The 70,077-nt window shown below is 43.8% G+C and overlaps 6 protein-coding genes and 1 long non-coding RNA gene across 13 annotated transcripts; 1 reads left to right on the top strand and 6 right to left on the bottom strand.

Moving 5' to 3' along the window:
* Positions 1-25,765: 25,765 nt before the first annotated feature.
* Positions 25,766-29,580, bottom strand: LOC125538803 (uncharacterized). Its single transcript, XR_007296518.2, has 7 exons — positions 29,463-29,580; positions 29,183-29,259; positions 28,187-28,343; positions 27,988-28,049; positions 27,697-27,872; positions 26,388-27,339; positions 25,766-26,282 (listed from the first exon to the last, which is right to left on the bottom strand). It is a non-coding gene; the product is annotated as an uncharacterized LOC125538803 (long non-coding RNA).
* Positions 29,581-29,655: 75 nt separating this feature from the next.
* Positions 29,656-31,873, top strand: LOC125538802 (protein FLOWERING LOCUS T-like). The gene is made up of 4 exons (XM_048702089.2): positions 29,656-29,853; positions 30,810-30,871; positions 30,988-31,028; positions 31,394-31,873. Exons 1-4 carry the CDS (start codon positions 29,662-29,664, stop codon positions 31,621-31,623), a joined length of 525 nt encoding a protein of 174 aa, XP_048558046.1. The 5' UTR covers positions 29,656-29,661; the 3' UTR covers positions 31,624-31,873.
* Positions 31,874-32,185: 312 nt separating this feature from the next.
* Positions 32,186-34,538, bottom strand: LOC125538801 (pentatricopeptide repeat-containing protein At4g38010). The gene has a single exon (XM_048702088.2). It carries the CDS (start codon positions 34,521-34,523, stop codon positions 32,655-32,657), a length of 1,869 nt encoding a protein of 622 aa, XP_048558045.2. The 5' UTR covers positions 34,524-34,538; the 3' UTR covers positions 32,186-32,654.
* A 1,273-nt stretch (positions 34,539-35,811) lies between these two features.
* Positions 35,812-39,343, bottom strand: LOC125538800 (protein FAR1-RELATED SEQUENCE 5). The gene is made up of 4 exons (XM_048702087.2): positions 38,940-39,343; positions 38,712-38,842; positions 37,773-38,591; positions 35,812-37,665 (listed from the first exon to the last, which is right to left on the bottom strand). The coding sequence occupies exons 2-4, from the start codon at positions 38,826-38,828 to the stop codon at positions 35,932-35,934; spliced, it is 2,670 nt and encodes an 889-aa protein (XP_048558044.2). The 5' UTR covers positions 38,829-38,842; positions 38,940-39,343; the 3' UTR covers positions 35,812-35,931.
* A 1,554-nt stretch (positions 39,344-40,897) lies between these two features.
* On the bottom strand, positions 40,898-42,377 carry LOC125538798 (uncharacterized). The gene is made up of 2 exons (XM_048702086.2): positions 41,852-42,377; positions 40,898-41,684 (listed from the first exon to the last, which is right to left on the bottom strand). Exons 1-2 carry the CDS (start codon positions 42,041-42,043, stop codon positions 41,292-41,294), a joined length of 585 nt encoding a protein of 194 aa, XP_048558043.1. The 5' UTR covers positions 42,044-42,377; the 3' UTR covers positions 40,898-41,291.
* A 3,083-nt stretch (positions 42,378-45,460) lies between these two features.
* Positions 45,461-51,545, bottom strand: SYN2 (Rad21/Rec8-like family protein). Its single transcript, XM_048702085.2, has 16 exons — positions 51,268-51,545; positions 50,934-51,128; positions 49,644-49,977; positions 49,514-49,554; positions 49,394-49,440; positions 48,827-48,876; positions 48,623-48,748; positions 48,407-48,532; positions 48,092-48,297; positions 47,884-48,010; positions 47,240-47,409; positions 46,798-47,156; positions 46,662-46,701; positions 46,522-46,546; positions 46,298-46,433; positions 45,461-45,932 (listed from the first exon to the last, which is right to left on the bottom strand). The coding sequence occupies exons 2-16, from the start codon at positions 51,058-51,060 to the stop codon at positions 45,810-45,812; spliced, it is 2,037 nt and encodes a 678-aa protein (XP_048558042.2). The 5' UTR covers positions 51,061-51,128; positions 51,268-51,545; the 3' UTR covers positions 45,461-45,809.
* A 2,351-nt stretch (positions 51,546-53,896) lies between these two features.
* LOC125538795 (cyclin-dependent kinase G-2) lies at positions 53,897-60,817 on the bottom strand. 7 transcript variants are annotated; one of them, XR_007296515.2, is made up of 10 exons: positions 58,979-60,816; positions 58,753-58,881; positions 58,501-58,636; positions 58,279-58,367; positions 58,079-58,190; positions 57,857-57,963; positions 57,591-57,764; positions 57,413-57,520; positions 57,137-57,211; positions 53,897-56,322 (listed from the first exon to the last, which is right to left on the bottom strand). XR_007296515.2 is itself a non-coding variant. In XM_048702084.2 (7 exons), the coding sequence occupies exons 1-7, from the start codon at positions 60,490-60,492 to the stop codon at positions 57,671-57,673; spliced, it is 2,181 nt and encodes a 726-aa protein (XP_048558041.2). In that variant the 5' UTR covers positions 60,493-60,816; the 3' UTR covers positions 57,264-57,670. The 7 variants fall into 7 exon arrangements, 1 of the variants encoding a protein (XP_048558041.2); XR_015616960.1 differs by having other exon boundaries at positions 57,413-57,517; XR_015616958.1 differs by having other exon boundaries at positions 57,413-57,764.
* Positions 60,818-70,077: the final 9,260 nt, after the last annotated feature.

Raw genomic sequence — 70,077 nt, 5'->3', positions numbered from 1 at the left:
TAGAGATATCCACATCAGGCAGAAAAATCCTATGATTGCGAGCAGATGGCTGATATGAGATATCGGAGTGAAGTTTAATTAGTTGCATTACCCATGGGGCGTAGAACTTCAAGCCAAACAAATCAGAGCCCGATGCAACAAGTTGGCGGATGAATAAGTCCTTTGCATTGAAGCATTTTCCATGAAGAATATAGAAGACCAAAGTCTTCATTGCACCCTCAAGCTTGGCATTTGGAGAGTGCCCTTTGATGGGCCAGAGAGTTCTCCTGATGATGTGATAGATGGTTCGTGGCATATACTCAAGGTCTTCAATGAAGAACTCTATTGGATAAGCAGCATCTTGGGGCAATGGCTTCATCATGCTGAGCATCTGACTCATATCAGGTTCCGGCCTCTTAAAGATGCTCTCAATAGCTTCACTATGCAGCTGACAGCCATGCTCGTAGAGATCGCCAGGAGTGGGCAAACCAGTGAGCTCAATGATGTCAAATGCATTGGCTTCGTGATGAACATTTCCGGTCATCCACTCCAGGACCCAAGTCTTCGGATCTCTGCTGTACCCGCGGATGTGAAGTGTGGCATAGAATTGGAGTAGCAGCTCTTCATTCCAATGCTCTTGGTCAGTAATGAACGGCAGCAGTCCAACTTCCTTGAAGCAATCCAAAGCTTCTTCCAGACAGGGCAGACCAGCTATGGCTTCAATGTCAAGGTGCTTGTGTGGGAAGATGCGACCTTGGTTGTAAAGAATGCATGAGTAATAGCTTCGCTGAGGATAGCTCCAGAACCGATCAGATGATATCCTTTCCCTTGAGTAGGGGTTCCTGGAGCTATCGAAGAATGTGTTGTCTGCCCTGAAGCCATTGATATTGAAGGAGCCAGGTGCTGATGTAGGACCTAGGAACCTTGGCAGTCTTGGGATTGGCTTCTGTACCTGAGGCCTGTGCTCAACATGATAGTCGAACTGGGGACCGGCAGCAGACTCGGGAACAGAAGTGACGGGATCAGTGGCTTCGCTGTCTTCTTCTTCCGTTGGGGAGGGCTCCACATTAGCTTCATTGGTGGTTGTGGCAGTCGCAAGATTTTCATCCTCCACTTGACGAGCTGGAGGGTCGGTCACAGACACGTTCTCCTTGAGAACTGCTTCTTGTAGGGATAGGGGAGTGGGAACTTGTGGGACTTCATCTTCCGCGGCTGATGCAGTCGGATTGTCTTCAGCAGAGACTTGAGGCCTTGGACCTTTGCGAAGCCTGTGCAACGCGGGCGACGCCTGTGGAGTTGGAGTGGGCTGGGCCTCAAAGTCTTCTTCCTCTTGTGGGCGATCCGCCCATGAAGCATCCTGTGCAATTGGCGTCAGTGGATGACCAATGCTGATGAGTTTGCTATTCTGAGGAAGGACTGCACCATCTTCTACATTGTCATGTTGACCAATGTCTTCAGCAGCGATGGGATCAGCTGCTGGAAAGTCTTCAGCTTCATGAGCCTCTGTGGAAGCAGGCTCATGGATGGTCAGTTGGCGTTCAGCTTCAGGATAGACCATAGAAATGGGTTCAACTATCAAGGGCTCTGTGGAAGCAGCCCGATCTTTCTTGGTCTTCCTCTTCTTCTTGGAGGGGGCAGTTGGAGAGGCTTCAGAATGTTTCCTCTTCCTGGCTTCAGCCTCAGCAGTCCTTGTCTTCTTGAGCTCTGAAGCTGTTGACCGGCTTTTTGGCTTCGAGCCAGTCATTTTAGTTGGGAAGACAATAGGAACTGCTTCCTGCCTTGGTGCGTCAGGTTCAGCCGTAGCAGGCTTCTTCTTCTTCTTTGCGGCCATCCTGGGGTCGATGCCAGGACGCCCAAGGGCCTTGCGCTTCTCAGCCTCATTGTAGGCTTGCACACATCTGTCAGCCAGAGTCTTCATGCGCTCACGCGAACCCTGAGCTTCTGCACGTTTCTTTACAAAGGCTTCCTTGAGCTCGTGCATCATACTCTTGAAGTTCTTCACTTCCTGCACGCTGAGCTTGGCCATATGCTTCTTGAACTGAGCCTTTTCATAGTCAATCTTTTGCTTCAGTTCAACAATGCGCTGGGCAATAGCGAGTTCTGAAGCAATGGCGCCTTGGAAGGCGACACTGAGGCCAATTGGTAGCTGCAGATCTTCAAAGCTGATGTTTGGCGTGTCAAACCACTCGTCAATGAAGTTGTGGATGATGGTCACATCAAAGAGAGGCAGATCATTGAAGATGTCTGCTTCTTCTTTGCTCTTGATGAGTTGCTCAAGAGCGTCATCTGCTAGATCTTCATCACTTGACAGATCAATGTCGTCATTGCGCAGAATTGCAGCAGCATTTAGCTCTTGTCCGGTGTGAGGCAGAGGCATCTTGACTTTCTGGGGCTTGGAGATGCGAGATAAGTCTTCGGACTGCACACTGTCTTCAGGAGGTGCAGTTGCCAGTGGCTTCGCCCTTGAGATTTTTGGTGAGGGGGCAGGCTTTGAAGCTTTAGGCTTCTTCATCTTCTTTGTCTTCGGCGCTGCAGGAGCTTCTTCTGATTCAGCGTCAGCTGCAGGCTCATTCACTGCAGTCCCTTGAACTAAGATGCGGGTGATGAGGCCTTCAAGGTTGTGGAAAGGACCGATGACATTGGGTTCTGCATCTCGTGTGCCATCTGCCCTTGGTGCTGAGGGACCAGGGTTGAAGTCTAACCCCAAAGTCTTCTTGTTCTGCTTCGCTAAGTTCTGGGCAAACTGGAAGTTGCGCTTGAACAAATTGTCGTCACGACACCATAGTAGTGACGATGGGTGTGCATCAGCTGGTTGTGGCCCACGGACCATGCAGGGATAGAAGCCTTGAGCAATGGCTTCATCTCTGGACCTGGGTAGAAGATTCTTGTATTGGATGTCTCCCCACGGTCTCTTGATGGCATTTTTCTCAGCATATTCTTGGGTTACAAATCGGTATTTGAACCATTGTTCTGCCCAATATCTTCGAATCCATTGGATTCGGGTCTTACGCTGATTGTAATCCTCTTCAGGATCTGTCTTGTACAATTCTGAGAGTTCATCTGGCAGATCTCTGGATGTTTCTCCACGACGCTTTCTGCCACCCTTCCTTGTTGCTTTCTCTGAAGCCATAAACTTTAACTTGAAAGGCTTCAACACGTTCAAAGGCTTCAAAGGTTTTCGCTTGCTGGACCAACAGGAACTGGCTTCGGGAGAATTAATGTGATGCTGTAAGAATTCTGCAAATGAATGCAGACTATGAGAACCAAAGGATTCTTCCACGGACATGTACCTGTGACAGCATTAAGGTGCGAGGGAAGGGGAAGAGGTCATATGCATTCTCAGAAGATTTTGAAGATAAATCAGTTTAGAAGACATTGACCTCATTTTGCGAAGACATTCACTCATAGATAAGGAGTTGGTTCCAAATTTGTACGAATCCACAGATCAGTACAAGTGAGGAATCTAACTACTTTGTGAAGCATAAGTGAATATACTAGGCATGTTATGAGATGCAGTATGAGAGAGATCTAACTTGTGTGAATAGAAACTGCTTGTGGTAGAAAGTGACAAATCCATAGGATCAATGGTGCTGTAAAAAGGAAGTTTTATTTACCACACTAAGAACTGCTAGACGAAGTGGAAGATGAGGTCGAGCAGTTCGATCTTCCGTGCCCTAACTTGGCGATGGAGGACACCTACGGCGACGGCGAAGAGGACGATGTCCGCGGTCGGCATGAAGACGGCGTCGGAGAGGTCGCGGCAGCGAAGCGCTTCGTCGCCGGCGTCGTCGAGGGCTAGCGGTGGCGCTAGGGTTCATGCGAGAGTGGAAGAAGAGATAATGACCGCTATGAAGTGTGTATTTATAGGTACATGGGCGGCACTGCGCTATTACACAGGTGCCCCTGGCGATTCGCATCTGAGGAACACGTGGCCATTATGCGGAATTTTGGGGTTTTTTCCACGTCCCACGCACGCCTTGATTGTCGGGTGGTCGTTCCTACTTCTCCGGGTTTCATGTGGAGGAATGAGCATTGAAAACGGACTTAATGGTTGTCTCTGTATCTTCTGCTGACAAGGACGCAGAGAAGACATTCGACAGTTTCAATAGAATGCATATGATTTGGAGAGATAGAATTTGAGATAGAAAGCGTAGAGAGGTTAGGGTCCGATCACATTCACTTAGTTCAAAAGATTCAACAATGAAGACATAGCTATAAGTGAATGTTGTAGAGGACAGAACACTAATATATATATATAATCAACATAGTGAAGATAATCATGAAGATATGTTGAGATCGAAGCCAAACCAAATGTAAAGACATTGCAAGGTAACATCATGAGTGAAACACTTCAAATTAGAACATTTGGTGGTGGCGTTACCCACCGTATAGGAAGTATTAGACCCAGACACGGCGCACAATTATCGTGGCGCTCCGAAGTCAAATTCCACATTAATGTATTCACACTTAGAATGTATGTCTTCAATGATTGAAGATATACTTTACTTCGTGTGTTGCACATCTAAGTCATCAATATGCATAAGGGTTAGGATGTGTGCCTGATCATAGGACATTTGAGGATTCCAGGATATTTAGCTCACACCGTAACTTGCAAAATCTCTTCTCATCCAAGGGCTTGGTGAAAATATCTGCCAATTGCTCTTCAGTGTTGACGTGTATGATATCAATATCTTCCTTCACAACATGATCTCTGAGAAAGTGATGACGAATTTCAATGTGCTTTGTCTTCGAGTGCTGAACTGGGTTGTTGGCGATCTTGATGGCGCTTTCGTTGTCGCAGTAAAGTGGCACTTGCTTCAGATGAATGCCATAGTCCTTGAGTGTTTGCTTCATCCACAGAAGCTGAGCGCAGCAAGATCCAGCAGCAATGTATTCAGATTCAGCAGTGGAGAGAGATACACAGTTCTACTTCTTTGAAGACCAACATACAAGTGATCGTCCCAGAAAGTGACATGTGCCTGATGTAGACTTGCGATCAACTTTGTCACCAGCATAATCAGCATCCGAGAATCCAACCAGATCAAACTCTGAGCCCTTTGGATACCATAATCCTAGAGTTGGGGTGTGAGCCAAATATCGAAGAATTCGCTTCACAGCTAAGTGATGCGACTCCTTTGGTGCCGCTTGAAATCGAGCACACATGCAAACACTAAGCATAATATCTGGCCTAGATGCACATAGATAAAGTAAAGAACCAATTATGGAGCGGTATACCTTTTGATCGAACTCTTTACCATTGTCGTCGGGACCCAGATGATGTTTGGCTGGCATTGGTGTTGTGAAGCCTTTGCAGTCTTGCATACCGAACTTCTTCAGGCAATCTTTGAGATACTTCTCTTGAGATATGAAGATGCCATTGCATTGTTGTCGTATTTGAAGACCGAGGAAGAACTTCAGCTCTTCCATCATGGACATCTGATATTGCTCTTGCATCATATATCCAAACTCTTCACTGTACTTCTGATTGGTGCAGCCGAAGATAATGTCATCCACATATATTTGGCACACAAACAGTTCACCATCATATGTCTTCGTGAAGAGAGTGGGGTCTAGGGAACCAGGTATGAAGCCTTTGCTCTTCAGGAAGTATTTGAGTGTGTCATACCAGGCCCGAGGGGCTTGTTTGAGGCCATACAGTGCCTTGTTGAGCTTGTATACCATGTCAGGATGTTTTGGATCTTCAAAGCCAGGCGGTTGTGCAACATACACTTCTTCTTCAATCTTGCCATTGAGAAAAGCACTCTTCACATCCATTTGATATAGAAGTATGTTGTGATGATTTGCATAGGCCAGCAGTATGCGTATGGCTTCAAGTCTAGCCACAGGAGCAAATGTTTCATCGAAGTCAATGCCTTCCACTTGAGTATATCCTTGAGCAACGAGACGAGCTTTGTTTCTGACAACTTGACCATGCTCATCTTGCTTGTTGCGGTATATCCATTTGGTGCCTATTATATTGTGCTTCCGTGGATCAGGACGCTTAACTAGTTCCCATACATTATTCAGCTCGAACTGTTGAAGCTCTTCTTGCATAGCTTGAATCCATTCAGGTTCCATGAAGGCTTCTTCAACTTTCTTGGGTTCTGTTATTGAGACGAATGCGAAGTGCCCACAGAAATTTGCTAGCTGAGTTGCTCTTGAATGAGTGAGTGGACCGGGTGCATTGATGCTATCAATTATTCTTTCAATCTGCACTTCATTGGCAACGCGAGGATGTACAGGGCGAAGACTTTGCTCTTGCTGATCATTGTCATTGTTAGAAGGAATGTCTTCAGGCTGAGCATTGTCTTCATGTTGATCAGGTGCTAAGATGATAAGTTCTTCTTCAGGATGAGCTTCAGAAGGTATAATTTTTCCAGTTCCCATTAGCTTGATTGATTCACTGGATGGAACTTCATCTAGCACATTTGGCAGTTGCTCTCTTTGTGAACCATTGGTCTCATCGAACCGCACATCCACTGTTTCAACCACTTTGTAATGAAAGAGATTGAAGACTCTGTAGGAGTGCGAATCCTTTCCATATCCAAGCATAAAACCCTCATGTGCTTTTGGTGCAAACTTTGAGGTGTGATGTGGGTCCTTGATCTAGCACCTTGCGCCAAATACTCTGAAGTAACTGACATTTGGCTTCTTGACAGTAAGGAGCTCATAAGGTGTCTTGTTCAGAAGCTTGTGAAGATAAACACGATTGATTGTATGGCATGCAGTATCAATGGCTTCAGGCCAGAATTTTCTTGGGGTCTTGTATTCATCTAGCATCGTTCTGGCCATCTCAATGAGTGTTCTGTTCTTGCGTTCGACGACGCCATTCTGCTGTGGCATGTACGGGGCTGAGAATTCATGTGTGATGCCCAAGGTATCAAGATATGTATCAAGGCTAGCTTGATTGGCGAAGCGTCTGAAGACATCCTGCACTTCAGTCTTGTAAAGGATTATGTGCACCCAGGTGTATCTAGAGTAATCATCAACAATAACGAAGCCATAGAGGCATGCAGTAGTAGTAAGAGTTGAGTAATGAGTGGGACCGAAAAGATCCATGTGAAGCAGTTCGAAGGGTCGAGTAGTGGTCATGATTGTCTTTAAAGGATGTTTGGCCCTCGTCATCTTCCCTGCTTCACAGGCACCGCATAAGTGGTCTTTCTTGAACTTGACGCCCTCGATGCCTATGACATGCTTCTTCTTCGCAAGGGTGTGAAGGTTCCTCATGCCAGCATGCCCAAGCCTCCGATGCCAGAGCCAGCATTCTGAAGCTTTTGCTAGAAGACATACGGCAAGCTGTGGTCCTGCTGAGAAATCTACTACGTACAGATCATCTTTCCGATACCCTTCAAACACTAGAGACTTGTCAGATTCCATTAGTACAAGGCAACGATATTTTCCAAATATTACGATCATGTTCAAATCGCAAAGCATTGAGACAGACATTAAGTTGAAGCCAAGGGATTCAAGAAACATGACTTTGTCCATGTGTTGATCCCTTGAGATTGCAACTCTACCTAGACCCAATACCTTACTTTTACCAATGTCAGCAAATGTGATGTGGCTCTTGTCGGATGGACGTAAGGTTGAGTCCATAAGAAGACTTCTTTTGCCAGTCATGTGATTTGTACACCCACTATCAATAATCCATTCTGAAGACGCTGGTGTCGTACCCTACAGTGCAGTTAGGGGGATAGGCTTCACCAAGAGCATTGTGAAGCAAAAACATTTGACGAACCAATGGGTTATGAAAGCTTAGATCCAGATTAGGACTAATAGGGAGAGTAGCAAGCGATTCAGGAACGAAGTACATAGTAAGACCATTCGGGCATTTGATCTTGCGCCCTACAAGATGTTTAAGGTCCCCAGCAATGGCGTCAGACGGTTCTGGTTTTCTGCTGGAGACCTTTCCCTGCAAAAGAGAGTTAATCTTTCTTAGCCACCCACATCTTCAAGGGTGACTGAGAAGCAACAAGTCTAAGTGCAGCATCTGAGAATTTTGGCTTTGGAGCCCTAGCAAACAGTCTTGCAGGCGGACAATAGTACTCATAAGAATAAGCAGAATAGTTCTTGGTCTTATGAACATGGCGGTTTGATGAACCGCTCTCATATTCATATGCCTGAGTATGGTTTCCTTGCAAAACATTTGCGTTAGTGCGACTCAGGTGAGTCCTCTGTCTGTATGAAGCCTTTGGACCATATGAAGCCTTTGGTCTGAGGTTTGTCTTCTTCACGTGAGGTGTCATGATGACATTCACATGAAGATTCTCCAGACACCTTTTCGGAACCCAGATCTTCTTCATAGGCGGTCCATTCCTGCAGTTAGTACCAATGTACCTGGCAAACACTTCACCATTCTGATTCTTAAACAGTATATAGTTTGCATCAAAGGATTCATCAATGATAATGGGGTTAGCACAGGTGAAGCTAGATAGATTGGATGGGTCTTCTGAAGGTTCCTTTGCAGCAACCCACATGGTTTTGGGGTACTGCTCAGGTTTCCAGTAAGAGCCATCAGCATTCATTTTCCTTACGAACCCAACACCCTCTTTCCTCGGGTTTCGGTTCAGAATCTGCTTTTTGAGGACATCACATAGTGTCTGATGCCCTTTAAGACTTTTGTACATCCCTGTTTCAAGCAATGTCTTCAACCTAGCATTCTCATCAGCAATAGCAGTGGTATCCTCAGCAGAGGGGTTAGTTACCACATCAACAGTTGAAGATATTGCAACAGTAGTAGCAGTAGAACATTCAGCAACAGAAGTAGCATTATCACGCTCAATGCATTTAAGACATGGTGGTTCAAATCCTTCCTGAGCGGGACTGATCTGTTTGGAGTGAAGTGACTCGTTTTCCTTTTGAAGATCTTCATGAACCGCTCTCAATTTCTCAAGATCTTGCTTCCTTTGAAGATAATCATAGGAAAGCTTTTCATGAGTTGTTGAGAGAGTTTCATGACGACTTTCAAGTTCCTGATACTTAACGTGAAGATTTTTTATGTCTTCAATTAAGGATTCAGATCGAGTCATTTCAGCACCTAACAGATCATCGCTTCTGTCTAACAGTTTTTGAATATGTTCCATAGCTTTCTGCTGTTCAGTTGCAATTTTAGCAAGTGTTTTGTAGCTGGGTTTTGAATCACAATCAGAGTCATCGTCACTAGATGTTTGATAGTGAGTAGTGCGTGTGTTTACCTTGGCACCGTGAGCCATGAAGCAATAGGTAGAAGCAGAGTAGTCCTTGTGATTTGCATCGGTGTCGGTGACGAGGTCATTGTCTTCAGTATTGAAGATGGACTTGGCAACGTATGTTGTAGCCAGACTTGCGACGCCTGAATCGGACTCCTCCTCAGACTCCACCTCCGCCTCCTCAGAAGCGGACTCCTCCTCCGAGTCCATTTCCTTGCCAACAAACGCACGTGCCTTGCCAGATGAGCTCTTCTTGTGTGATGAAGACTTTGAGGAAGACTTGGACGAAGACTTTGAGTATTTCTTCTTCTTCTTGTCGTCAGAGTCATGTTCCTTGCTCTTCTTCTTCTTTTTTTTCTCATTGTCCCACTGTGGACACTCAGAGATGAAGTGGCCAGGTTTCTTGCACTTGTGACATGTTTTCTTCTTGTAGTCATGAGCAGAAGCTTCATCATTCCTTGAGCTTGATCGGGAAGACTTTCTGAAGCCTTTCTTCTTGGTAAATTTTTGGAACTTCTTCACAAGCATAGCAAGTTCTCTTCCAATGTCTTCAGGATCATCAGAACTGCTGTCAGATTCTTCTTCAGATGAGGAGACAGCTTTTGCCTTCAAGGCACGAGTTCACCCATAGTTTGGACCGTAGATATCTCTTTTCTCAGAAAGCTGAAACTCATGTGTGTTGAGCCTCTCAAGTATGTCAGATGGATCGAGTGTCTTGAAATCAGGACGTTCTTGAATCATCAGGGCTAGGATGTCAAATGAACTATCAAGTGATCTCAGTAGTGACTTGATGACTTCATGTTTGGTGATCTCAGTAGCGCTGAGGGCTTGAAGCTCATTTGTGATGTCAGTGAGTCGGTCAAAAGTGTGCTGGACATTCTCATTGTCATTTCGCTTGAAGCGGTTGAAGAGGTTGCGAAGAACACTGATTCTCTGATCTCTCTGGGTTGAGATGCCTTCATTGACCTTGGAGAGCTAGTCCCAGACCAGCTTAGATGTCTTCAAAGCACTCACACGGCCATACTGTCCTTTGGTCAGGTGACCACAGATGATATTCTTGGCAGTAGAGTCCAGTTGAACAAATTTCTTGACGTTAGCAGCAGTGACACCTTCTCCAGCCTTGGGAACGCCGTTTTCGACGACATACCATAGGTCGACATCAATGGCTTCAAGATGCATGCGCATCTTATTCTTCCAGTAGGGATATTCAGTTCCATCGAAGACGGGGCACGCAGCGGAGACTTTAATTATCCCTGCAGTCGACATAGCTAAAACTCCAGGTGGTTAAACCGAATCACACAGAACAAGGGAGCACCTTGCTCTGATACCAATTGAAAGTGCGTTATATCGACTAGAGGGGGGTGAATAGGCGATTTTTATGAAAGTCTAGAAAGCGTGGAAGTTATGAAGACAAACGATAGAAATAAACCTATTACCATGCAGCGGAAGGTAGACTACACTAGGCAAGCCATAGTCAAGTATTCAATGAAGTGAAAGCACAATGACTTAATACCAGCAATGTAGTAAGGATCAGGTAGGAAGATATTATGAAGCCATACAGAACATGCAGTCACTCAGTGAAGACAAAAGATAGTGCAAACATACAATGACTTCACAAGGAGCAACAGTAAGTAAAGGGAAGGGAAGATGAAACTAGTGACTCGTTGAAGACAATGATTTGTTGGACCAGTTCCAGTTGCTGTGACAACTGTACGTCTGGTTGGGGCGGCTAGGTATTTAAACCTTAGGACACATAGTCCCGGACACCCAGTCCTGAACACGCAGCTCAGGACACCCAGTCCTCACCGTAATCCCCTTGAGCTAAGGTCACACAGACCTCGCCCAATCACTCTGGTAAGTCTTCAAGGTAGACTCCCAAACCTTCACACACTTAGTTCACCGGCAATCCACAATGTCTCTTGGATGCTCAGAACGCGACGCCTAACCGGCTGGAGGATGCACAGTCCTCAAGTGTAATAAGTCTTCAGATCACACAGACAAGAAGACTTAAGTGATGCCCAACTCTCTCTGGCTCTGGGTGGTTAGGGCTTTATCCTCGCAAGGAATTCTCTCTCAAAGGCTTCGAGGTGGGTTGCTCTCAAACGACAAAAGCCGTACTCTCAATCTGAGCAGCCAACCGTTTATGGTTGTGGGGGGTGGGCTATTTATAGCCACTTGGCAACCCGACCTGATTTGTCCGAAATGACCCTGGGTCACTAAGGAACTGACATGTGTTCCAACGGTCAGATTTCAAACTCACACGGCAACTTTACTTGGGCTACAAGCAAAGCTGACTTGTCCGACTCTGGACAAGATTCGCTCTCATAGTCTTCACTCGAAGACATAGGTTTTGTTTAGGCATTACTTCAGTCAGTCTGACTGGTTCTCTTGGACCCCACTTAACAGTACGGTGGTTCCTATGACTCAACACAAAAGAAAAAGAACTACGAAAGATCTAAGTCTTCGAGCTCCATAGGCTTCATGTGGTGTCTTCTCTTGTCATAGTCTTCAATGTGAATATCTTCATATACCACCTTTGACTTCAATGTCTTCATACATTTTTAGGGGTCATCTCTGGTAGGAAAACCGAATCAATGAGGGACTTCTACCTGTGTTATCCTGCAATTCTCACAAACACATTAGTCCCTCAACTAGGTTTGTCGTCAATACTCCAAAACCAACTAGGGGTGGCACTAGATGCACTTACACTGTCCCTCACGTGCGGTCGGGGGATACAGTGGTCTTCTGGTTGGACCATTGGCAACTTAATAACACTGTGGTTATCATGCAACAACGATTCCTGAGGCTTCACTCTTTTGTGATTGATGACACACTTACCATCAAGGATGTGATGGAGCTGTCTGACCCGACCGACAATTTTCACCTGCCTTTATTACTTGAAGCCTTCGAGGAATTCAATCAGCTTCAGGCTTTAATGCCTTTGATCAATTTGCATGAGGGGGAAAATGACGTCTGGAAATGGCCTTCAAAATCTGGTGATTATCAGTCAAGGATTTATTATTTGTCTTGTTTTTCTGACGTCGTGGTTGACCCCATATTCGGGTGGATCTGGAAATGTTCTTGCACACTCAAGCTCAAGGTGTTCGGCTGGCTCCTCTTGATGGATCGTTTAAACACTAGGGACATGATGCAGCGAAGGCATTGGATTATTCAGGATGACACGTGTGTTATGTGTCTCTCAGCTTTGCATGAAGATAGAGCTCATCTCTTCTTTGTTTGCAACTTCAGCCAACGTGTCTGGAATTACTTGGGCATCTCATGGAGTGTTCACCCTAACCAGACTACTTTTGAAATGTCTTGCGCGGCTAGGAAGGACTTTGGCTACCCTTTTTTTCTGAGGTAGTCTTCACGGCTACTTGGAATATTTGGACACAAAGGAATGGGAGGATTTTCAGAAATGAGTCGCCTACCTTCAGATCCTGGAAGAGGAATTTTATTCATGATATTTCTCTTTTAGCTCATAGAATCAAGTGTAAATATAGAAATAGTCTAACTTCTTGGATAGCTTCCCTACCTTAAACTCTCTTTGTAAGTAGCCTCTCCTCCCTAATCTTGTTTTTCCTTTGTAACCTTGTATTTCTTGTACTTCTTGGCTTTAATAAAGGACTGTGAGGCTGTCGCCTTGCAGTATATAGTCAAAAAACAAAAGAAACTAAGTGGGTGTGCATCCAACTCGCTTGTTCACGGAGACCTAGGGCATTTTGAGGAAGCCCATCATTGGAATATACAAGCCAAGTTCTATAATGAAAAATTCCCACTAGTATATGAAAGTGACAGAATGAGAGACTCTCTATCATGAAGATCATGGTGCTACTTTGAAGCACAAGTGTGGTAAAAGGATAGTAACATTGTCCCTTCTCTCTTTTTCTCTCATTTTTTTGTTTGGGCCTTCTCTCTTTCTTTTTTATGGCCTCTTTTTTTCGTCCGGAGTCTCATCCTGACTTGTGGGGGAATCATAGTCTCCATCATCCTTTCCTCACTTGGGACAATGCTCTAAAAATGATGATCATCACACTTTTTATTTTTCTTACAACTCAATACTTAGAACAAAATATGACTCTATATGAATGCCTCCGGCGGTGTACCGGGATATGCAATGAATCAAGAGTGACATGTATGAAAGAATTATGAACTGTGGCTTTGCCACAAATACGATGTCAACTACATGATCATGCTAGCAATATGACAATGATGGAGCGTGTCATAATGAACGGAACGGTGGAAAGTTGCATGGCAATATATCTCGGAATGGCTATGGAAATGCCATGATAGGTATGTATGGTGGCTGTTTTGAGGAAGGTATTTGGTGGGTGTATGATACCGGCAAAAAGTGCGCGGTATTAGAGAGGCTAGCAATGGTGGAAGGAAGGAAAGTGCGTATAATCCATGGACTCAACATTAGTCATAAAGAACTCATATACTTATTGCAAAAATCTAGAAGTTATCGAAGCAAAGTATTACGCGCATGCTCCTAGGGGGATAGATTGGTAGGAAAAGACCATCGCTCATCCCTGACCGCCACTCATAAGGAAGACAATCAATAAATAAATCATGCTCCGACTTCATCACATAACGGTTCACCATACGTGCATGCTACGGGAATCACAAACTTTAACACAAGCATTTCTCAAATTCACGACTAATCAACTATCATGACTCTAATATCACCATCCTCATATCTCAAAACAATTATCAAGCATCAATTTTTTTTCTTAGTATTCAACGCACTCAAAAGAAAGTTTTACAAATCTTGAATACCAAGCATATTATTATTAAGCAAATTACCATGCTATTAAGACTCTCAAAATAATCTAAGTGAAGCATGAGAGATCAATAGTTTATATAAAACAAATCCACCACCGTGCTCTAAAATATATAAGTGAAGCACTAGACCAAAACTATAGAGCTCAAAAGATATAAGTGAAGCACTAGAGTAAAACTATAGAGCTCAAAAGATATAAGTGAAGCACATAGAGTATTCTATCAAATTCTAAATTATGTATGGCTCTCTCAAAAGGTGTGTACAGCAAGGATTATTGTGGTAGACTAACAATCAAAGACTCAAATCATAAAAGACGCTCCAAGCAAAACACATATCATGTGGTGAATAAAAATATAGCTCCAAGTAAAGTTACCGATAGAAGTAGACGAAAGAGGGGATGCCTTCCGGGGCATCCCCAAGCTTTGGATTTTAGGTGTCCTTAGATTATCTTGGGGGGGCCATGGGCATCCCCAAGCTTAGGCTCTTGCCACTCCTTGTTCCATAATCCATCAAATCTTTACCCAAAACTTGAAAACTTCACAACACAAAACTTAAAGTAGAAAATCTCGTGAGCTCCGTTAGCGAAAGAAAACAAAAGACCACTTAAAGGTACTGTAATGAACTCATTCTTTATTTATATTGGTGTTAAACCTACTGTATTCCAACTTCTCTATGGTCTATAAACTATTTTACTAGCCATAGATTCATCAAAATAAGCAAACAACACACGAAAAACAGAATCTGTCAAAAACAGAACAGTCTGTAGTAATCTGTAGCTAGCGCAAGATCTGGAACCCCAAAAATTCTAAAATAAATTGCTGGACGTGAGTAATTTATCTATTAATCATCTTCAAAAATAATTAACTAAATATCACTCTCCAAATAAAAATGACAGCAGTTCTCGTGAGCGCTAAAGTTTCTGTTTTTTACAGCAACTTCAACAAGACTTTCCCCAGGTCTTCCCAACGGTTCTACTTGGCACAAACACTAATTAAACACAAAAAACACAACCAAAACAGAGGCTAGATAATTTATTTATTACTAAACAGGAGCAAAAAGCAAGGAATAAAAATAAAATTGGGTTGCCTCCCAACAAGCGCTATCGTTTAACGCCTCTAGCTAGGCATAACAAGCAAGAATAGATCTAGGTATTGCCATCTTTGGTAGGCAATCCATAAGTGGCTCTCATGATAGATTCATATGGTAATTTTATTTTCTTTCTAGGGAAGTGTTCCATGCCATTTTTTAATGGAAATTGAAATCTAATATTCCCTTCCTTCATATCAATAATTGCATCAACCGTTCTAAGGAAAGGTCTACCGAGAATAATAGGGCAAGAAGGATTGCAATCTATATCAAGAACTATAAAATCTACAGGCACATAATTCCTATTTGCAACAATAAGAACATCATTAATTCTTCCCATAGGTTTATTAATAGTGGAATCCGCAAGATGCAAGTTTAGAGAGCAATCATCAAAATCACGAAAATCTAGCAAATCACACAAAGTTTTGGGAATAGTAGAGACACTAGCACCCAAATCACACAAAGCATAAAACTCATAATCTTTAATTTTAATTTTAATAGTAGGTTCCTACTCATCATAAAGTTTTCTAGGGATAGAAACTTTCAACTCAAGTTTTTCTTCATAAGATTGCATCAAGGCATCAACGATATGTTCGGTAAAGGCTTTATTTTGACTATAAGCATGAGGAGAATTTAGCACGGATTGCAAAAAGGAAATACAATCAATTAAAGAGAAATTTTCATAATTAAATTCCTTGAAATCCAATATAGTGGGTTTAGCATCATCTAGGGTTTTATTTCTTTTAATCCCACTTTTATCAATTTCATCATCAAGATCTAAATACTCCGAATTTTTAGAATGCTTCTAGGTAAAGGTGGATCATATTCAGTCCCATCATTATCAAGATTAATATTGCAAAACAAAGATTTAATAGGGGACACATCAATAACTTTTAGATCTTCATCTTTATTTTCATAGGAATTGGAAGAACACGCTTTAATAAAGGCATCTTTCATAGCACGCGTCCTAGCGGTTCTTTCCTTGCACTCATCAATGGTAATTATCATGGATTTGAGAGACTCATTGATATCATGCTTAGGAGGAATAGACCTAAGCTTTAAAGAATCAACATCAAGAGAAATTCTATCGACGTTCCTAGCCAAATCATCAATCTTAAGCAATTTTTCTTCAATCATAGCATTAAAATTCTTTTGCGAAGTAATAAATTCTTTAATATTAGATTCAAAATCAGAGGGCATCTTATTATAATTTCCATAAGAATTGTTGTAGGAATTACCATAATTATTAGAGGGATTACTAGGATAAGGCCTAGAGTTGAAATTTCCTCTATACGCGTTGTTACCAAAATTATTCCTACCAAAAAAATTCACATCCATAGATTCATTATTATTCTCAATCAAAGTAGACAAAGTCATATAATTAGGATCAGATGAAACACTCTTAGTAGCAAATAATTTCATAAGTTCATCCATCTTTCCACTCAAAACATTAATTTCTTCTATCGCATGCACTTTTTATTAGTGGATCTTTCAGTGTGCCATTGAGAATAATTAACCATAATATTATCTAGGAGTTTAGTAGCATCTCCTAAAGTGATTTCCATAAAAGTGCCTCCCGCGACCGAATCTAAAAGATTTCTAGAAGCAAAATTCAATCCGGCATAAAATTTTTGTATAATCATCCACAAATTCAAACCATGAGTAGGGCAATTACGTATCATTAATTTCATTCTCTCCCAAGCTTGTGCAACATGTTCATGATCAAGTTGCTTAAAATTCATAATATCGTTTCTAAGAGAGATGATCTTAGAGGGAGGAAAATACTTAGCATCTTTGCACTTGTTCCATGAATCAATACTATTTTTAGGCAAAGATGAAAACCAAGCTTTAGCACGATCTCTAAGCGAAAAAGGAAATAGCTTCAATTTAACAATATCATTATCGACATCTTTCTTCTTTTGCATGTCACACAAATCAACGAAGCTATTAAGATGGGTAGCGGCATCTTCACTAGGAAGGCCGGAAAACGGATCTTTCATGACAAGATTCAGCAAAGCAGCATTAATTTCACAAGATTCAGCATCGGTAAGAGGAGTAATCAGAGTGCTAAGGAAATCATTATTGTTGGTATTGGTGAAGTCACACAATTTGGTATTATCTTGAGCCATTGCGACAAACAAGCAATCCAACACACGAGCAAATAAAAGGCAAACGGGCAAAAAGTGGAAAATAGAGAAAGAGAGGGAGGATAGAGAGAGAGGGCGAATAAAGCGGCAAGGGTGAAGTGGGGGAGAGGAAAATGAGAGGCAAATGGCAAATAATGTAATGCGGGAGATAGGGATTGTGATGGGTACTTGGTATGTTGACTTTTGCGCAGACTCCCCGGCAACGGCGCCAGAAATTCTTCTTGCTACCTCTTGAGCACTGCGTTGGATTTCCCGAAGAGGAGAGGATGATGCAGCAAAGTAGCGTAAGTATTTCCCTCGGTTTTTGAGAACCAAGGTATCAATCCAGTAGGAGGCTACGTGCGAGTCCCTCGTACCTACACAAAAACAATAGCTCAACGCAACCAACGCGCTTAGGGGTTGTCAATCCCTTCACGGTCACTTACGAAAGTGAGATCTGAAAGAGATGATAAATAATATTTTTGGTATTTTTGGTATAGAGATGCAAAGTAAAAAATAAAAGGGCAAAGTAAAAAAGCAAAGCAATAATAAAGTGATGGAGATTGATATGATGAGAAAGAGACCCGAGGGCCATAGGTTTCACTAGTGGCTTCTCTCAAGAGCATAAGTATTCTATGGTGGGTGAACAAATTACTGTTGAGCAATTGACAGAATTGAGCATCGTTATGAGAATATCTAGGTATGATCATGTATATAGGCATCACGTCCGAGACAAGTAGACCGACTCCTGCCTGCATCTACTACTATTACTCCACTCATCGACCGCTATCCAGCATGCATCTAGAGTATTAAGTTAAAAACAGAGTAACGCCTTAAGCAAGATGACATGATGTAGAGGGATAGTTTCATGCAATATGATAAAAACCCCATCTTGTTATCCTCGATGGCAATAATACAATGCGTGCCTTGCTGCCCCTTCTGTCACTGGGAAAGGACACCGCAAGATCGAACCCAAAGCTAAGCACTTCTCCCATGGCAAGAAAAACCAATCTAGTAGGCCAAACCAAACTGATAATTCGAAGAGACTTGCAAAGATAACCAATCATACATAAAAGAATTCAGAGAAGATTCAAATATTATTCATAGATAGATTGGATCATAAACCCATAATTCATCGGTCTCAACAAACACACCGCAAAAAGAAGATTACATCGAATAGATCTCCACGAGAGAGGGGGAGAACATTGTATTGAGATCCAAAAAGAGAGAAGAAGCCATCTAGCTACTAACTATGGACCCATAGGTCTGAAGTAAACTACTCACACTTCATTGGAGGGGCTTGGATGATGATGTAGAAGCCCTCCGTGATCGATGCCCCCTCCGGCGGAGCTCCGGAACAGGCCCCAAGATGGGATCTCGTGGATACAGAAAGTTGCGGTGGTGGAATTAGGTTTTTGGCTTCGTATCTGATCGTTTGGGGGTACGTAGGTATATATAGGAGGAAGGAGTACGTCAGTGGAGCTTCGAGGGGCCCACGAGGCAGGGGGCGCGCCCTCCACCCTCGTGACCGCCTCGTGGCTTTCTTGACGAAGGGTCCAAGTCTCCTGGGTCTATCTGATGAGAAAATCGCGTTCCCGAAGGTTTCATTCCGTTTGGACTCCGTTTGATATTCTGTTTCTCCGAAACACTAAAATAGGCAAAAAAACAGCAATTTTGGGCTGGGCCTCTGGTTAATAGGTTAGTCCCAAAAATAATATAAAAGTGGAAAATAAAGCCCAATATAGTCCAAAACAGTAGGTAATATAGCATGGAGCAATCAAAAATTATAGATACGTTGGAGACGTATCAAGGTGTACTGGAATCATGGATATAGAAAAATCGCTTCCCCTTAGCTTGAAAGCCACACGTTCCCTAGGAAGCACAGTATTGCAGATTGGAACAAGATTTCCATTTAAACAACAACTACAACAAATAGCATGAGGACGACACATGGGCAAATGCCCCAGTTCTTTGCAAGTAACGCAAACCTCAATGCCACCCACTAATGGGGGCAGTCCTTCTTCCTGGAGTTTGTTGACGACAATCTTGTTGTGGACGCGTGTCATGTTGGAGACGAATATATTGTTGCAGACGCTGGCCTGAGTTCCCCGCGGCGGCTTTGCCTTGGTTGGTGTCGCCCCACCGTTCGACCCGACGGCCGTCGCTTTGCGTCTCCATGGTCGCAGCCTCCCACCTTGCCCGGTCAGACAGCCCATGACAATGATCCATGTTGGTGGAGTTCTGGCCGCCCTCCTCAATTTCGCGCGTCCACACCATGTTGCGGCCGCCCCCGCCACCACCGCGTCTGATGCCCCGGCCGAAGCGACCAGCACCACGCCCGGCTCGCCCCGCCCCGAAACCATCCAGGCGGTGGTCGCGGCTCTCCGCTCCTCGATCTGCAATAGCTGCAGCGGACGAGCATGCTCTTGGTGGAGAGGGAGCAACCTGAGCGAAAGATCTATGGTCTCCCCCCCCCCACTTTCCCCTCCCACCAGCCGATGAGGGAGAAACCCTAGGAGTCAAAACCCTAGGGGCCTCCCATAAGTGGAGAAGGAGATCAAGATCTGGAATGGGAGGTGGGGGCGGAGGGAGGATTTATCCCCTCTATAACCCTAGTTGCATGCTCTAGAGCAGGCGGGCCCACCTGGACCGGGCTCAAGACGCAACCTAGTCCTGCCATGGTGTGCGTCTCGGGAGCAGGCCCGACTACCCAGGGTAGTTCGTCCTCTGTGGTACACGAGGCGAGCGAAGCGGTACACGGACGCGCCCCACGACCACCGTCTCTGATGTATTAACGTCAGCTCGCGCCACCAGTGCTGGAGATCGGCGGCCATGGTCGGCGTGGGGGGAGGGAGAGGAGAGCGATGTCAGGAAAGAAATGGACGAACGAGATCAGTCCTGTGGCCGGAGTGGTGGTCTTTATCCTTTTGCGTGGAATTGGCATGTCTTCCATGTCCTGATGTTTTCTTTTTTCTTTCTAGTTCCTCTTCATGAGATTCACATTGAAGGCGTTGAGGAGCGGCTCCGCGGGATCGCGGTGCTGACATAGAACATGAGGCTCGCACTTGGCTCCGTGGTTGGGATCCTCTGGTACCAGGTCCCAACGCTCCCATGAGACTTGAATGGCATGTCGACGCCACTTTAAGATCGCCCAATCCGGTTGGTTCAGTGGTAGTTCGCTATGGACTTTGAGGGAGCGCGCCATGTTTTGGCCTCCGTCCGAGCTCATTTCCCAAATCTCAATCTTGGTGGGCTTGTTAGGACCGAGGCGGTTGACAACAAGCTGAAGGTGTTAATCGAGGAGTAAAATGCATCGGAAGTCACTGTTTTTGCACCGTGTGTTCGCTTTGGTCACTGTACTAAGGAATACATGCAATGCTGTCACTATATATGACAAGACGTGATTGTACGGTCACTATAGCACGTATTGAGCTCGTACGCCGCCTGTGACAACGTGTTGACCAGCCAAGCGCGCCAGGTGGCAGGGAGCGACCGTCTGCGGGTCCATTTTGCAGAAAACCCCATGTGTCCTTGGAAATGGACCAAATCCCCTTGTCTTTTCGTCTTTGTTACCACCAAAGCAGGGTGCAGCGCAGGGGAGAGGGGGTCGATCATCGCTTGCATCGGCTCATCGACATTGGACGCTTCGGGGAGGAACGAGACACGTGGTTCTTCAACCCCTGTTCGTCGGGGGGCGCATAAGCGTGGCGGCGATGGCACCTATTCGTCGCCCCGATGGCACGCCACCCCCAACCTACAGTAAGCCCCAAACTTCCCCCTCTTATCTTGGATTTTTGGGCTGTTAATCTCCAGTATTTCATTTGGGCATCAAAAATGTTTAGTTAGTTTCATAGGGTTCCCCGCATTGGAGTTGATATTTCGGTAGGCTAGGGTTTTGCGCATGATTTTGGGGTTCAAAGTAGGGTTTTAGGTGTGCTCTTGATTGTGAAGAATTTGTGCCTATTTTAATCGATGATAATTTGTTTGGACATCGTCAATTTTGAGATAGTTACATAGGATCGGCTGCACTAGAGTTCTGATTCCGCTAGGGTTTAGGGTTCAAATTTGGGGGTTTTGGAGTATGGGTTTTGGTGTGTAAAGGTGGTGCCTTGTCGATGATTCTGATACTTGTGTACATGTTTTATTCTTGCAAGGCGCATAGAGCAAAAAAAATTAGTTCAGATCAACCATGGGGGATATTTTCTTGGACGTGGTAGCAACCGTTATTATGTGAATGCTCATGTTGTGTGGTATGATGAACTAGATGAAGTGACATGGTCTCCAATTATGGTTGAGAACTTAGTGGAGGAGATTGGGTGGGAAGTGGCAGGCAGATTGAAGGCGTATTACTTGATTCCTATCCTGTCAGTCAAGCAAAATGGTTTGAGAGAAATCAGAGGAGATGCAGACACTAATCAGATGTTGACATTTTTGTCTCCTTGTAACAACTCTTTCAGTCTGTATTTGGACCATGATAACAGCTTGGATGCAGACCTTACTGAGGATGATGTGGTGAATTTCCCAATAACTCACCTGCCTCCAGTGTTCAGTCCTAGAAAAGCATGTAACAATGATCCAGTGGTCACAACTGAAGAAACACATGTTGAAGCAAAGCATAATGTACATGTAAATGAAGAAGAAGAGCATCCTATTCCTATACAGGTGATTTACCCAGACAGTCCAGATGATGTCAGCAACTATGTATTTGCAAAGAGGAACTGCTCTGTTGCCAATGATGAAGATGCAAATATGGAAGAGGCGGAGACTGTTGACCTGAGGCAGAACAACCACAAACTGAAGCAGCACAACCAGGACCTGAGGCAGAACAACCACAAATGGCAGAAGAAGTAGAGCAAGAAGTTGTGACCACCAGAACAAGAAGGCAGTTCAATTCTTCATATGCAATGACAGAAGCAGATACAGATGTTGACAATGATTCAGATGATTCAGATTTTGATCCTGGTGCTATAGTAGATAGTGATTATGACATAAATGATGGTGATGATGATCTATATGCAGGCAATGTTGACATGAATGAACCTGAAGACAAACAAGTGAGAGGGAAACAGTTAGGTAAAGATAGTGCAAAAGAAAAGGATTCAGAGAAAGGAAAACACAAAGCTGCAGATAAAGGAAAAGAGAAGCAAGAGGATGAACTATATGAGTCTGAAGGTGATGATTTGTGGCCACTAGATGAAGATGATGAAGAATTGTACATGAAGTTCAAGGCTTTTAGGGAAGAGGATTTACACTATCCTAAATTCCATGTTGGCCAAGTTTTCCAAATAGTTGAGCTACTGAGGATAGCCATAAAGGAGTATTGCTACAAGAATAGAGTTGATGTTAAGTTGCTTGTGAATGATAGAAAAAGATTGAAGGCCAAATGTGATGATGATTGCACTTGGTATATGTGGGCCTCTTATGATAGTAGAACCAAGTGCTTTATGGTGAAGAAGTATGTCAGTGAAAACACATGCACAAAGAAGTGGAAGATCAAGGCTTTCACTGCTCCATTCATTGCCCAAAAGTATTTGGAGAGCTTCAGAGCTGACCAGGATATGAATTTGAGAAACTTCTGTAGGGTTGTGCATAAGGAGTGGCACATGACCCCAACAAGGACCAAATTGCAGAGGGACAGGAGGCCGGCTATGAAAATCATACATGGTGATGAGAAAGGGCAATACAAATTGCTATGGGACTATGGCAATGAGATTAGAAGGACTAATCCAGGAAGCTCTTTCTTTGTGGCACTTGATGACGAAGCAAGGTTCAACAAGGCCTATATGTGTCTGGATGCCTGCAAGAGAGGGTTCCTTCAGGGGTGTAGGTCTATCATCTTTCTAGATGTGTGCCATAGGCAATGTATAGAGGACAGTTGCTCAATGTTGTTGGAATAGATCCAAATAATTGTATTTTCCCAATTGCAATAGCTGTTGTTGAAGTGGAGGAAAAACCCGAATGATGTTGGTTCTTGGAGAGATTGAAAAATGATCTGGCAATCATCAACACTGCCCCATGGTTAATTATGAGTGACAAACAGAAGGTACAATATTTTGACATTACTTTGCAATGACACCTTGCCTCTTTGTGACTTTTTGTTTGATTGCTTTTGTTTAACCTTTACAGGGACTAATCAATGTTGTGGATAAGGTGTTTCCATATTCAGAACATAGGTTCTATGTGAGACACATGTGGCAGAACTTCCAGCAGCTACACAAAGGTGATGCACTAAAGAAACGGTTGTGGAAGATTGCTAGAAGCAACACAACAACTAAGTATGAGCAATATATGAATGAGATGAAGGAGTTGAGTATGGATGCATACAAATGGTTGCATGAACTGGAGCCAAACACGTGGGTGGGAGCTTTTTAAAGTGATTTACCAAAGTGTGATATCCTACTGAATAACAACTATGAGGTATTCAACAAGTATGGGGACTTCTTACTCATGTGAATATCTTAAGTGAATTTCTCACTCATGTGAATATCTTACTAATGTGAACTTCTTACTCCTCCATAGATATATCCTAGAGACAAGGGAGCTTCCTATGTCATCCATGTTAGAAAGGATCAAAGGTAAATTGATGACAAGGCACTATACCAAACTACAAGAGGCTGACAAAATGACAAGGCACATCCGCCCCAAGATCAAGAAACGGGTGGAGAAGATGACAGAGTGGGCAAGTACATGCCATGTGCATGGGGCAAGAGATGGAGTGTTTCAGGTTGGAGACAGAGGAACATACTATATTGTGGACTGGCACAATAGTGAATGCAGCTGCAAGAGATGGGAGAAGAGTGCGGTCCCATGTGTGCATGCCATAGATTGTGCAAGACATGAAAGAGTTGATCCTTTACAACTAGTAAATGACTGCTACTCTGTGGAGATGTTCAAGAAAGCCTACATCAACATCATATACCCATGCAAAGACAGGACAGAGTGGGAAAAGATGAATGCCCCCCCCCCCCACTTGAGCCCCCACTTTATCAAAAACAAGTAGGCAGACCATGCACAAGCAGAAGGAAAGCTCTAGCAAAAGTGTTTTGCAGCAATGGTGGCAAGAAGTTTTCTAGGCAAGGTGTGATCGTCCATTGCAATATTGTGGTGAGGCAGATCACAACAAGAAGGGTTGCCCACACTTGAAGGCAGAACTGCCTCCTCCAAACATGCAAGATGCCGAAAATGTGCAAGAAGCAAATCCAACTCAACAAGAAAATGCTCAGGTCTTACTTTTATTTTCTGGTTACTCAAATGTATTTCTTGCGGGAATGTAGTTGTCAAAACAAGCTAACTTCGGATATCATGATTTTGTATTAACAGGATGAGAACTCTACAGAAAGTAATGCAGTTATTTAAGATCTTATGATGGATCTCTTAATGCAGCAGGTAAGCGTCAGTACTGTCCAGTGGCATCAATATTCCTGGCATAATTGTCTTATGCATTGTTGTTTGTTTTAACTTCATGCAGAGGCCAGTTCAAAGAGTGAATGAAGCAAGGCATGTTCCAGAGTCCACATTCATCTTAGCTGCACAAGTTTTGATGAACCAATCACAACCAAGCTCTAGCACAACCACCATTCAACAAGGGGGGTTAGCTAAGAAGTTGCTAGCTGTGAAGAAGTAGAGAGACAAAGAAGTGGAGGACAAGAAATAAGCTCTACTTGCAGCAAGGAGAGAAGAACGGTAGAAGATATTGCCAGGAAAAGGCATGAGCAAGCTGAGAAGAAGGCAGCAGTTGCAGCAAGGAAGAGGCAAGCAGCAGCTGAAAATAGGGAGAAAAGGAGAGAAGAAGCCGAACTAAATTAGCAGGCAACACAAGAGACAAAAAAGATAATTGCAGACACAATGAAGGCCATAGCAGCTGAGAACAAAGCAAAACGGGAAGCTAAAAAGAAGGCTGAGAGAGAAGAAACAGATGCGAAGAAACTTGCAGAGAGGCAGGCTGTTGCTGCACAGAGAGAGGCTGATAGACAAGTTGTTGCTGCAAAGAAACAAGCTGAGAGGCTAGCTGCTGCAGCAGAAAGAGAAGCTGCAAGGAAGGAGGAGATGAGAAGGAAAATTGTTGCTGCTGGTAAGAGAAAGGTTCAGGAAGACCAAGTGTTGCCTAACAAGGCCAAGAGAACATCTATGTTTGATGTATTTAGGTGAACCTAGCAATGCTGGGCTGTGTTAGAATGATATGATGTCTTTTGTTCACTCAGGATGTAGTTCTATCTTCATGTAAGATTGTCAAACTTGCAATGTTGGGTTATGTAACAATTGATCCATACTGATGTCAGTATGTGAGTTTGGATCAATTCTTGATCATGAATTACCCTTCAATGACTAGAACCATTATGCAATGAGCTTCTTTCAATTAGTATCAAAATATTTTGCAATGAGTTTGTTGATCATGAATTATCCTTGAATGACTAGAACCATTATGCAATGAGCTTCTATCAACTAGTATCAAAATATTTTACATATTTCTTGGTCACCAGTGCATGGTCATCAAGCACCAATGAAATCAACAACATCAATGTTGGATGCAACACCAATTTTAGCCAGCGATATTAAATGTTAACTAGCATATGAACAACCATCAATAACATTTAGCTTAACAAGTCACATATCATTACCGGCTTCCTTACAAAGCCATTACATCATCTCCAAAAGAGTTTTACATCCTGGCCAACCATTACATACTGACCAAGCATTACATACTGACCAAAAGAGTTTTGCAATCTCCATAACAACTACATTCTTCTTAACCTAAACAAGCATTACATCCGGACCAACAAGCATTACATCCTGACCAAGCATTAGCTGCCATCATTTCTTCAGAAGGGAGATACCAAACATAACTCATGGCAGTATGACTGATCCCATCATTGCCTTCAAAACCTAAACCTAAAAGTGCATCTGCCTGCTGCTTGGCCATGGGACTGCCTGAAGGCCTCCTGTCATCTATTCCAGCTCCAATGTCTGCAAGCCTAGCCCTTTCTCCCCTTTCTCGAATGAGTTGTCCCCTCCTATCCTCTGCAGCGCCAATTGCATCCACTGCTTCATTCCCATGAGGAAATGATTGTCAACAAGATACACAATGTACTCCAACTCCTAGTGCCAGAACCCACAAGGACCCTATGTACACCAAATACACCACGAAAGAGGAAAAAATTAAGCACACCATGTACTCAAATCCAACAAAAAATACTTGTAGAACACACAAAAAGATGAAGATCTTACATTCACGCACTTGTAGAACACCCAACCCAGATTTGGCCACTTTAGGTTTTTTAAATTTTCTTTATGCCACTCCAGATTTTGGCATTTTACTTTTGCCACTCTTACCTTTTGACAGTGTATCATAATTGCACAATTGTGATACACTGTCAAAAGCTAAGAGTGGTAAAAGTGAAATATAATTAGTTTGCTTTTAACGCTAACAAGCCCATTTCGAGAAGAATACGCATTTAACTTCAATATACAAAATGAATATGGGTGGTGACACTGTAGGCGCACAGCTCAGCCAGAGGACAGTTGCTGTCCACGTACGTACGTTTGCTTTGCCATCAAACCTCCATGCATCCTGAGCACAGACAATGATCTTCAGTACTCCTAACTAGCGTCGTTTTCTGATCCAACGAGCCAATGGCAGAAGAACAATCTCGACAAGGACTTTTGGCGATAACAAGTGTCATTTTCTGATCCAGCCAGCCAATGGCGGAGGAACAATCTTTTTTGCCGTTTTCAGCAGCTTTGGCCTCCCACGCCATCTTCTCCGGCGATTCTTGGTAGTCCATTTCCAGAATCCCGGCCGGAGGGCCGGCGTCGGCGACTTTCATTTCGGTGAGTCCCATCAGGCGGATGTCGAATGGGATGCCGCGCCACGTGAAGGGGGGTGGGCGGATGGCTCATTGTCTGCTCCATCTCCGGTCAAGATTATCATGCCAGCCATAGTTGGGTCCGTGGATGCTTCCTCCAGCCTGACGTTCGGTGCGTCCACGTAACTGGCCTCGTTGCCTTTCCTGCTCCGCCCTTTACTCAAAAGTGTCATACATATCTAACGGTTACCCAGCTTCCATCTATCCAGTACTGATCTGATCCGGCTTCCATTTGCAGATATGCTCCTTGTGCCGTGATAGCTACAGAAATCCATGTAATCCATAACCAACCAGTTGATGGACGAGAATAGCACCTGCATACAAGAGTGAACTTTTTATTATCAAATACTCCCTCCGTCCCATATTAAGTGTCGCTCAAATGGATGTATCTAGACGACCGTAGAGGCACCAACACTCCAACAGGAATTAGTGGGCGAAGAGGTTTAACCATGACATGCTTCATGGAGGTGCTATATTAAAGGCCAAATTAACAGCCTACTGAGCAGTGCATGCGATTGGACAGTCAAAGAACAGAATCCTCTGTTGCACAAAGCAGAAACTACAGCGTGTTTCCCTCTGCCAATGTCTCATTTAGACAGCACTTAAGTACTCCTGCCTCGATTAATGTGAAATTAGTTAGTACTAGTAGTAGTAGTCATCATCGAAATTACCTTTCAGGCGTTACTCCAGTTCAGTTTCAGGACTAGTGTTTATTTGCTCCAGATGACATGAAAGGTATGATAAGATGATGAGCTTTCACTCTGATTTCTGGAACCCCTGCATCAATTAATGTGAGAACTTGAGAAATCACAGAGGATTCTCCAGTTCAGCTCAAGAGGCCTGCGCTCTGCAAGTGCAAGTGGGAATACGCTATCAGATTACATAGGCCTACGGCACAGATTACAGCAATAATATGGGATTCTGTGGACCCCTATTACTAGTCAATAACAAATGCAGTAGACCTTATCTCTCTTGCTTTCCGCCTTCTCTTTATCTAAAGTCCATCAGCTCCGCAGGCATATTCCTGTTATGATAGAAAGATTAGGGCACTGTATTTCACAGATCACAAATTCAGAAAGTTGCAAGGGCAGTTTGGATGGTCATCTCAAAGAGAAAATGCATCTTTGCGGGTGTACATAGGAAGCTACGTTGAGATCATACCCTCAATCCTTAGAGATCATATTCTGTTAGGCAAGCTGGGCGAGACGTACGGAGTACGACGAACTTCGTCGAAAATTAGCTAGCAGCACATGCGCGATATACATCGCAATCAGTGTCTGTTGAATGAATCTTTGAATTTGGCGAGGAAGCTTGTATCCTGACAATAGTCACGAAGAAGCTTTCAGTTTAATGGTATATAAAAATTAGTTAAGTGACAGAATGTCGCTGACGATAGCATGATATGAAGGATGGCAATATTATATAATTATAGGAGCAGGGAATGACTAATTTTCAGGACCAAAAACAAAAGAATTTATAGGTTCACCTATTGGATAGATAAGCAAAAAATGCATTTGAATTTCAGTTTCAATGACACTGTAAGTCCAGCACAGATATAGTTACTGTTCAAACTTTTATGTTGGTTTTTCGAAAAGAAAAATGGCTGTGCTGAAATTGTCATTTCAAACTCAACTGCGGGGCCTTAGTCACATTATGCCTGTTTGAGCATTTAGTCCCCTGGGCTAGATCTCGATTGAAAGACCAATGAACAATCATATCAGAGAATATATGAAAACAAAAAAATAAAGTCAATACGCCACCTCATCATCATCTAAACAACCACTCTAGTTTTTTAAGGATGAACTAGGCTTGGTTCTGTATTCTAGATGTCGGGATGCATTGAAATAAACCACACACCTGTACCACTAATTTGCTTCAAAAGCCACTACTCGATAAAAGCACTATCAAGAGACAAAATATTAAATTAGGAGACGGCAATGAACAGGTGTCGATAGAAATCCGTAGCCACTTTATATCGTTGTGGTATGATAATACTCCCAACCAATCATGGTCGAAAAACCACTTTTGCCATTCATATTAATTAGTAGATCATGGCTGCAATACCGATAAAATAAAATCATTTCTAGTATGTATGCTCTAACTTGTATACAGCAGCGAAATATAACACGGAGAAGTACTTGGTCTTTTGATGCTTACTTATCCCATTTGCCTAGAACTATTATTGAGGAAGAGGGAGGGAACTTTCTTGTTGAGCCTGAAGAACAGTTGTCAATCTGAAAGACAAGTCAAAAAGGCAATCAACTTTTCATTAGGAACGCATCATGTCTACGGTTCCAGATATAGGGAATAAGAAAGCGTGGCCATCAGATTTTATTCCATCGATGTGGAATTGCATTGGACACTCCTTCAATTAGTGTAGGCTTAGAGTGGACAGGCCTAAATATTTCCAGTGATGGCGACCAATATCATACTCTACCTTAAAGTTAGATTCCAAGGCGTCTGGAGCTCATAACTCCTGATATCATGAATGCCTTCAGCACTTTGATTGTTAGTATATATAGGGCATGCACCTGCACTCATCAGTTCACCCAAGTTCACATCTCAAACTAAGTTAGCCTGTCCAGAGCCCAACCCATTCTTACTCAACCCCCGAAGATTGTTAATCTTCACTAACCATGTCAAGGGAGGCACTTGCCATAGGACATGTTGTTGGGGACATTTTGGACCCATTTGTCAAAGCAGCATCACTTAAGGTTATGTACAACGGCAAGGAACTAACCAATGGTTCTGAGCTCAAGCCGTCACAAGTAGCAACTGAACCAAGGATTGACATTGCTGGGCGCGACATGAGGAACCTTTACACTCTGGTAAGTCCACAGCTACATCATTTCTACAATGAACAATATTAAGTTTGAGGAGGCCTATTTGGGTTGTAGCCAAAAAAAAGTGCTTAAATTGCACAGGTTTCAACATCACAAGTCAAACTCGGCTTTACTATTTGTGTCTTCTAGAAAGTAGTACGCAATCTCACATCCATAACATCAGCTTTTCAAGTCCGCGCACTTCAGTTGTTACCTGTACGTACATAACACTGAGAGCAAAGAATCTCAACGTTCCGTAATTTGTACAACCTCATCTATACGGATTGAAAAAGAACTTTGCACTTACATTTCTTTATTTCATGTGAATCCTATAGAGATACTATTCTACTTACTTTTGATAGGGTCTGCACATATACCTGCATCTTTTCATTCGGTGATGACTGCGAATCAAAAGTATGCACGTCATCGAGAAGTACAAGAATATTAATCATCATGACTAGATGCGGCAATAAATGCTTACAATTATGAATCTACACGTTTTGCTTACGTCATGAAGGTGCTCTAGTCACGATACTACCACTGAAACTTACAAAATAATAGCCTTACAGTTACTATTTAACATTGCCCTCTTTTTATAATTCAATTAAAATTTGTCTGAAAAGCATCAAGTTAATGGATATCTTTGTAGTGGATATTTTCTTAATACTGTTCTAGAAGGCAACCCGTCTAGCCCACCTAAAAACTAGGGCACCTCCCACCTAGCCCCTCCTAGCCAAAATATACCGCCTAATTGGCGATTATGCACTAGGAACAGGTCTGCCTCCTGACTAGCATCCAGTATCTTGATGGGCACAGCTTCTTAGTTACAAGGCAAAAGTACATTTCAGAAAGTGAATATCGATCTGTCTGCAGAAATATCATATTTTGCTTCCATGGTAACTAGTATGGTCTTAAGATAAGAACATTATTCTCCCTAAACTAACAACCTAACTTGATATTAGGTGATGGTGGATCCTGACTCGCCAAGTCCAAGCAACCCAACAAAAAGAGAATACCTTCACTGGTAAGACCTGGAACATCTCATAACTAGTAGAAGTTACTGAACTAAATTATTTTTCTATGTGTACAATGTAACACCTCGAAACTTAAGTGTTTCTTATGGTTATATACATGCCACAGGTTGGTGACAGACATCCCAGAATCAACGAATGCCAGTTACGGTGGGTTCTTCATGTTCTTTTTCCTTTACTAATTTGAATGTTTTAATGAGTTGAACACTTGCCTAAGATTCTAAAATAAATGTACATTGAGCTGGTTCAGAAGTACAGATGAAATTAAGATTTAGCTCATTTTATTCAAACAAAAGTACATCATCGATGATTACTTAGGGATAAAAACTCGAGATGACAACTATAGAAAGTGCTTAGGATGCAAAGTTAGGACAAAAGGCATCTAAATAGCATACCTGGTTAGTAAGCAGCACATTGTCGTGTCTTTCACATCAATTCATGGCAGAAATTTCTTCGAATTTACGTACTAGAATGAACTCACTTTTTTTAACATGTTAGCACACATTTTGTTACAGGAAATGAAGTCGTCAGTTATGAAAGCCCAAAACCAACTGCAGGAATACATCGCTTTGCTTTTGTACTCTTCCGCCAATCTGTCCGGCAAACAATATATGCACCAGGATGGAGACCAAATTTCAATACAAGAGACTTCTCCGCACTTTATGCTCTTGGACCCCCTGTGGCAGCAGTGTTCTTCAATTGCCAAAGGGAGAACGGATGTGGAGGCAGGCGATACATTAGATAAATATGGAAGCATTATTACCCATCCTCTACAGGCAGGATGTTTAACTAAAATGTGAGAACATAAACAAGGTCCACATCGCAAAGCAATAGTAAATGCTGGACCGTTTCATGTATCTTAGTTAAAAATTTACATTGCCATGTATGCAAGCACTAGGGTGCTTTCAGAATGAATTTAACTACAGTCATGCAAGTACTATACAGGGTGCTTTTGGAGTGAATTTAACTTACAATCTCACCTTGAACAACAGTTTATCTTCTTCTTTAATGAGGAATATATAATTATGACATATCCAACAACTGTCTCTGTCATGTTAAAAAGCAGATGCCCTTCATCAACTAACAAGTTGAGTGAAAGATAGCAGAACAAAGAACTAATGATGTTTCATACTCCTTCAGAACACTTCACCTCCTAGGCTTCAGGATAACTTCAGAGACGAATAACAGTTAACAGGCATGTTTACAAGGCTGGTATATTCTGCATCGCTCTTGGCGCAGTTATGTGCAGGGTAGAAACTCTACCAGTCTCAACTCAATCTGATGTAAAAGTTTCAGCAACTTTTTACCTCACCTTGTATAAAACGGTTACAAATTAGTCTGGGTTTGTACCAGTGCCTTTTAAGGGTCAGAGTCCATTCGTCCATCCAGGAGTTCTGATGCTGAAATTCACCATCAATCATGTTCAAGAACTGAAGAGGGGCAGAATACTCCAAGAGGCACCCAACAAATGGCTAATATTCATTGTTAATCAAGTCTGGCTAACTTTGTACTCCACTTGGCTGTTCAGATTTTTAACGCCAGAAAAGCTTCATAAGCACAAGAGCAACAAACAATGAAATATAAATGTGCAGTAGTCATTCCAAGGTTAGATCTGATCACCATTCACCCACAGAAATAGGTGTAACCAGATGATGCTAACAATGTGCAATTATTACTAAAGTTGATATCCAGTCCCTAGGACCAACTAAATCAGTAGATATTTTCTGAATGCATGAGATCAAATCTCCAACGGAAACTGAGAATCTGCCTGAAGAATTACAGCCCATCCAAATGTATTTGCCTCATTAGCATGAAAAGCGTTGCACATATCGCATCCATATCTTGATGGTTCGTCTGTCCAACTACAAATTCACTGGTCTTACCATTCACCTCAATCAAACTGGATCCTGGCTCCTTCCACAAGCCTTTTGCACTCAACAGCCCTCTCACCCTCTTTACATCAGTCCATCTATCATTCAGAGCATATAAATTTGAGAGGAGTACATAAACCCCACTCCCAGAGGACTCCAGCTCATGGACATGCCTTAGAATCTGCTGTGAGAACTCTACACGCCCATGAGCTTGGCATGCACTCAGCAGGGCTCCCCACGTGGACACAGCAGGCGTCGTAGGCATGACCTTAATTAAACCATATGCTTCTTGGATGAGCCCAGCTCTGCCAAGAAGATCAACCATGCAACCGTAATGCTCTTCCCATGGCGAGAGCTTGTACGAATTTTTCATCAAATTAAACAACCCAAGGCCTTGTTGCACCAAACCTGTGTGGCAGCAAGCACCAAGGACGATTATAAAGGTGACTTCATTGGGGGGCAAGCCTGAAGCCACCATCCTGTCAAAGTACACAAGAGCTTCCCTACCATGACCATGCAATGCGAACCCATTGATCAACGCATTCCAAGATGATACATTCTTGATGGACATCTTATGGAAGATTGAAAGAGAAGTTTCCAAGCACCCGCACTTTGCGTACATATCAACCAATGATGTCCCCACATGCACGTCCCACTCGATGCCTTTACGCTCTATATATTTATGCACCCACCTCCCATACTCCAGCGCGCCTAAGCTCGCACAAGCTGAGAGGACAGTGGAGAGAACAACCTTATCTGGCTTCACCCCTGATGTCTGCATCCCATTGAACAGCTCCAATGCCTCGCTCGGAAGCCTGCAGTGGACCAAACCACTTATCATGACCGTCCAAGATACAATGTCCCTCACCAAGAGCCTGTCGAACACCCGCCTTGCAAGATCCAACTTCTCGCACTTGACATACATATCTAGCAAAGCATTCCCAACGATGAGTTCCAGCCCCCTCTCCCTCTTAAGACACCGCCCTTGCACGGCCTTCCCAGCGTGCACAGCCCCCAGCCTCCCGCACGCGACCAGCGCGCTAGCCAACGTCCCCTCGTTGGGCGCAACGTCCATCTCGCCGAACACCGCGAGAGCCTCGGCGAACCTCCGTCCCCTGACGAACGCGGACACCAGGGCGGTCCAGGACACGACGTCCCGCCCCGCCATTTCGTCGAACACCCTCCTGGCGTCGCCGCACTCACCGCCCGCGCCGTAGAGCGTGACCAGCGCGTTGCGGACGGGGAGGCGCCCCAGGAACCCGCCCCTGGCGGCGACCGCGTGCGCCTGGCGGCCCTCGCGGAGGCCGCCGCCGAGCCGCGCGCACGCCTTGAGCGCGGCCGGGAGCGTGTACCCGTCGGGCCGCCCGGCGTCGCCGCCCGCGGCGAGGACCGCGAAGGCGCGGAACGCGGCGGACGGGTCGCCGGAGAGGGTGAGGTGGGATATGAGGGCGTTGAACGGGTGCGCGCAGCGCGGGCGGGGGCGGAGGCGGAGCAGCGCGCGGACGGCGTCCGCGGGCGCGCGCGTCGCGGAGGCGAGGTGCCTGGCGAAATGCGCGAGGACGGCGGCGTCAGCGGCGAGGCCCGAGGTGAGGAGGAGGGCTTGGGCTGCGGGGAGCGAGCGCGCGGGGAGAGGGCTCGGGGCCGCGAGGATGGCGCGGAGGGTGGCCGGCATACGAGAAGACGAGAGGGAGATTTCAGGGGGTTGAGTTTTGTGATCGCGGCATGGAGTAGCCTCGTTCCGTTTAGAGAGGGCACGTCCTGCACACATGTGCATATGAACCCATTTTTTTAATAACGGAAATACTTGTCCTCAAAATGGATGGAAAGAGATGTATCTAGAACTAAAGTACATCTAAATACATCTCCTTTTATTCATTTTGATGACAAGTATTTTTGGATGAAGGGAGTACATTTTAAACACATTTAAAAATGTTAAAAAATTAAAAAAAATCACGCATACATCTTCACAATATGTGTGTGGCACAAATTTTTGTGAGAAAAATCTATTTTTTTGCCTAAAAAAACAAATTCCAGTGCTTCTAAATAACGTTTCATGACACATTTTTTTTGCCTTTTTTGCACATGTCAAAGAAAAATTTGTTTTTCCATGAAACTTTTTGCGTGCGCATAGAATGTGAAGATGTGTGCGCGAGACTTTTTTCAAAACAAAAATTGCATTTAGGAATAAGTTTTTCAAAGTGGGTTCATATGCCCATGGATTCATCCATGCACTTCTCCGTTTCGAAACGCATTTATTTATATCGTGTCGGAATACTTTTTTTTAGATCTTTGCACTTTTGTAATCGAAATATTTCTCATAAAATTACAGTAGTACCCCCTCCCGTTCTTAAACCCAAGTCTTTTTAGAGATTTTAATATAGACTACATACCAAACAAAATAAGTGAATCTATACACTAAAATACATCCTTATACATCCATATGTACTCCCTCTGTAAACAAATATAAAAACATTTAAATAACTAAAATAGTGATCTAAACACTCTTATATTTCTTTACGGAGGGAGTAGTCTATATTGAAATATTTAAAAAACATATATTTAGGAACGGAAGGAGTACTATTGTGAATATCATGGGTTCAATTTGAACTGTTGAGTTTGTTTCTCCATTCCGTTTCCGTAAGTTTCCCTTTTAAATTCAGCCCTACCTTCTATCAAGATTAATGGAGTAACTCAAAAATACTCCATTTCCAGAGAATAAAACGAGGCCTGTATTTCATGAGGCAGCCCTAGCAAAGAATCCGCCACCCATTGTTGCTGTTTCACAACACCCTTGCGGCTTCTTTGATTCAAAGGAACTTTGTAGGATCAAAATCCTTGGGAATTTTTCTTATGTTTGTCATTTGATTCATAAGATTTGATTTTTTAAAAGGATTTATTTGTACTGCATTTCATAGGAAATATAACATCCACTTTTTCTGCTCCCGTGTTCTGAAATTTCCGCTAGAGGCCCATAGGATGGAAAAAATAAGTTCAGCAGAAACTTCAATGCATAGGTTACTAGTTCATGACATCCGACTCAGATTGTAGGACTTCGTTGCCTGTTGATCAAAAACATTCTTATATTTTGGGATGGAGAGAGTAGCAACTACAATGCCTGCACCCAAAAATGGTACAGCCGATCAATTCTTCAACCGTAACATACATCTGCAACACAGTTCAAATTACCCAAATTTTGCACTCTTTTGCCATCTTTTCAAAACACAACTACTCGGTAGCTCATTCAGTTTTGAGCTTCTCAGCACTAGGTTAATATGGCGGCACGGGATTCCTACCGACTCAAATAGCTTGCAGGAGCAGTTGGCCGTCATGGTGATTGCGTCCCAGCGCACCTCCCTAACTTTGTCGGAGTCATCACCACCGATGGCCACAGTTTTCACCCCCTCGGTTTGTGCCATGTCTTCGACAACGCAATGGTCTCTAGCAGCGACAATCTCTTCTTGGAATCTCTCAAACACCTCATGTGTGAACACTGCACTTCCATGCTTCTCCAATCCCCATGGTGTTATCAGTTGAGGCATCGTATGGGCGCTCGTGTGATCTGCATTCGATTCCTCTTGACGCTGGCACTCTAAGGCTGCTTCAAACCTAAGCCAAAACTCAACCAAAGAGAGCTTCTGGTTGATGAAACAGTTGAAAAATGACTTTGCGCTCTTTGACCATGCAGTGCTTCTGAGAATGCCTGACAGATGGATATCCGTCGAGTAGGCCAGAATCCATCTTTCACAGGCGGAATACCTTTCAGCCAGCCACTGATTGCCCTGCAACCCAAAGTCGGAAATTATAGACTCCCATTTTGACTCAAACTCGAACACAGTTTCTGACCCCAAAACACATTCGTTCATCCTTGTCTGAAATAGAGGGTTGTTTCTAAGAGATGGTTCAACCTTCTCGGGCATTCTTTCCAACATCTCCAACATGCACAACCTATGGGTGGTGGCTGGTAGAACATTACTGATCGCAGCCTTCATCCTATCATTTTCCCTAGTTACAATAGTTTTAGGAGAGACCCCTCCCATTGCCCTTAGGAAGGTCTGAAACAGCCAGGCATACGACTCAATCTTCTCATCAGCTAGGAATGCAGCACCGAAAAACACACTTTGCAGATGATGATTGGTCCCAGTAAATGGTGCAAAAATCATGCCGTGTTGATTCAGTGTGTTTGTACAATCAAAAGTTAACATATCACTGAAATAAATGTAGTTTTTCCTGCTTGTGGCATCAGCCCAAAATACATGCACCAACATACCCTGGTCATCCACATCACAGTCAAAGAAAAATGCTGAATCCTCTTGCTGCTTTCTACATAGCTGGGCCACAAATATCTGAGCATCTTCATTCTTAATTTTACTACAAAGATCATGATGGTATTTCTGCAAGTCTCTCTTTGTGCAACCCACATTGTCAGACCTCCCCTCACTGACATGATCAGGCTTGTTTGCCTGGGAGGTGCCTGTGCTTGCTTTGCAATGCGTGGATACTGTTGGCTTCACCTCGTCACTCAATTGACGATTCGATCTAATCAAGTGACACTTATCAGGCGGCACAAATCCATGATTATGGTGCTCGATCCATGATGTAATTTTATACTTGTTATCAGTGCACCGCTTCACAATAATACGAGCATCACACCCACATCTGGTTACCTTTCGTACCTTTCTCTTCCTAGAGGGATCATCAACGCCCATACATTTCTCGGACCTGAAACCTTCCCTTGAGCACATGAAGCGCTTCCACTGCACCACCTCGTTATTCAGCAACTTACGCTGCCCAACACGTACTGAAAACCCACAGTGATGTGCATATGACTTGTAAAACTCCTCCACAGAACCAATGTCTTCAAATACCATCCCTACTGATGGCTTCAATGCCTCGTCACATTCAGGCGCGAGTGAAGACTGCAACATCAGAAAGCCACTACGGGTAAGTACCATGATGCATAACCTAGTAGTGTCAAAAGGAGAACATCAGGCAAGCCATTGTACTCACAGAGAGAGATACGTACGCTTAGTTTATTCTTTGCCTTCTCACTAACTCTTCGCTTTGATTTAGTCACTTTATCAGGTAAAACAAGTCCATGATTGTGGTGCTCGATCAATGATGATACTTTATATGTGTTACCACTGCACCACTTCACAACAATATGGGCATTACATCCACATCTAGTCACCTTCACATTTCGCTTCTTTCTCTCACTAGAGGGGTCTTTACCTTTGTCGGACCTGAAGCCTTCCCTTGAGCACATGAAGCGCTTGAATTGCACTACCTCCTTATTCAGCAACTTATGCTGCCCAACACGCACCTTAAACCCGCAATGACGTGCATATGATTTGTAGAACTCCTCCGCAGAGCTGAGGCCTTCAAATGCCATCCCTAGGGACGGTCTCAACGCCTCATCGCACTCGGGTATAACCTTTTCCTTCTCGCTAGCTCCACGGTTCGATCTAATCAAATGAAGCTTATCAGGTGGCACAAAGCCATGATTGTGTTGCTCAATCATCGAGTGAATCTTGTAGGTGTTACCGCTGCAGCGCTTGACGTAGATATGCGCATCGCAGCCACATCTGGTGACCTCCCTCTTGCGCTTCTTATTCGCGGCTTTAACATTCCTTTTAACCTTCTCTGACCTGAACCCTTGGCTCGAGCACATGTAGCGCTTGCTCTCAACCACATTGTCCACCACCTTCTGCTGCCCGACACGAACCCCGAAACCAACGCGGTGTGCGAACGCCTTGTAGAACACTTCCACGGCCTCCAGACCTTCAAATGTCATCCCCAAAGCAGGCTTCCATTCCTCAGCACTCTCGGATGTTGAAGTCGAACACTGCAACATATGAAAGAGAAAACTCAATACAGCTACAATGCACAACCGCTAACTCAGATAGAAAAAGGCATTCCTGAAGAAAATAGAAAAGGGCAGGAATTGCCTCGTGCTAATACTCACAGGCTGAGGCATGCTTGTAGCATCTCTCTCCAGTGTACCAAGACGGCCCTCATCCAACGGCAGCGGGGAGTTTATCCCAGCGAACGGCTGAGCCTGGACGATGGTTACGGATTCCATCGCTGGGTCGTCGCCTTAAAAAATTCCCAATGTCAGCGAGCCAGGTTCCAACAAGCAAGCAAGAGTGAACATGTATGTCCGGTGTACAGCAACACCAGCTGATGCGAGTACCTGAATCGGCAGAAAATGCGCGAATTGTAGGATCCAAGGCCCCCGTATGCCGTAGCCCTTGCGGAGATCCGAGGAGACGGCAGGAAACGCGGAAGGCGAGCTTCTCCTCTTCTAGGGTTGGGCGGCGATTGGAGCAGGACGGTCCGTCCGAGCGCCGGCGACGGCGGCGCGGAATGGAGGTCGATGGCGCGGGCCCAGGCCGTGCTGCGCGCGGGCGCGAGAGAGGCGGTGGCGACCACGGGGCGTGGGCGTGGCACGGCGGGGAGGGCCTCCTTCTAGGGCGCGGGTGACGCCGGCGCCGAGGGGCGGGTGCGAGTTTCGCATCCGGGGCCGTGGTTCTTTTTTTTCCTGAAGGAATAGGCAAGCCGGTTTCCCTCAAGAGAAAAAAGGAATAGGCAAGCCCGGGCAAAAACGGTGCTCCAATGGATAGTAGTAGACGTAAATTTTGTAGGGATAGGGCGTGATGTAAAATAGGTCACCAATTTGCATCATCTTGGTGGTTCGAGCAAATGCAAAAACAGTCACGCCCAACCGTCACGCGAAACATTCATTTCTTTATCCTGCGCAACCGTCGCCGACAAAACCCATCCACCGCACCCCGCCACCGCAGGATCCGCACCTTCCCCGCCCCGCGTGACCCCTAAATCGGCCCAATTCACCGCCATGCAGCCGCATCGCCCGATTTTGACGCCGCATCACCTCTGCAAATACCCCCGTGCGCAGTCCTCCAGGCAGGATCCGCCCTGCACAGTTGTCTGCATCAACGCCGCACCCCCGCGTCTCTGTCATGCCAGCGAAGCCGCCGAAGGGCAAGACAAGCTGCAAGGGGTGATGTTTTGTCCCTCCTTCGGTGTGGAGTTTCAGTGTGACAACCATCGCTAGTGGCTCGGCACCTTCACGACTGTGGAGCTTGTTGCGCGTGTGTGCGACATCATCGCGTGGCGTTTCGGGCGGCCGATCCATGAGATGAACTTTTAGGACATCGAATCCCTAGAGCGGGTGGAGTTCATCGGGCTGAACAATGTGGACGTATGGCCCCTCAATGAGAAGAAGAAGAGGGGATCCACATTGCTCTCGGCGAGGTTCGCGCGAGAGAATCTACAGTAAGTTCTTCTGGAAGCGTGGCCACGAGAAGAAGAAAAGGCAGGTGAAGCAGGAGAACGAGGGTGGCCCTTGACGGTGATCAGGATTGAGTCCGACGAGGATGAGGAGGAGCTCGATTGTTCTGACGAGGGGACCATCACACTCTGGAACTCGATCCAGAGCGACCCCAAGTCCAACGAGTAGTTTATGTTCAGGGTGATCAAGTAGTATCGATATGAAGTAGTCATTGCAATGTTTATAGCATGAACTATGTTTATGTTTGAAATGTTTGAAATGAACTTGGTATCTTTGCACTTTTGTTTGTGTGAATGAACTATTTTTACATCATCTATTGGAGCACTAGCAGTGTCCTATTGCAAATCACCTATTGAAGTTGGAGGTTTTTGTGATGTAGAAAGGCACCTTGGTGCCCTCATCTATAGTCCTGTTTGGATCATGGGGTTAGAGCTAGTTTGGGTTAGTTGAAGACTCAAATAACCCAAAAGTATCCAAATAGAAAGGGTTAGAGTGGGTTAGTTCCATAACCCAACTATCTCGATGAAGAGGTTCTTATTTGGGTTAGAGTGGGTTAGAAAATAACTCTAACTCTAACTGTGTTAGAGTATCCAAACAGGGCCTATTGGAGATGCTCTAAGAGTCTAAGGTAAGAAGGGATTCAGTCAGTGAAACTGACGGCATGTCCCAAAGTAAAATTAACAGGCCAATTTGCCACTACTCCAAATCAGTTGCATGATGAATCGCTACATAGCAGGCAGGATCTGTATCGTCTTAAAAAAAAGAGGTAGGAACTGTATGAAAACTATACCATCAGAATTTGCAGAAACATCACATCCACACAACAGGATTCCCGGGAGAAATGAAGTGTAACTGCAGACATCAGCTCAGCTACAGACACGCTTGCTTCAGTAGTAGTACAAAGAGTTTGCTGAAACTACACATGGAAATCAATCAAACACATTCCTCCACTTCACCCTTGTCTGAAATACAGGGCTGTTTCTAAGAGATGGTTCAACCGTCCCAGGCATTCTTCAGGTGATGATGGTCGACTCCAGTAACAAATGGTGCAAAGATCATAAGATGCCGAATTAGATTCAGTTTCTCCTACTTGCGGCACCAGCCCAGAACACATGCACCGGCACATGGCCATACAAATCTCATCTCTAGACAAGACGAACAACATAACAATATCTGGAGGGGAGAACACATGGCATTTCTGCCGCACGAGTCATCCCTCCTCATCCTGCGGATCTAGCTATCGCCGTCGCCGATGGCCAGCATCGGCAGATCAGCCCGAGCAACGTCCGGGGCGCCGACAGGGGGCAGAGGCGACGCCTCGATCGCCTCGGCCATCGGCTTCTTCCCTATCTTGAGGGTGCTCTTGACCATGTCCCCGACGGACTTGAAAGGGTTGGTCAGCTTCTTCTGCACCGCGAGGAGGAACGACACCTCGTTGAACTGCCACGCGGCGATCATCACCATCACCGTGCCGAGCAGGATGTGGGTGATCATGTTCTGCCTCTTGATCTTGCCCAGGTCTTTCGCCACGTCGCCTGGCCCCGCCTCCTCGCCGCTCTCCGGGTGAGGATTGATGGAGCTCGGTTCGGCACCGTCCGGATCGACATCGTTTTCCAGCGAGTCCAACTGTTGAAATAATTCAGGATTTGCGTCTCAAGAATGATGAAATGAAATGAATGCAGAATGTCTGGTAATTGCAGCGGCAGATGCAATCCAATCTTGGGACCAAAAGGTGCATCTGCAACCTGAAACAATTCAGATGTACAGGAAGAAGCGCACACATAGATAGATACCTTGGAGAGCAACGAGGAGAGGAAGAGATCCTCCTCATGATCCATGGCGCCCTCTTCCCCTTGGTGTCGCTGCTTGCCCCTTTTCTCCTCCAGGAGCCCATGAATGGCCTCCTGCAGCAGCTCCACCTTCTTCCTCCTTCCCTTCTCCCCACCACCACCACCACCACCCCCGGCGTCTCCTCCGGTGGGCATGCCGACGCCGATTGAATGGGACAAGAGCAGACGCGCAGGAACGGCTGAAAACGAAAGAAAACAGAGGAAGCTGCACGCCCCTTTCCCAATTGGAGGAAAATTACACAAAATTCATGTCGCTATCGTGGATTCAGATTTCAGAGGGATCCTTCGGGCCCAGATAGGTGTTTCTAGGCTCCTGCCAAACGGGCGCTGCAACTGGCAATCCAGGCGACGGCGAGATGAGATCGCGAGGTCTGCGGCTGCTGGCGGACAGGGGGTGAGGACGGGGGATCCAAAAATGGCGTAGCAGCGGCAGCGGCGGCTGGCCGGAGGTGGCCTTGACGACAGGGCTAAATACTGTACAGTTCGCATGTGCGACGTGTGGCGTGGCGACCGCATGGGAACTCGTGTGCGGGCCACATGCTCCTTGCATCGTGCTCGATCTAGGGGCCTCTTTTGTCCGGCGACGTGGCGCCACGGGCAGACGAGAGCAAGGATATTGAAAAGATTCGTGTGCTCTGGAAAGAAATGTATTTTTTAAAGGCGCAGGCGCTCATATGAATGTGTATATACTCATCTCTATATGCGCACATGCACACAAAACTTCTATGAACAATTCAAAGAGACTGAGCCAGCATATCATTTTAAAATTTTACGAAGTCAACTATAGGCGTCTCGTAGTCGATCGGAAAATCCCCTCCGACTGAACGCGCATCATCGGAAATCCTGTATTTCGTAGGCGCATCGTAGTCGAGGGGAATGTCCCTACTGAACACGCATCACCGAAAATCTTGAAATAAATTCAAGATAAATGCGAGCACCAGGACTTAACCCTGGTGGACTGGAGATACCACTCTCCAACCACAGAATGATTCGCATGAAAGAAATATATATTACTCCCCCTTTACCGGTGCATTAGTTTCTTTAGATTGTGCGTCGCGATCAAGGTGGATCAGAAAATGAGAGAACTTAATATATGTTTTTTTAAATAATGTCATTGTATGCAATGAATTACATGTCGTACTAGTTAGTCTCAAGTCATTGAAAGCATACACGTCCCATATCTCATATTAGTTGATTTCTTTATTCATGTCAAGAAACAAGAAATAAGGCGAAAGTTAATGCATCATGCCTAAGTGTTTTAGGATTATTTAGTTTTTGTAATGTGACTAATGCACCGATATGGAGGAAGTAAGTAGAGTAAATTCAAATTTTTATCTCAAGTTTTATGTTTATGGCAGATATTACTCTATTTGGCAAAAAAAAACTTAGTTTATATCCCATTAAGTGAAACTTGTGTCACAATTTATTTCATTTTATGTTTCCCATTTCTTCTGCTAATGGGCACTTTGCCTTCGACGGTTGGTACGAGCAATACCCAGCGAACTCTTTCTAAAATAACCAACAAAATAGCCCTTATCTGATTGAGTGTACTAGGTTATAAATGTCGCATCGTTCAATTTTAAGAGAAGACAAATTGAGTTTCTTTTCATTTCAAAGGCGTTGTTTTGATAGATTTTGCTGGTGCTCTATTCGGTGTAAAAGTCGCAGTGTTTGAAACATAACTCAAAACAATAATGGGAAATCAGTTGATGACATCATCAATCTCACCATGTGTAGGTTCGATTACATCCCTCGGACACTCCATTCATGCGTGATGTTCCGGGAGCCATAAGATTAAAAAAAATCCACAACTGTTCAAATGTTCGTTAAATTTGTAACTCGAATATTCTCCTCTGCAATATGGTCATAGAAATTTGATTTTTCTTGTTTCAGTGATTTTATACTTCACTATAAAATTTCTTATTTTTTTAAATGTTTTAGACTTATGTTTCATTAAGTAAATATAACCATCGGATCATATAGACTCTGAAATTTCTTGATTTTCTATTCAAATGATTTGTGAAAGTAGAAGAACCCACCATGCGCAGCTACACTCATCGGATCATATAGATTTTCTACTCATTTATGATTTTCCAACAGTCAGTCGTCCGTCCCCATATGGCATGTGAAGAATGTTTTAGTCATTTTAACCATTAGTCAAGATTCTCAGGTGTCAAATAATTCAAAATCAAATAACTCCAAAAATCCATCATAATAAAGTTTATTCATGCGTTTTTTCCAATATGACCCAAACGCCACTGCCACAAACAATTGGTAGTCGAATTGTCAATCTTGCGACACTAAGCGTTAGTGTTATGAACATATGTATTATCATCAAGATTAATAACAAATAACCCCATTTACAACAGGAGTATGATCATAAAGTATATCATTCGCATAAATCAAAGAACCATCCTTGATGCTAAAACATAATAATAATAATAATAATAATAATAATAAAGCTCTTAAATAAATCCTGAAGGTAAATGTCAAGGTAATACGCCGACGGACGATCATATATAACTTTTACTCTGAGTTTTTTATGTGCATAAACAACTCGTCCTTAGCTAGTCGTTTAGGCCTTTGTAGTTCTTGCATCGAGTTGTAAATATGAGCAATTAATTTGGTACCCTCGTTACTAACAGTACCTAAGAATTACATTTGTGAACTAGCAAGGAACACATCTACAACATGCATGAGATGGACTTTCCAGTCATCCTTTTTCTTTTTTTCTAGGGATGCCATCATTACTTTATTGAACAGGTAACAAGGTTACTAAATCCTGAACAAGGAGATGTGGGGGATCATCGTCCCAATTACATGAGATATCATCATCGGATCACATCCATGAACTGTGTGGGTTGCCCAGTGTTATTCACACATATATGAATTGTGTGGGTTGTGCCTTGTGGTAGCAACTCTTTAAACTGTCAGGTTACCACAGTAAATATGAGTTCAGTTATCATACCCAAATAGGCGGCCAAACTGAGCGCCTCAATTACCACAGTAAATATGATCTCAGTTATCATGACATCTGCCAATGACACTTTCACAGTAAATACTCATTTTTCATTCTGCTCTTTGATCTACTTTATTGAACAGGTAACAAGGTTACTAAATCCTGAACAAGGAGATGTGGGGGATCATCGTCCCAATTACATGAGATATCATCATCGGATCACATCCATGAACTGTGTGGGTTGCCCAGTGTTATTCACACATATATGAATTGTGTGGGTTGTGCCTTGTGGTAGCAACTCTTTAAACTGTCAGGTTACCACAGTAAATATGAGTTCAGTTATCATACCCAAATAGGCGGCCAAACTGAGCGCCTCAATTACCACAGTAAATATGATCTCAGTTATCATGACATCTGCCAATGACACTTTCACAGTAAATACTCATTTTTCATTCTGCTCTTTGATCTACTTTTGAAGTATTGTGTGTGGTCTCGCACACTGCATAAGAGATGCAGAGCCCAGAAGCAACAGACTTGCTCCCTAGAAAATTGATCCAAAAATTACCAAGAAAAGAAATTGCTCGCGCTCGGCATCAATCAAACCAGGCAGAGTGTTTTTTGCCTACTCTTTTACTCATTGGCAGATGCCATCAGCATTCAACATGCAACCGGCAAGAAACTGCAATCTGAATAAACCCCCTCCTCATCAGCTAACTTACATCCCGCATGCGACCAGCAAGAAACTCGGCCTGTCGTTAACTTAACCGAGCAAGATCCTAAAGCTCCTCTCTCTATGTAATCCTGACCCATACGAACGAACGATCCATATATACAACTGGCCTGTCACCAGTACATATCCTCAAGATGATGCTACGGGATATAGCAAAAAACTGAAACTTCGAGTCCTCTTCTCCTAAAACTACCTACCCTGACATGCTGCTGCTAAGAAGTTGAAGCGGGCACTGGATTCTGCAGCACCGCGTCAAGCTGTGGAGTTGCAGAGATTGTGATGTTCTCATAGGGCTTCTCCTGATTCACGTCTATCAACCCGCGGCTCTTGAGGATCTGCACAAGAGAGGGGTACGTAGCTTATTAGCATTTATTTATTTTCCATCAGTATACAAGGGGTACACTGTTGTGTTTTGGGAAGAACGTAGTGTGAATCTAAACTGGAATTTTGCAAGACACAAGCAACTGTTGGTAAGAATAAGAATGGAACAAATTTTGCAAATTTAGAAAGACGCGCGTTGCAATGAAAGAGGACACGGCATCAAATCGCATTGCAGAGAAGAATATTTCTTACTTAAGAATGAAAAATGCGATGGATATGCATAAATATGTCAAGACACCGAGTGATCGATCATTTGTATCAATCCATGCCTTTTATCCAGTTCAATCTTTCAAGAAAAGAACTCAACTAGCAGGCTTACCAGAGTTTCATAGAAGAATCTTGCTGTGGTTTTCCTCTTGCTGCCTTCGAGGGCTTGGCCGAGCGTCACGGGGACATTACTTTGCTCCTGGCACTTCTGGTCCAAGAATAGCTGATGGAGGCACTTTGCTACTGCCCTGAAATAGTGAACCTAGAGAGTAAGTATTACAGGCAGATAAAAGCAGGAAGAATACAAAGGAAAAGCAACAACAATCTTGTTCTCACCTAGTTCTTGTTGAAAGCGGGAAATCTGCAAAAATAATAGTGAGTGTATAAGAATAGGATGGCAAAGCACAAACATCAAACAGCACGAGCACAAGCAGTATAAACTACTATAAGTTTATACTATAAGTTGTAAACATTACCTTCATCTCTGGCAGCATGCTCTTCATCCATAGGAATATCCTGCAACCAGAGAACATTCTCAAATGAATAAAGTGTGGTGTAAAACCATAATAGAATCTTTTTTCCCACCGAGTTTAGATGTAGACGCTTGCTTACCGCATCTATATCAGCAGTCAATGATTCATTGCGCAATGCACTGTGACTGGTTGATTCATACAATCTCTCTTCTGGCAGCACTGATTCATCTCCATTGACTAGTGTGTTGTTCTTTTCATAGGGTGTATCATCATTGCATTCACAAACATCTTGACTTTGCTGACTTTGATTGTAGCACCCAACAGGAGTCTGGATGCCATTTGTTAGTTCATTTGGGACACATTCTGTTTCTTCATTTGCAGCTTCCTTGTGGGGATTGCTGGATTCAGCAGGTTCATATGAAAGACACTTCTTTGCTTTAACGGATTCCCTGCATGAGGCATCGGCTGTAGTAGAATTAAGGCGCACTGTAGTCGAATCTGTTAAAATAAGATGATCAGCTAAGCTGATGACTAATGTTTGCATCAATAACTGAGCCTGACTAGATGAATGATTGACTTACATTGCATAATTGGCTCAATGTTATCACATGGAAGAATTGGCTCCATGAAAGTATCCTGCAGAGAACGAAATCTTGGCTCCCTCCAAATCTGATGGCGAGTGTGAGGCGCCTTCCTTCTTTTGACGACTAGATCCTCTACACCAACCCCGTCTACCATTTCTCTCATCGTGCTGTAGGGAGGATGTTCCAAAAACAGTATGAATGGACCATGTATATAGAAATTCAATGTTCCATCAACATACTGCGGTATCACCTTAAAGAAAGCATGCTAATGTGGCAATATTATAATTTGCATTGACCATGCATATCCTATTTGAAGTTCCATTTTACATACTACGGAATCACCTTAAAGAAGCATGACAATGCAGATCAGCCCCTCCCAATTCTCGTACAAAAAGAGGAAACACCTTAAAGAAGCATGTCAATGCAGATCAGACCACTCCCAGTTCTCAAACAAAAATAAAATGGTTTGCAACATATGGAAGATCTTGTGCAAGCTCTTCCATATTACTAACTCATTTGCACCATACAAACTTCTTAAGCTGATAGAGAAGTTCAAACTGGCTGCTAGGATGCATACAAGCACACAGGAATAGGTAATGCAACAGATGAAAGAGCTTGTACAAGCAAGTTATTGTACTTACTCATTATCAAGGATAGCATTCTCATCCCACAACACCCAAACTTTTCTCTTATTGTATAACCCCCTCCTCCTTTTTCTGGTAACCTGGCGCTTCTCATTTTGAGCAGGTGTTGCAACCACAAATTTTTCTAGTAAATGAGATAAATATGTCACAAACATGAGCAAGATAATGACAATAAGTAGAATAGGAACTTCTCACAAAAGTTAACCTGAGGCTCCCTCTCGCAAGGGCTCTGGAGTGGAAGGTTCCAGAGACTCTTGTTCCTCGATGTCAGGAATTTCTATAGATAGTGTTGTGTTCGGTTTTCCTACCGCTAACCCATTTTCTGATTCTTCGACTACAGGATGATTTTCATCTAGATCTGCACACACCACATTCTCCACAGCATTCACAGGTCTTTGCATTTCTTGATTCCTGAATCAATGCATGCTTAATAATGTCAAATTACAATGATAATTTTCAGAATTATCTTGAAGTAAAGAAAGTTTGATGTAACAAAAGAAAGGGAGTAAGCAATACTCACTCCGGCAAAGGGGTAGAACAAGCAGGATCACCATTCACTTCTCTTCTAGCTTTCTTCCCCTCTTTGCTTTTCTCTGGAAGCTCGCTTGCTTCAGCCATCATATCCATCGCCTCAGGTGGAAGAACACTGTTTCATAGTCTCACATTAGCAAACAGAGAGGAACAAGTCTGCTCTTATGAATGAGTCAGGAGAGGGGGTGATAGTTCATATACTTACTCCTTCACTGGTGTAAAGCAAGCAGGATCAGGATTCTGACTTTCATTTTCAAGTTCATCCCCTATGTTACCCAAGTACAGAAGATCGGTGACTTCATCAGTGACACCGATCATTTCAGTTGGGATGCTGCATCAAGAGATAGGCTCAGAAATCCACTGGAAGTAATCTTTTAACACAATTAGGTAACATAGCCTATGTACTTACATGCATACTGGCACAACGTAAGCAGAGTCCAGATCAGCATATGGCATCCCCTGATAAGACATCTTAAGTTTTAGTTTCTCAAAACAAATAAGGCATAAAAACAAGAGGAAGCAGACAGTATTGCATGTCACCTGCTAATGCAAAGGAACAAACGTATCTAAGGTAACACACGTGGGTGGAATAATTTACAAACCACAAACAAAATGGATACTTAACACCTTAATCGGAGAATTCATGAAACTACTGACACAGGACCATGGTAATCAGGTAAGGTAACACGTGGAACCTACTGTGGTCCCCATCAGTGGTAGAACAGGAACAATCGGTGGAAGGTACAGGTCGCTTAAACTGCTGCCTGATGCATGCAAGCTTAGTAATTCTGTCTGCCTGGGAAGTATCGCATTTATAGATCACATTAGGTGGTAGGTGCATGCAGTAGGAAACTGCTGCCTACTACATAGCATATTTTTGGCAAGCTCCCCAATTTCAGATGTTATAAGAAGCATTTCACTCTATGCGCATACATGTCTTGATTATTCAGTGAATGGTAGGAAGGAAGCTTGGTACCTCGTACAAATTTGGCATACGCTGATGTTCATCTTCCAACAAAGTATCTGCACAAAATAATTGAAGGTCATAAATGATTTCTTAGCAATAACAGCAACATCAAGTTGCAGCATTTGCTACCTTGACGAGGCAATTGGTGATGATCATCATTGTCATCCTCTCTGCAGAGGAATTTAGAAGGAACAAATGAGACAGCACACTTCAAGCAACAAAGAAATGAAACTAGTTTACGACCATGCTTGTTCATTACCTGTCTTCAGGTATCTGCAAATCAAAAGAGTCGAGCTCAAATCTTTTGGGTACGGTGAAGATTGGTGGAAGATCAGCTGGTTCGTCCAATTCTGGGACTTGAACGACAGCAACTCTTTTCGATCTTCTAGTGTCTTCTTGGTCTAGCACCAATCTTCTTGCACAAGCACCTTTCTTCCCTCGCTTTAGAACTTTCTTCCCTCTTACAGTTGATTCAAAAAACTGATTGCTGTCATAGCAGAGGTATTCCACCTTCTTGGAGTAAATCCTAACAACACCAAGCAGAAGCAACCCAAGTATTCTGTATGTGGTTTCAACGTCGGGCAAAATCTTGTCTGCCATGAACAGGAAACGTGTGAGCTAGTCATCACAATACTATTAGAAAGAAGAAAAAAAACTTGAAGGGCTATGTCATCTGTCAACAGAAAGACGAAATGTTTAACGATTTTCAAGCAGTTTCCCAGTGAATTCAATATCGTTATGTAGTTTTTGTCGACAGTAAAGTTGGTTCACATGGTATATTCAGTTGGTATCCCAACCTGAAACTCAGCTCAGGTTCACGCCTGGATAACGTAGATAAAAAAAACATATGTGAAAAGTTCTCGCCGGCCAAGAGCCGTGAACCCCATACCATCCACAAAGACCCATAACCCTCCGTTGGCCAAAACGCAAACACCCCATAGTCAGGTTCAAGCTTTTTATCAACAGCCTATCATTCATCTTCTGATAATCTTTAAAAAAAACTGCAATATGTTCCTTTCCCCCCGAAGGAATTTTGAAACGAAATTTGTGAACAGTGATGCTTACACTCCACAAGAAGATAAAAAAAGATAGGTGTGCACATCGATACTTCCTAAAATCAAGAAGAAAAAGTTGAATCACCACTCAACCAACCACAACCTAGTAACGGGAACCGAAGCCACAAGAGAAAAAGAGTGGCTCTCTCTTGGTCTTCTTTTAGGGGTGAAGAACCAAAGATTCCCCTCCCATCCTTCACTCATCACACTGTAAGGTACTATAAACCCCCACATAAACCCCTCCCAATCTACTGTTCCACTCACCCCACAAATTAGAGACCCGCATTCTCCTCTAAGCCCTTAACCAAGCCAGGAAAGAACATGAGACCGCCAGAAAAGAAGATTCTTTTTCCCCAAAAAATTGGTGAGATTTCTCCTCGCCTAGGCCGCAACCAAACCCAAGAAACCCTCAAAACCCCACGAAAAAGAGGGAGCTTTCGTTGCATTGCAGGAGGCGGGCTATGCGGAGGCAAATTAGGCGTGATATCGCTTACCGACGGAGGAGGCGACGTCGGTGCCCAGGACCTGGTCCCTGGTGAGCGCGGCGACGCCGCGGACGCCCGCCACCCACACCGCGCCCAGCGGGCCCTTCTTGGACAGCATCGTCTTGGAGTAGAACATCGCGCCGTCGCCGGGCACGAGCAGCCGCCGAGCAGAGGCAGGCGGGCAGGCAGCAGACCTAAATCACACTGCAAAAACAAACCAAACCAAACCAAATTCCGCAATGAGGCGACGGGCGCGAGGCAAATCGAGCCAAGAAAAGGGGGGGGAGAACCGCGCGGCAGCGGAATCAGAGAGCAGATGGGGAAGGCAAGGGCAAGAACTGACCAGAAGCGCCGCCGGCAATGCCCTCCGTCGCGGCCGCGGGCGGCGAGTGGGCGGGCCTCGTGCGGGGCGGCGGGCGGCGGCTCCGCGGTCCTCTGGGGGCGGGGGCGGGGGTTGGAGCCGGAACCGGAGCCGGGTGGGGGGGCGGAGGAGGGAGGGAGTGGGGGGTAGAAGTAGAGAGAGAGAGCGGAGGGGAGGCTGGCTTCGAGTGGAAGGAGGAAACCCCAGGCGCAGAAGCAGGAGACCGGAGGGGGGCGACGGCTCGCGGTGGGAAAGGACGGGATCGCCCCTGGTGTCCTATGATACGAGACGTTGGGATGGGATGGGTCTGGGAGGCTTTCGTTTTGGGAAGTTGCCTATTTTCTTGCTCCTTTTGAATTTCGTGGTTAATCGGTTGCCGTCTTATCGGGGCACGGAAAACGGAACGGGTTCAATGCCCCCGTTTGATCTTCTTTGCAACGGTAAGTTTTTAGATTTTGTACCGCGGCAGAGAGCTGTAGCCGTTGTTGCTTGCGGTGTGAAAACAAGTTTTTTTTTGAGGGAAACCGAAATCGACGGGATTTGTAGACCTGGCATCCGGTGATTATAGACCGTTGCAGACGTGGCTGCACTCCCTAGGCCATGTTCAAATCTTATTTTTACGTTTATTTCTTTTTTTCATTTTTGCTATAAGAGCATAAAGCCTCTCTTTTTTAACGTGCACGCCCCATGGGAAAAAGAACATTACAACCAAACCTTTGCAGTTCACCGTGTCTTCTACTTCTAGGACACCGTCGCCGCCGCCCCTTGGTTGCCAAAGCCGGCCACACCTTGTATCCAACAGTTGGGAAGTCGTAACTCGTAAGGCTCCGGACCCGGAGAACCAGCACCCCAGAGAAGAAGTACCCCATCGCCATAAAAGGACCATCACCGAGCTAGCACATCCGCCATCTCATGAACAAGACCTCCATTGTCGTCGCAACAATGATAAAAAGAATGCCGATGCAACGGGGTGGAGCCAAGAGAAAAGATGTTGGTGGCACCGATGTCGCCTTGTCACCGGCACTCCGACAAGCTAGATGCACGGCCCAAAAAGACTGGTGACAAAGCATCCTCATGGACTCCTCACCGCCGTCGTCGAGGACGTTGTCACCAAGGTAGGAACAGAGTTGGGGGGCCCCCATTCCACCGGTGGCGTCGTCACTTGCATCGGACAAGCTAGATACACTGCCCAAAAAGGGTAGAGACAAACCATCCTCACAGGTTGCTTGATGTCGTTGTCGAGGACATCGTTGCCAAGGTAGAACGAAGCCGAGGGAACCTTGTTCCACCAGCAGCAGTATCGCCGCAAAGATGGAGTCGGGGAATGATATTTCACTGACGGCATCTCGACGTCGCGAAACAAACCGTAAATGAAGATCCTGGATTCCCAACCTCCCATCGCCAGAGGAATGGACGGAAGGGGAGTGGACTTATGGCCTCTTTGGCGAGGGAGAGAAGGGATAATGAGCACTTCCCTTTCGCAAGGAAAGTAGAAGGGGAAAGGTTTGAACATTCCGATTTATTTCCCTAGAGTGTTACATTAAAACTTTCTAGTTAGGCACTTGAAAAATCCCTTGCTAAATAAACATTTTTTCTTATGTAGGACAAGGTTTTGCAAAAGAAAAAACGTATGTTGTATTGCATATTAGAGAAAAAAAAATCTTGAGCCAGTTTGGCAGCAAAGTTTTTAAAACTGCGGTATTCTAAAACCTCAATATTCCAATGCTTGGTCAATGAATAATTCAGTTTTGAAAAACCAAAGTTTTTCTCGAGGAAAAAAAAGGCATTCAAATACTGCCAAAAGCATGATATTGAAGATACCATGGTTTATAAAACGGTTGTATTTATGTTTAACAAACAGAAAAAAATTAAACCATGGTTCTTGAGAAAAAAAATACTATGCTGCTAATAAAACTTTAGAAAACCAGGACTGCCAATAAATTAGTGGTTTGGCCTTTACTGGTTATATAACCGTCGCTTTTGAGTAGTACTCCTTTTGCCCCAAAATTCTTGTCTTAGACTAGATCTGTAGATGCGTTGATGTATTTCTACATTTCAACATGTATTACGGCAGTTGCAACAATTTTGGCCGTCCGCGTCTACAGACCTACCACGTTAATAAAAATTGAACTTTTTTTTTCTTTGCTTTAGCTGATCCACGGATGGCTTCCAGGGGAAGGTTGAATGTACAAACACATCTTTTTTTTTTTTGAGGGGAAATGTACAAACACATCTGATCTAAACAGTACTCGGTGGGTCGCACCGCGGAGCCCTCTGCGGTAATTTTGCTTTGACGGATGACTAGGAACTTCGGATGAGCGACGGGACCCAAAACCCGAGGCAGACAGGAGTTACTCCTACTAGAGACGGCGGGAGAGAGCTCAGGCGGTGGTCGCAGGCCAGATAGTGTTCCGCGAAGTGCTTGTACGTCTCGATGTTTTTTAACTGCCGGGCCCATATGTTCCAGCGAGGCCCTTTGGTTGGTTACCACGTGCGCATCACACGTGACAACCACATCTACTCTATCGACAGCAGTGAGTCATGTCGGCGAGAAACACTGTGGTTCCGGGGAGCGTGCACCGCCCAACGAACTGTGATGTGTGAAGGTTCGTGAGCAGACCTCCCACATTTTACTGTCTCACCGTGAAACGTTCTTCCAGTAACATATATGCACTCATGTTAGTATTTGATCCTCCAACTAATTAACGAACTATTTACATTTACATGTAATAATCACATCGAGTGTGCGCTGCGGTGGAGAGTAATTGCTTCAGTCATCCAGACCGACTTGCCTCTCATGTTGCGCGTGCTCCCGCTTGGTCGTCCAGACCTTCCACATCGACCTGCAAATAATGGAGTCTCCACATCCCCCACGCCAACGAGTGAGCAACAATATTAGGGCCTCTTTGATTCGCAGGATTGGCAAAACGTAGGATTAAAATGAAATGGCCATTGGATTTCTATAAGATTTGTGTTTGTTTGATTGTATTGCAGGAAAAGCAAAGGATTTATTTCAACAATGCTAGAATTCCTATGAAATGTACGTAGTACACATGAATCCTTAGAAAGAATTCCTTCTATAGGATTCAATCCTACAAATCAAACGACCAATCCTTTGAATCAACGAGACCCTTACTCGACTATGGCAATCCAGACGACTCGAACCGATGGTTCCGGAAAAGTACATGACTAGCTCATCAGCGGGAATGCAACAAAGACACAAAATGGCACCATCGCAGTTCACGTCCAGCGAGGAGAGAGATATCAGGCTGCTTGTTATACAAGAGGTATATAGCAAAGAAGCCTATAGTGTTCTTCTGCACCCAAGCTCGGTGAACAGTTCGAAAGAAAATGAAAAAACAAATTTAAAAATCTGATTTTTTTTGTCACCTTTGACAAATGTTTTCTATGCTTGCAAATTCTCATCACAAAATGACATTCATGGAAGTCATGGCATTTTTGGAGTATCAATTTTGTTCTTTTTGCCACGACTTCCAGGAATGTTCGTTCCTGATAAATTTTTGCAAGCACATACTCCCTCTGTTCCATTATATTACAGGACAGAGGGCATAGAACATTTGTCCAAGGTTACCACAAAAAAAATTCTGAACTTTATGATATTTTTTTTACTATTTTTCCTGATTTTACTGTACGCCAGGGGCACTTGAGCTCGGATGCAAACCTGCTCTTCCATAAAGTGACGAGCCTCAAAAGTACTCTGATCCCGGGCACACATGCACATTGGATAAGCAGTGAAATAAAAAAAATCCAAAAACTTTCAAAAACATTGGCAACAAATGTTGCTTTGTTTTCTACTACTCCCTCCTATCCATATTACTTGTCCTAGATTTGTCTATGGATCAGAGGGAGTAACAAACTTGCCCATTGTTGTGAACTCGTGATGGAATGGCATTCATGAGGTCCGGGCAAAAAGAAACCAGTACTACAAAACTCTCAAACAAATAAAACGTCTGCATGTGTAGCCACCAACAAAAACCCCACTCTACGAGCCTCAGTTATCAACATAGGTTATAATGTACTCCCTCCATCGGTAATTCAATTCCGGTCCTGAGATGTTCTAACTATTTTCTGATTCGAATGTATATAGACACATTTTAGTGTCTTTGTTCATTCATTTCAGTCTGTATGTAGTCCATATGGAAATATGTAAAACATCTTATATTTGTGAACAGAGGGAATAGACCGTAGTTTCTATCTTTCTATTCTTTGCACCGATGCCACTGCAATCTTTCTATTCTGCGCGCCAACACCACTGCAACTACGCAAATGTTTATATCGCAAAAACATACTCGAGCCAGCTGATGGGCTGATATATCTTCCGCAAGACAACTGAAACTAAAATAAGAGGCAAACAAATGGGCAAGAAATTGATCATCACATTCGACAACGCAAAACTCCGAATCACCAACGTCACACAGAATGAAGTGGCAAGTAGCAATTGAACATTTGTAGTGGCAAGGGCAGCTCATGTAAACCCATGACAAGAAAACACTACTACAAGAACATCGAGAACCATAAGCAGTTATGCATCCCCAAAGAGCATGCCAAACGTTTGTTCCAAATGTGGCCCATCAAAACAACCAGGCTACCATAACCAAAGTGGGGAACAGAGAGCATGCAACACTAGTATTTCAGCCTAATTTTGACCTCCCTCACTAATCTAAATAGCCTCAATTTCGTGGAGGTGAGTAAACAATGCCAATGTTGTGGCATTTACATCAGTCAAGGAGATATTTCAAATAGAAAACGGAGTGTCGGCCATATGGGAGAGGACGAAATGAAAGCTCAACAAAAACCATACTCCATGCAAACAAATAACAGATGACCATCCCCAAAAAACAGTTGGATGAATATGGTGCATTAATAAACAAGGAAGGATAGTAAACTGACCAGTGACCACTATGGCTCACTCAAGTAACAGATGAATACACTTCAAGACCTCCCATAAAATTTAGTCACTTAGGTACAACAAGCTGGCGGCCATCAAGCTTCCTCTTGAAGCAGCCACAGCTTAAGCTGCAGACGTGTCACAGATAGAACAGTTGTAGTAAGTCCAACCAACTCTCTAGTACTTGAGCAGAATGTAAAAGTAGTTATCACCAAATGCAAACAACATAGCGATGGAGTACATCTTTGGCTACCAATAGCACAGAACAGCAAATTTACACACAAAGAAGACGTGGGAGAAAAACTTAACAAGCGAACCCGAACCACATTGCTCAAGAAGAGATATCCCTGATCTTTGATCTTGTCATGGGCAAGTAACCAGCTTTGTAAAACGGACATTTAGACTAACTACCGGATAGAAATGAAATCCAAGTGCTCCCTTCATGTTCTCAATTTGCTCAGCAGATACATGCATGTCAAAATGGCACGATAAATATAAAATAGAAACATCACAAAGAGTAACTAAAGAAACATAACATTCTTTACTCGTATCCTAAATCGATAGACATATGACGCACAGGCATGGAAGAACAGCTCAGATAAAGGAATTCTTGGTGAATAATACAATGTCTGTTAGATACTTCGATACTAACACTGACTTGTATACATCGTCAAGGTGGAAAAGAGAATACACCCATCCAGGCTGGGTCTTCATTCAAGTCATGTTTTGCACTTTTCTTCGTTCTCTGTCATTCTCTTTTTTTCACCTTTTTTCAGAATTGGGAGTTCTTAGCGCTACGAACATGATTAGGATTTAAGACGGTGTTTCTTTATGAAAAATAAAACAGAGCCCTTGGGTATAGATGATCTTTCAGAACATGTATTCATCAATTTTTAATCAGCAATACATCTCTTGAGGTAAACAACTCTTGAATATATTTACCTTTCAAGTTGTATTACTGTCCATGATTTCCTGAAGAAAAGCTAAAGGCATCCTTCCCCTTCGCCACTTTCATTTCTTGCAAACAAAATGCAAAGATCAAAAGAAAAGAGCACTATAGGAGCAGAGAGAAAAAAAATGATAGATTCTTATGATCTTATTGTAAATCCAACACACCGAGCATTGTTTACAACGTACCAATCTGGAATATTTTACATACATAGGTTCCAAAGGTGAAACAGGTGTAAGTGTGTAGCCAATAAAGCCAACAGGCCAAACCTTACGATGGAGGCAGGTTAGATTTGCTTTCATGATCAATCTGGTCGGAGTGCTAATCCTGTGAAAAGAATTCTATGATGGGCCACAAGTCACTAAGCACAAAGCCTGCTAAAGAACGCTGTCAGTTGCTTGAAGACACCAAGAAGATCTGATACTTCATGTCCATGGCACATCTCACCTCAGAAGCCATCTGACCTCACTGATTCAGGTTGAAGCATAGCAGTCAGTACGAACAAAACCCAAGCAAGCGGTTTGAGCTCAGCCGAAAAGGCCACGGTTGCCTTTTGCTTGCAGTTCTTTCAACCGTTGCTCCTCTAGAGGATCAGGACTCTTCATATACCGTCTGGTACGCCTGTGTATTTTATAACATTAGATATAAATGGACTATTGAACATAAATATTCATAAGCATAGGATATGCAAAACTGATGGGTAAAAAAATCACCTGTCCAGTTCGTTTAGAGCTGGAAATGTTGGCATGAAGTCCTTCGACTTAGGTAGAGGTACTTCACTGAACCATGGATGCTCCAATGCAGCCTCAGCTGATATACGCTGTACAAGAAAATCAAGTGTCCTTAGTCAGTAATATAAATGACAATGAAGCGTAAAAAATTGACAACGCAAGATTCATGTAGTCACGAGTCCCATTGAAGAGTATTAATTTTACCTTCGCAGGATCATAAGTTAAGAGCTTATTCAACAGATCAAAACCAGCTTCAGATAGGTTTGGACGCCCAGAAAAAGACGCAGCTGGGAACTTATCCCTTAATCTGTTGTACCTGAAGAAGAAAAAATCAAAATATGATGCAATCATACAATCATATACGCTCGGTGGAGAAACAACAAACGCAGGTATAAGAAACATACGGTTGTTTAACAAAGTTGACTTTGACACCAGGTAACTTGGCATAACCAGGCCATATCTTCTCATTAGGTGTGCCAAGTGTTCTAAATATCTACAAGAAAAGTAGCTTCACCATAAGCTATCATTGAATACATATCTATATTGGCGGCTACAGCTATCAGCAACATAGAAGAATATGCACTGTGAAACATGCATGGAAAGCATACATAAGACAAATGGAGTACCTTGTCTAGCTGTTCAAACTCTGTTTTCCCATTGAACAGTGGTTCTTTGGCGAGAAGCTCTGCCATAATGCAGCCCACGGACCACATGTCAATAGCAGTAGAGTATTCCTTTGTTCCTAGCAATAGTTCAGGTGACCTGTAGCCAAGGAGGAGAAACAGACATTAGTGTGATTTATAAATAAAAGAACTTACAGTGATAAATTAAGGTAGTCAAAGCGCTGCTGTGGAATCTGATGTTGGCTGGTGACCTACCTGTACCACAAAGTCACAACCAATTGAGTATAAGGTTTTAGTGGGCTCCCATATTGACGAGACAGTCCAAAATCACATATTTTCAACTCACCACGGTTATTCAGCAATAGATTTGAAGTCTTCAAATCCCTGAAATAAATGAGATGCTTATCATCAGTACATAGTCAACAGGAACCTGGTTATATAATATCTGAAGAACAAGAACAAAAGGTAAGCTAACCATTACCTATGAAGTACCCAATTGTCATGAAGATATTTTACACCCTCTAATAGCTGAAGCATTAAGCATTTGACCTCACTTTGGGTATATGGCTGCTTCATTGTCTCCATGACACCCTTAAGATCATGCTCCATGTACTCCATCACCATAAAAATACTATCAAGACTACTGCCAACTACTACTTCCTTAACGTCAACAATTGAAGGGTGATGGAAAGATAAAAGGATGTTGATTTCCCTAAGAGAGGTCAACGGGAAACCTTCTCTCTCCTTTTCCATCTTGACCTTCTTCAATGCAACAATCTCAGCAGTCTTCTTGTCCTTTGCTCGATATACAACACCATAGGTGCCTTCATTAATCTTGTTGAGCCTCTCAAACACATCAACACTTCTGCAACCTTGCAGCATATTGATACATCGATGAGCCGGCTTCACTGGCTCAGGGGTTTCAGACCTGCGCACTTCATCCTCCGAATCAGAAGATAGAAGATTAGCTGAACCATTAACACTAGCCTCCCCTCTATCAACATCCATGTAGTCACCTTTACCTAATTCCAAATCTTCCTTCTCATCGTTACCCATTCTCCCTGAATCAGATGACCTTGACATGGTCCTCCGTCCAGACATATCACTGGTCACAACCTCCCCAAGTTCTGGTGTAGGAGTCTTCTTACCCTGCCCCAGCTCAGCGGAATCTGCAGGAGATAAGACTTTCTTCTTCCTCAGTGTTACACCCTCCTCCTCGTCATCGTTAGCACCTGCCCACCTTGAAGTTGATATGTTCCGCATTGTTGGGTACTCCTCTTCCTCCTTTACTTTACTCTCCTCTTCCTCCTTTACTTTACTCTCCTCTACCTCAAGCACTTTACTATCCTGCAGCACGTGCAACTGCTCAGTGTTGTCAGTGTCAACGGCAAGGTCCACATCCATTGGTGAATTGTCCACGACCAACCTCTCTGGGATGTGCCCCTGTGGTGGCAGCGGGGGAGGGGGAGGGAGTTGAGCAGAGGAGGACTCCACCACTTTCTTGTCACTTGCTGTATCAGCAGAAGCGGAATCCACCACTCCCTTCAGAGTCACTGTACCAGAATGTAACGACGGCGGCTTTGGGCTATCCCTGTCCCAAATTATCGGCGAAAATTTCCTCTTTTTGCTGGGCGAAGGGGCAGCAGGCGCCCCCACGGCCACCTCACCCTCCCTGCTAGAACTGGACATGGTATTCTCCCCTGCCGCTCTGCCTGACCTCCCACCAGAGTCGTCTGACGCGCTCCCGCTGAGCACCTCGCCGGGCTCCCGGTCCCCAAGCCTGGTGGAGAGGCGGCTTTTGGGCGGGTGCGAGCGGCGGTGGCCATAGCCGTTGGAGAATTCCCTGCCACCGCTGCTGCGCCCGCCGTCGCGGCGGCGGTCGGCGTCGCTCCGGTGGCGGCCGCCGAGGCTCTGGCTCCTCCTGGCGGCCTCGGCGTCGGGCTCCCGCTCCCTGGCCTCGTAGTCCCGGTACCCTCCGTGGCGCCCGGCGGCCATGAGCGCGAAATCCGAGCCGCGGAGGAATCCGAGCGAATAGCCCCCGCCCCCGGAATTCCGCGGCCAACCCTAGATCCGTACCAAAACCTAGAAAAACTGCGGCGCGATTCGGTCCCGGGGCTGGGGTTTGGATCTGACCTCGGGTTCGAGCGGCCGCGTGGGGCGCGTGGCCTCCGGCCGGGGTGGCGGTGGCGGTGGCGGCGGCGGCGGGAGACGAGAGGATTCCGCGAGGCGGGCGATGGGGTGGGTGGTGCGGCGGAGCGAATAGGATGGGGAGGGAGGGGGAGTCGGGGACGGAAGCGAGCGGGTAGGCGCCGCTTCGCGTTGGTGCGTGGCCGCGGCCGGCTTTGCGGCTTTCCCTTTCTGGACTTGGGAAACCCGCGGGCTCCTCGTGGGCGGGGTTTCGCGGGTGGATGACAGGTGGGGACAGAGGCTGCGGGAGGTTGGTGGGTCCAGGCAGGTGGTGGTTTTGTTGGAAACCAGGCAGGATTCCGGGATCGGAGTTGGGCTGGGCTGGCGGCCGAACTCCGGGCTGGTGGTGGTTTCTTGGATTCTCTCGAAAAAAAATACTCCAAATAATTTCCATTGACATCTTCTTCTTCTTTTTTCGACAAGAAATGATTGACACTGCTCCAGTTTCATGGGATATCAAAATTTACTGCAACGTCGGGTTTCTTATCATTTATTATGGGATCAGGTTGTTTCGATGTGTTTCTTTTTCTATACCGAAAAGTAACTCTTTTTTGTTCAGATTTATTTTAGGGGTCTTTTTTGCTCAGATAAAAGTAAGTCGGTTACAAGCATATGCCTAAGAAATTTAGAAGGCTCATCCAAACAAAGTCGAACCATATTACAAGTAGCATGCCTAGCAAGATGATCTAGCACCTCGTTACCTTTATGAGGGCAATGCGCAAAAGTTACTTTTGAGTGCTCCTTGTGTGAAGGAGCACGAGTAAATACTACTCCTTCTGTCCCATAATATAAAAACGTTTTTGACACTAGTGTCATGTTAAAAACGTTCTTATATTATGAGACGGAGGAAGTAGTATAAAACTATCACTCTACAACCTTTTTTGAACAAAAAACTACCACTCTACGAATAATAATAATATGATGCAAAAAAAACTATCACATTCTCATAGGTACCGTTTTCGGCGTTTTAACCCTGTATGATAAGGGTGGCCCACCAGTCAGGTCCGCTTAGCCGTGGGAAGATAGAGATACTAATACGTCCATTTTGCATCACTATTTTTATGATAATTTATTTTGTATCGATGATATTTTACCACGGGAATCCACCACGTACTTCAGATTGTCAAATCTAGTGATCTGGCCTGGAGCGTAGTTTTCTACCTGGCCGATCTGGCCGGTCGAGTCAGCGACGAGAGTGATGGCACCAAAGACGAACATTTGACCCGGCGCGTAGATCACGCTGGCGTTCATCGAGATCCCATCAGACCTTTGCATTCACCATGCAGAACCTACATGGGCCACCATTGTCGGAGATGATTCCGGCAGAACTCCCAGTAGGGTATCTCGGTGTGATGATTAGGTCGGAGTGGAAACATGAGACGATTTTCCCCGGGCACAAGCCCTCTGATAGAGAACAAACCTATTCCCGCTCAGTGTATATTGCGATTGGGGTGTACAAAGTACATATAATACCTAAGGATTGTAGGATGATCTATCGATTAGCTCGGCCCCATCTTATATAAGAAGCCCCCCTAAGATTACACAACCTAGTCAACTACGTCGATGGAGGGGGTCCTCCACATCTCCGACTTCCTTGTCTTTAACATCAAGCCTTCCAGAGTCTTCTTCTACGAGTCCCATGACGCTGCTACTTGTGAGCTGCGTTGGGATTTTCTCGAATAGGAGAGATGATGCAGTACCTAGAGATAAGTATTTCTCTCGGTTAAGAACCAAGGTTATCAATCCAGTAGGAGAACCACACAAGACTTCATGAACATCACCTACACACAAAAGAACAAATACTTGCAGCCAACGCAAACAAGGGGTTGCCATTACCTTGGCGTAGTGATAGATAGGTAAATAAAAACACAAAAATAAAATAACGGTAAATAAGTTGTAGTAAGGTGTTTTTGGATTTTAATATATGATAAAGATAGACCCCGGGGCCATTGTTTTCACTAGAGACTTCTCTCTTGAACAAAGCATACGGTGGGTAAACAAATTACTGTTAGGCAATTGATAAAAAAGCGCATAGTTATGACGATATTCAAGGCAATGATCATGTATATAGGTGTCATATCCGAGACAAGTAGACCGACTCCTGCCTGCATATACTACTATTACCCAACACATCGACCGCTATCCAACATGCATCTAGAGTATTAAGTTCATAAAGAACGAAGTAATGCATTAAGCAAGAGGACATGATGTAGACAAAGTAAACAATCAATATGAATAAACCCCAGCTTTTTATCCTTAATGGCAACGATACAAATATGTGTCACGTCCCTTTCTGTCACTGGGATTGAACACCGCAAGATCAAACTCATCACAAAGCACCTCTCTGATGACCCGCAAGTATAGAGGATCAGTCGTAGTTCTTCGATATAGAAGAGTGTTGAACCCAACAAGGAGCAGAAAGAAATGACAAGCGGTTTTTAGCAAGGTATTTTCTGCAAGCACTGAAATTATAGGTAACAGATAGTTTGATAGTAAGATAATTTATAACGAGCAATAAATAATAACGGTAACAAAGGTGCAGCAAGGTAGCCCAATCCTTTTTATAGCAAAGGACAGTCCGAAACAGTCTCTTATATTAAGCAAAGCGTTCTTGAGGACACACGGGAATTTTATCTACTCACTTTTATCATGTTTGTTTGATTCACGTTCGTTACTTTGATAATTTGATATGTGGGTGGACCGGTCCTTGGGTGTTGTTCTTACTTGAACAAGTCTCCCACTTATGATTACCCCCTCTCGCAAGCATCCACAACTACAAAATAAGAATTAAGTTAAATCTAACCATAGCATGAAAGATATGGATCCAAATTAGCCCCTTATGGAATAACACATAAACTAGGGTTTAAGCTTCTGTCACTCTAGCAACCCATCATCTAATTACTACTCCACAATGCATTCCCTTAGGCCCAAATATTGTGAAGTGTCGTGTAGTCGACGTTCACACGACACTACTAAGGGAATCAACATCATACATATCATCAAAATATTGAACGAATACCAAATTCACATGAGTACTTATGACAAGACTTATCCCATGTCCTCAAGAACAAACGTAACTATTGGGGAACGTAGTAATTTCAAAAAAATTCCTACGCACACGCAAGATCATGGTGATGCATAGCAACGAGAGGGGAGAGTGTTGTCTACGTACCCTCGTAGACCGAAAGCGGAAGCGTTAGCACAACGCAGTTGATGTAGTCGTACGTCTTCACGGCCCGACCGATCAAGCACCGAAACTACGGCACCTCCGAGTTCTAGCACACGTTCAGCTCGATGATGATCTCCGGACTCCGATCCAGCAGAATGTCGGGGAAGAGTTCCGTCAGCACGACAGCATGGTGACGATCTTGATGTTCTACCGTTGCAGGGCTTCGCCTAAGCACCGCTACAAATATTATCGAGGATTATGGTGGAAGGGGGCACCGCACACGGCTAAGAGATCAATGATCAACTGTTGTGTCTTTGGGTGCCCCCTACACCCGTATATAAAGGAGCAAGGGAGGAGGAGGCCGGCCCTAGGAGGAGGCGCGCCAAGTGTGGAGTCCTACTAGGACTCCCTAGTCCTAGTAGGATTCTACCTCCCATATGGAATAGGAAAAGAGGAAGGGAAAAGTAGAAGGAAGGAAGGGGGCGCCCCCCTTCCCTAGTCCAATTCGGACCAGACCAAGGGGAGGGGTGCGGCCACCCTCACGCCCTTTTCCTTCTTTCCCGTATGGCCCAATAAGGCCCAATACGTATTCCCGTAACTCTTCGGTACTCCGAAAAATACCCGAATCACTCGGAACCTTTCCGATGTCCGAATATAGTCGTCCAATATATCAATCTTTACGTCTCGACCATTTCGAGACTCCTCGTCATGTCCCCGATCTCATCCGGGACTCCGAACTCCTTCGGTACATCAAAACTCATAAACTCATAATATAACTGTCATCGAAACCTTAAGCGTGCGGACCCTACGGGTTCGAGAACAATGTAGACATGACCGAGACACGTCTCCGATCAATAACCAATAGCGGAACCTGGATGCTCATATTGGCTCCCACATATTCTACGAAGATCTTTATTGGTCAGACCGCATAACAACATACGTTGTTCCCTTTGTCATCGGTATGTTACTTTGCCCGAGATTCGATCGTCGGCATCTCAATACCTAGTTCAATCTCGTTACCGGCAAGTCTCTTTACTCGTTCCGTAATACATCATCCTGCAACTAACTCATTAGTTGCAATGCTTGCAAGGCTTAAGTGATTTGCATTACCAAGAGGGCCCAGAGATACCTCTCCGACAATCGGAGTGACAAATCCTAATCTCGAAATACGCCAACCCAACAAGTACCTTCGGAGACACCTGTAGAGCACCTTTATAATCACCCAGTTACGTTGTGACGTTTGGTAGCACACAAAGTGTTCCTCCGGTAAACGGGAGTTGCATAATCTCATAGTCATAGGAACATGTATAAGTCATGAAGAAAGCAATAGCAACAAACTAAACGATCAAGTGCTATGCTAACGGAATGGGTCAAGTCAATCACATCATTCTCCTAATGATGTGATCCCGTTAATCAAATGACAACTCATGTCTATGGTTAGGAAACATAACCATCTTTGATCAACGAGCTAGTCAAGTAGAGGCATACTAGTGACACTCTGTTTGTCTATGTATTCACACATGTATTATGTTTCCAGTTAATAAAATTCTAGCATGAATAATAAACATTTATTATGATATAAGGAAATAAATAATAACTTTATTATTGCCTCTAGGGCATATTTCCTTCAGTCTCCCACTTGCACTAGAGTCAATAATCTAGTTCACATCACCATGTGATTTAATACCAATAGTTCACATCACCATGTGATTAACACCCATAGTTCACATCGACATGTGACCGACACCCAAAGGGTTTACTAGAGTCAATAATCTAGTTCACATCGCTATGTGATTAACACCCAAAGAGTACTAAGGTGTGATCATGTTTTGCTTGTGAGAGAAGTTTAGTCCACGGGTCTGCCATATTCAGATCCGTACATATTTTGCAAATTTCTATGTCAACAATGCTCTGCACGGAGCTACTCTAGCTAATTGCTCCCACTTTAATATGTATCCAGATTGAGACTTAGAGTCATCTGGATTAGTGTCAAAACTTGCATCGACGTAACCCTTTACGACGAACCTTTTGTCACCTCCATAATCGAGAAACATATCCTTATTCCACTAAGGATAATTTTGACCAATGTCTAGTGATCTACTCCTAGATCACTATTGTACTCCCTTGCCATACTCAAGGCAGGGTATACAATAGGTCTGGTACACAGCATGGCATACTTTATAGAACCTATGGCTGAGGCATAGGGAATGACTTTCATTCTCTCTCTATCTTCTGCCGTGGCCGGGCTTTGAGTCTTACTCAATTTCACACCTTGTAACACAGCCAAGAACTCTTTCTTTGACTGTTCCATTTTGAACTACTTCAAAAACTTGTCAAGGTATGTACTCATTGAAAACTTATCAAGCGTCTTGATCTATCTCTATAGATCTTGATGCTCAATATGTAAGCAGCTTCACCGAGGTCTTTCTTTGAAAAACTCCTTTCAAACACTCCTTTATGCTTTGCAGAATAATTCTACATTATTTTCGATCAACATTATGTCATACACATATACTTATCAGAAATGTTGTAGTGCTCCCACTCACTTTCTTGTAAATACAGGCTTCACCGCAAGTCTGTATAAACTATATGCTTTGATTAACTTATCAAAGCGTATATTCCAACTCCGAGATGCTTGCACCAGTCCATAGATGGATCGCTGGAGCTTGCATATTTTGTTAGTACCTTTAGGATTGACAAAACCTTCTAGTTGCATCATATACAACTCTTCTTTAATAAATCCATTAAGGAATGCAGTTTTGTTTGTCCATTTGCCAGATTTCATAAAATGCGGCAATTGCTAACATGATTCGGACATACTTAAGCATAGATACGAGTGAGAAACTCTCATCGTAGTCAACACCTTGAACTTGTCGAAAACCTTTTTGCGACAATTCTAGCTTTGTAGATAGCAACACTACTATCACCGTCCGTCTTCCTCTTGAAGATCCATTTAATCTCAATGGCTCGCCGATCATTGGGCAAGTCAATCAAAGTCCATACTTTGTTCTCATACATGGATCTCATCTCAGATTTCATGGCCTCAAGCCATTTCGCGAAATCTGGGCTCATCATCGCTTCCTCATAGTTCGTAGGCTCGTCATGGTCAAGTAACATGACCTCCAGAATAGGATTACCGTACCACTCTGGTGCGGATCTCACTCTGTTTTACCTACGAGGTTCGGTAGTAACTTGATCTGAAGTTACATGATCATCATCATTAGCTTCCTCACTAATCGGTGTAGTAGTCACAGGAATAGATTTCTGCGATGAACTACTTTCCAATAAGGGAGCAGGTATAGTTACCTCATCAAGTTCTACTTTTCTCCCACTCACTTCTTTAGAGAGAAACTCCTTCCCTAGAAAGACTCTGAATTTAGCAACAAAAGTCTTGCCTTCGGATCTATGATAGAAGGTGTACCCAACAGTCTCCTTTGGGTATCCTATGAAGACACATTTCTCCGATTTGGGTTTGAGCTTATCAGGATGAAACTTTTTCATATAAGCATCGCAACCCCAAACTTTAAGAAACGACAGCTTAGGTTTCTTGCCAAACCATAGTCCATACGGTGTCGTCTCAACGGATTTAGATGGTGCCCTATTTAACGTGAATGCAGCTGTCTCTAATGCATAACCCCAAAACGATAGTGGTAGATCGGTAAGAGACATCATAGATCGCACCATATCTAATAAAGTACGGTTATGACGTTCGGACACACCATTATGCTGTGGTGTTCCAGGTGGCGTGAGTAGTGAAACTATTTCACATTGTTTTAACTGAAGGCCAAACTCGTAACTCAAATATTTTACTTCTGCGATCATATCGTAGAAAATTTTATTTTTGTTACGATGATTCTCCACTTCACTCTGAAATTCTTTGAACTTTTCAAATATTTCAGACTTATGTTTCATCAAGTAGATATACTCATATCTGCTCAAATCATCTGTGAAGATCAGAAAATAATGATACCTGCCGTGAGCCTCAATATTCATCGGACCACATACATCAGTATGTATGATTTCCAACAAATCTGTTGCTCGCTCCATTGTTCCGTAGAACGGAGTCTTAGTCATCTTGCCCATGAGGCATGGTTCGCAAGCATCAACTGCTTCATAATCAAGTGATTCCAAAAGCCCATCAACATGGATTTTCTTCATGCGCTTTACACCAATATGACCTAAACGGCAGTGCCACAAATAAGTTGCACTATCATTATTAACTTTGCATCTTTTGGCTTCAATATTATGAAAATGTGTATTACCACGATCGAGATCCAACAAACCATTTTCATTGGGTGTATGACCATAGAAGGTTTTATTCATGTAAATAGAACAACAATTATTCTCTAACTTACATGAATAACCGTATTGCAATAAACATGATCCAATCATATTTATGCTTAACGCAAACACCAAATAACATTTATTTAGGTTCAACACTAATCCCGAAAGTATAGGGAGTGTGTGATGATGATCATATCAATCTTGGAACCACTTCCAACACACATCGTCACTTCACCCTTAACTAGTCTATGTTCATTCTGCAACTCCCGTTTCGAGTTACTACTCTTAGCAACTGAACCAGTATCAAATACCGAGGGGTTGCTACGAACACTAGTAAAATACACATCAATAATCTGTATATCAAATATACCTTTGTTCACTTTGCCATCCTTCTTATCCGCCAAATACTTAGGGTAGTTCCGCTTCCAGTGACCAGTCCCTTTGCAGTAGAAGCACTTAGTCTCAGGCTTAGGACCGGACTTGGGCTTCTTCACTTGAGCAGCAACTTGCTTGCCGTTCTTCTTGAAGTTACCCTTCTTCCCTTTGCCCTTTTCTTAAAACTAGTGGTCTTGTCTACCATCAACACTTGATATTTTTCTTGATTTCTACCTTCGTCGATTTCAGCATTACGAAGAGCTTGGGAATCGTTTCCGTTATCCCTTGCATATCATAGTTCATCACGAAGTTCTACTAACTTGGTGATGGTGACTAGAGAATTCTGTCAGTCACTATTTTATCTGGAAGATTAACTCCCACTTGATTCAAGCGATTGTAGTACCCAGACAATCTGAGCACATGCTCACTGCTTGAGCTATTCTCCTCCATCTTTTAGCTATAGAACTTGTTGGAGACTTCATATCTCTTAACTCGGGTATTTGCTTGAAATATTAACTTCAACTCCTGGAACATCTCATATGGTCCATGACGTTCAAAACGTCTTTGAAGTCCCGATTCTAAGCCGTTTAAGCATGGTGCACTCAACTATCAAGTAGTCATCATATTGAGCTAGCCAAATGTTCATAACATCTGCATCTGTTCCTGCAATAGGTTTGTCACCTAGCGGTGCATCAAAAACATAATTCTTCTGTGCAGCAATGAGGATAAACCTCAGATCACGGATCCAATCCGCATCATTGCTACTAACATCTTTCAACTTAGTTTTCTCTAGGAACATATCAAAAATAAAACAGGGGAGCTAAACGCGAGCTATTGATCTACAACATAGATATGCTAATACTACCAGGACTAAGTTCATGATAAATTAAAGTTCAATTAATCATATTACTTAAGAACTCCCACTTAGATAGACATCCCTCTAATCCTCTAAGTGATCACGTGATCCAAATCAACTAAAGCATGTCCGATCATCATGTGAGATGGAGTAGTTTCAATGGTGAACATCACTATGTTGATCATATCTACTATATGATTCACGCTCGACCTTTCGGTCTCCGTGTTCCGAGGCCATATCTGTTATATGCTAGGCTCGTCAAGTTTAACCTGAGTATTCCGCGTGTGCAACTGTTTTGCACCCGTTGTATTTGAACGTAGAGCCTATCACACCCGATCATCACGTGGTGTCTCAGCACGAAGAACTTTTGCAACGGTGCATACTCAGGGAGAACACTTATACTTTGATAATTTAGTGAGGGATCATCTTATAATGCTACCGTCAATCAAAGCAAGATAAGATGCATAAAAGATAAACATCACATGCAATCAATATAAGTGATATGATATGGCCATCATCATCTTGTACTTGTGATCTCCATCTCCGAAGTACCGTCATGATCACCATCGTCACCGGTGTGTCACCTTGATCTCCATCGTAGCATCGTTGTCGTCTCGCCAATCTTATGCTTCCACGACTATCGCTACCGCTTAGTGATAAAGTAAAGCATTACAGCGCGATTGCATTGCATACAATAAAGCGACAACCA

The sequence above is a fragment of the Triticum urartu genome, chromosome 2A (genome assembly GCF_056163025.1).
Source record: "Triticum urartu cultivar PI428250 chromosome 2A, HENAU_Tu73, whole genome shotgun sequence".
Lineage (NCBI taxonomy): Eukaryota > Viridiplantae > Streptophyta > Magnoliopsida > Poales > Poaceae > Triticum > Triticum urartu.
The sequence above is the reverse complement of the archived record's forward strand: the minus strand, read 5'-3'. Positions and strand labels throughout refer to the sequence as shown.

What these genes read in the sequence shown, in the direction of transcription:
- SYN2 (XM_048702085.2), bottom strand. Translation starts at nt 51,060, where the DNA reads ATGTTCTACTCCAAGACGATGCTGTCCAAGAAGGGCCCGCTGGGCGCG. An exon ending in CGACGTCGCCTCCTCCGTCG is followed by an intron (nt 49,978 to 50,933) that starts GTAAGCGATATC and finishes TGTTCATGGCAG; the next exon opens with ACAAGATTTTGCCCGACGTT. An exon ending in TGCTTTACACCAGTGAAGGA is followed by an intron (nt 48,533 to 48,622) that starts GTAAGTATATGA and finishes ACTATGAAACAG; the next exon opens with TGTTCTTCCACCTGAGGCGA.
- LOC125538800 (XM_048702087.2), bottom strand. Translation starts at nt 38,828, where the DNA reads ATGGAATCCGTAACCATCGTCCAGGCTCAGCCGTTCGCTGGGATAAAC. An exon ending in CTACAAGCATGCCTCAGCCT is followed by an intron (nt 38,592 to 38,711) that starts GTGAGTATTAGC and finishes CATATGTTGCAG; the next exon opens with TGTTCGACTTCAACATCCGA. An exon ending in AGGCAAAGAATAAACTAAGC is followed by an intron (nt 37,666 to 37,772) that starts GTACGTATCTCT and finishes CTGATGTTGCAG; the next exon opens with TCTTCACTCGCGCCTGAATG.
- LOC125538795 (XM_048702084.2), bottom strand. Translation starts at nt 60,492, where the DNA reads ATGGCCGCCGGGCGCCACGGAGGGTACCGGGACTACGAGGCCAGGGAG. An exon ending in TAACTTATGATCCTGCGAAG is followed by an intron (nt 57,964 to 58,078) that starts GTAAAATTAATA and finishes TTTCTTGTACAG; the next exon opens with CGTATATCAGCTGAGGCTGC. An exon ending in GCTCTAAACGAACTGGACAG is followed by an intron (nt 57,765 to 57,856) that starts GTGATTTTTTTA and finishes TAAAATACACAG; the next exon opens with GCGTACCAGACGGTATATGA.
- LOC125538801 (XM_048702088.2), bottom strand. Translation starts at nt 34,523, where the DNA reads ATGCACATGTGTGCAGGACGTGCCCTCTCTAAACGGAACGAGGCTACT.
- LOC125538802 (XM_048702089.2), top strand. Translation starts at nt 29,662, where the DNA reads ATGTCAAGGGAGGCACTTGCCATAGGACATGTTGTTGGGGACATTTTG. An exon ending in TGAGGAACCTTTACACTCTG is followed by an intron (nt 29,854 to 30,809) that starts GTAAGTCCACAG and finishes ACTTGATATTAG; the next exon opens with GTGATGGTGGATCCTGACTC. An exon ending in ATCAACGAATGCCAGTTACG is followed by an intron (nt 31,029 to 31,393) that starts GTGGGTTCTTCA and finishes ATTTTGTTACAG; the next exon opens with GAAATGAAGTCGTCAGTTAT.
- LOC125538798 (XM_048702086.2), bottom strand. Translation starts at nt 42,043, where the DNA reads ATGCCCACCGGAGGAGACGCCGGGGGTGGTGGTGGTGGTGGTGGGGAG. An exon ending in TCTCCTCGTTGCTCTCCAAG is followed by an intron (nt 41,685 to 41,851) that starts GTATCTATCTAT and finishes TTATTTCAACAG; the next exon opens with TTGGACTCGCTGGAAAACGA.